General features: G+C 33.2%; 6 protein-coding genes across 6 annotated transcripts in view; 2 read left to right on the plus strand and 4 right to left on the minus strand.

Annotated features, from left to right (window-relative positions):
* The window catches only part of LOC125808953 (WD repeat-containing protein WDS homolog), an 11,043-nt gene extending 8,124 nt beyond the window's left edge, over nt 1–2,919 (plus strand). The window contains exon 4 of the mRNA XM_049488633.1: nt 2,506–2,919. Coding sequence (XP_049344590.1) covers nt 2,506–2,670 — 165 coding nt within the window. The 3' untranslated portion in view covers nt 2,671–2,919. The remainder of the gene's footprint in view (nt 1–2,505) is intronic.
* Nucleotides 2,920–4,108: 1,189 nt separating this feature from the next.
* Nucleotides 4,109–4,798, minus strand: LOC125808948 (uncharacterized). The gene is made up of 2 exons (XM_049488629.1): nt 4,633–4,798; nt 4,109–4,325 (listed from the first exon to the last, which is right to left on the minus strand). The coding sequence occupies exons 1-2, from the start codon at nt 4,743–4,745 to the stop codon at nt 4,109–4,111; spliced, it is 330 nt and encodes a 109-aa protein (XP_049344586.1). The 5' UTR covers nt 4,746–4,798.
* Nucleotides 4,799–9,190: 4,392 nt separating this feature from the next.
* Nucleotides 9,191–9,755, minus strand: LOC125808950 (uncharacterized). Its single transcript, XM_049488631.1, has 2 exons — nt 9,643–9,755; nt 9,191–9,407 (listed from the first exon to the last, which is right to left on the minus strand). Exons 1-2 carry the CDS (start codon nt 9,753–9,755, stop codon nt 9,191–9,193), a joined length of 330 nt encoding a protein of 109 aa, XP_049344588.1.
* Nucleotides 9,756–22,401: 12,646 nt separating this feature from the next.
* On the plus strand, nt 22,402–26,803 carry LOC125808937 (alcohol dehydrogenase class-3). The gene is made up of 9 exons (XM_049488616.1): nt 22,402–22,560; nt 22,702–22,838; nt 23,288–23,334; nt 23,451–23,776; nt 24,564–24,646; nt 24,727–24,802; nt 25,865–26,022; nt 26,252–26,413; nt 26,503–26,803. The coding sequence occupies exons 1-9, from the start codon at nt 22,527–22,529 to the stop codon at nt 26,617–26,619; spliced, it is 1,140 nt and encodes a 379-aa protein (XP_049344573.1). The 5' UTR covers nt 22,402–22,526; the 3' UTR covers nt 26,620–26,803.
* Nucleotides 26,804–28,008: 1,205 nt separating this feature from the next.
* LOC125808954 (uncharacterized) lies at nt 28,009–46,435 on the minus strand. The gene is made up of 9 exons (XM_049488634.1): nt 46,307–46,435; nt 36,067–36,221; nt 31,577–31,789; nt 31,278–31,469; nt 30,997–31,199; nt 30,752–30,830; nt 29,098–29,236; nt 28,295–28,381; nt 28,009–28,196 (listed from the first exon to the last, which is right to left on the minus strand). The coding sequence occupies exons 2-9, from the start codon at nt 36,169–36,171 to the stop codon at nt 28,117–28,119; spliced, it is 1,098 nt and encodes a 365-aa protein (XP_049344591.1). The 5' UTR covers nt 36,172–36,221; nt 46,307–46,435; the 3' UTR covers nt 28,009–28,116.
* Nucleotides 46,436–59,613: 13,178 nt separating this feature from the next.
* LOC125808959 (uncharacterized) lies at nt 59,614–60,126 on the minus strand. The gene has a single exon (XM_049488639.1). The coding sequence runs from the start codon at nt 60,124–60,126 to the stop codon at nt 59,614–59,616; it is 513 nt and encodes a 170-aa protein (XP_049344596.1).
* Nucleotides 60,127–69,709: the final 9,583 nt, after the last annotated feature.

Raw genomic sequence — 69,709 nt, forward strand, 5'->3', positions numbered from 1 at the left:
TGCTCTTGCGGGTCTGTAGTTCCATCATTTTGGGATATCCGACAACCTGAACCTATTCGAAATAAGTTCCGATGCTGAGCTGGGCTTATAAGGCAATTGAGTGTAACTCTGAGAGTCTGGCCCCCTTCAAGATCGGAGGTGCTCTTGGAATTTGGTTCATTCGGTTGTGCAGCTCCTTTAGGCCCGGCCTGAGTTCCTGCCTGATTAACTCCACCATCGACATTCCAATGTCAGACCCGACCCCCGATCTGTCGGCCCTGCATTCTTCCAAATGGGCCCCAGTTGTGAGACCGATTCCTGAATGTCCTTGCGATGTTGGTGTTTCTGGTGGTGTTTGACCACTTCTTCAGGTGTTGTGAGAAGTCATTGTGGTCAAAATCTTATGTAGCTCCATTACCCTTTTGTCCTGTGCGGTCATGTGGTCCATTATGGACCTGTGTTGAGCAATCAGAATCTGTAGTCTCCTTGAGGTCGTCCATGTCAGTCCTACCTTCGTCCCTTTGATGATTCACTTCTTTGGGGTTCTTTCTCCCACGCCTCTTCGCTTATTCATGTTTATCAGATTAATATCTTCTAGATCAACCTCTACTGCATCAGAAGCTGTGAACGCTATTCTTAAAGACCTGTCCAGTCTTGGGCAGCGTTAGGAAGTTGAACTTCAGCCACATTACCATCGTTTTGGTTCACAATTGCTATAAGTTATATCTAGAACATGAACAGATTTAAGCTAGTAAGTAGAGTAGTGGGTTCAACCAACACCACAACTGTCCTGGCCCCACGGTGGACGCCAAACTGTTTATCAGGAGAACGGTACAATTGAATTTGTTATGAGGTCAAGGACACACGAATTGATTCAACTCATTAATTAGTTTTTTGGCAGATAGGCATGTTAATAAACAAGCTTAATAAGAATAATAATTTAGTAAAATAAGCAAAGGAAACAATACAGCTCAGATGCTTGATGTTTCAGTCTTGTTCTGGAGACAACATAGTGTGACCAATTCCAGATTCAGAGGCATTTAAGCTTATGATTCTTGAGAACTAAGACTTAGCAAAGAATGTAGAATAATAGAAAGGTTGGAGCACAAGAATATCAGTGGATTGCTTCGTATTGTCAAAAATCCAACCCTTTGCAGGTAAGTGAAAACTACTATTTATAGCAACAAAGGTAATACATCAGCCAATAGGAAAGCTCCACTAGAGCCATAAAACTATGTCTAATGGAAATTGGAAATGCTCCACCTGAAAATACCGTTACGCATTCCAGCTAATATTCCCCTGTAATTTGCATGGTCTCGTACTGATATATCAGACGTATCTGTCCTTTTGTCCTTTCATTCTGTCTTCGGGCCACAAATCCCTTTATTCCTCCTTGACTTCGGGCCACGAATTCTCGCCTTTTTCCCGATAATGACCATCTGGTTGACCTGACGATGAAATGAGATCAAGCTAGCCGGACAGTGACTGATCGGGTACTCAAGTGATGAATGGTGTGTTCTTCTCGATCCTCTATGCCAGATCATCTTCCGGCTTCATCCTGCTGTCAGGTGACATCTTTGTAAGCCGCCACATGTACAAGGTAGTTTTCCCCAATACAAATAGTGGGATTGGGATATGGTGGATAATAATCAATTAATCATTGGATTATTTGTGATAACATTGATTATTTGGTTAATCTAAATTTGGATGTAAAGTGAATCTAAAACATTGCTTTATTCTAGATGAAAATTTGGTGTCAAGTGATTTGCTTAGCTTATTAGATCACTTGACATACTATTGGTTTATTATCATATGTTATTAAATATAATGAACATAACATAATTGAGCATTATCAATTTTATCCGCCTTCAAATAGTGTACAATTATTAGAGAAAATTAATATGAGGTATACTAAAATCTTAGATAAACGAATATAGTAAACACAATTTTAGATTCCTCTTCTAACTTATCATTTCAAAATTCATACTACAAAGTACAAATATTATTAAAAGAAACTGTAAGATGATACACAAGAGATGGTTAACTAAACAAGTAGTAATAGTTTAAAGAAATTGCCATTTAGGTGATCTAAGACATCTATTTCTTATTTTGAAGAATGAGTGATGTAATAAATGTATTGCTGGTATGTGGATCCTCATTTGTTTTGTCACTTTGGTACAAAATAATAGCATAAGCCATCCCTTTTTACTTTCCTCTCTGCTCTTAGAACCCCTCTTTGCTTGAACCAAAAATAGCGGTAATCTAGGTGCACTCAATTGTGATTACACCGTGGCCTTAGATTAAGAGATACAGCTGATATATATTATTATGTTGGATTAGTTTCATTTGTCCCATATTTGCACAAATAATGGGCATCTGTTTTTTTTTTTGTTAAACATGGAATTGCTATTATTGCTGTTCCAAGTATGTGATTCCATCCAATTGCTAGTCGCAATGTCAATTCCTCATTTTCTATTGTATATATTGATCCAAGGAAATCATGTGAGATCTTTTGCATTGTTGCAGGTGTACATATGGAATCGCCGAGGTTCAAAGCCTATTAAGATCTTGTGTGGCCATTCAATGACTGTGAACTGTGTGAGCTGGAATCCTAAAAAGCCTCAAATGCTAGCTTCAGCAAGTGATGATCAAACTATTCGCATATGGGGGCCTGATGTTCGAAGTAAATAGTAACGAGTAAGCTGGTGTATGCAGATGGATTTTTCTCAATTGCGAGTTCCATTTGCCATGTAAATCTGTTTCTTTCTACAAATTTTGGCATGTCTGTTCCCCTGTAAATTGGCATTGTTTCCTTCAATAGGGTAGCTAGAAAATAATTTTGGCTCCTCCTGTATGTACAACGCCAATGGAGAAGTAAAACTTTTTTCCTAAAGTTTGATTGAAATTAGTGAATGAAAGAAAGTAAAACTTTCTTATCTCAAAGGTAGTGTCATTGCCTTGTCATTTTAGGCCACAATGATATAATGTAAGTAGAATGAAAGGTCTATTGCTGGCCCTCCTTTTCTTTTTCCTTTTAAAGTTGAACAAAAGTATTGGACTGCGTTGGACGGGTTGAGTTATGACCCATTTTTGCAAACATAAAACATATTGCAACAGTTATATCTACCATAAGTTGTTAGTTTACGAAGCTATTTTAGATATCTTGAATAAGGAGACGAGATGCTTTTTAGGGAGAAGAATCTCTTTATTTACGAACACATGAATCTTTTATCCATTTATTTATTGAAAAGGAAAAAAGGGTAAAAATTATATATATCCAATAACATTGTTTCTTTTTTAGTCGATTCGAGATATAACGGACAAACACGAAACGTTGAGATTAGGTAAGAGTTTTGTTTCTGCAGCAATTTAAAACAACAAAAAATCTGTATCATATAATTTAATTCAAGCAAAAAATCATCATTGCTGACAAAAGGTAATGTGCCATACGTGATATATATAAAAAATGAAGGAGTTGACCAGTCAAATAAACGTTTTATTTTTATTTTTTATATAGAATAGAAAAAGGGAATACTATCATATATATTAGTCTTAATAATTACCTATGGGATTGCAAAGACAGATGGGGGTTGAGTTTGAAAGGAATATTATGAATTGACTAATGGCTAAAAATTAACAAATCAAAAAATGAACTAAGATGGTGTCAGAAGGTAATTAAATTATGGAATTTTCTCTTTGATCCGCGGAATTAACAAGTCAATTCACAAGTGGATGAGATCGATCGAGTGATTTCATTTGGAAATAAAATTATACATATTTATGAATTGAACTAGATTTAATCTAGGGAAAGAGTTGAATTTGTCAACAATATAACAAAAGAATAGTTTTGAATGTTGAAAATGAAAATGTACAGATCAATATAGTAATACAAAATATTATAAAAAAAGATCTTGTTAAACGCAACAAATATTTCTTAAGAGATTACAATTATAAGTTAAATTATCTCAACCAAGAAATAATAGAGTTTAACATCATGTATTGATAGTGTACAAATATGTTTATCACTATCAAATTACTTAAAAAATAAGACAGACAACTTGTTATAACACGATAAAACATTAGTATCTTAACATTTACTTATGAGTTTATAATAATAGCAAAGGTGATTTTAGGAAGAATGAAACTTGTAGTGTTTATCAACAGGAAGGGTTACATCCCAAGTGCAACAAAGTCCTTTGGGAATAATGACAAGATCCCCTGCTCCAAACTCCACTGGTGACATCTCTATTGTATTCTTTGGATACACTTTCACTTTTCCTCTTAGCAAATAACATGTTTCTTCTGCATCAAATTTTAATTGGTATTTCCCTGGTGAACAAGCCCATCTGTTTAAACACAAACAAAAAACAAAAAAAAAAAAAACTCAATGATTGATCATCCTTTTGTTTAATCAAACATATACAACAATAACATACCAGTGTAATTCCACATATGAAGTCTGAGAAAGGTTAGAGTTTCAAAGCAGTTTGAAAAAGGAAATATACACATAAATGAAAGTAGTAACAATAATGATATAATGTGAAATGGAAAATAGTAGACAACATACAGAAGAAAGTATAGTAACAACAATAAAATAAATAATGCTATAATCGAAGCAGAAACAAACACAAGTGATAATCGAATTGTACTCACTTTGGCCAAGATTTTATGCCCAATTCAGAGAGTTGGGATTCTGAAGGGTTGTTCTGGACAATAATTCTTAGATTTGAAGATGAACAAGAATCTGAGTTGGATTGAGCATCCATGAAGAAGAAGAAAAAAAAAAGATATATAGAAGAAAAGAAAATTTTATGAAGAGTAGTTATATATATATATATATATAGTGACCCTTTAGAACACTAAATAAAGGAAGAATCTTTTACTAGGAAGCTATTGGGTTTGTTCTGTGTGAGACTATTGAACTTATATATATATTATTATTATTTATTACATAACATATGGCCAACTTGTCTATATATATACTAGAAGGACATGAGCACGGGACCAACAATAGATTTTTACATTTAATGGTTAGTAAAAATAGTGGCAATGACTACTACAACAGACATCTAAGAAGTAGTTGCATAGGTGGAAACAATGCAAAAAATTATACTACAAACTATTACACTGTATCTTATTCATAGTTTGAAAATGAAATTCTATCATAATACCATTCACTTAAATCCATGGCTGCCACCCTTACACTTCACTTGGCTTCATGACATGAGCAAAATCCAACTGTCTTATCCAGAGAATGATTCTATCAAAAAAGAGGTTAAGTCAATTTACCAATGCTAGCAAAGTGAAGAAAGAATATGAGAGATTGTAACAAAATTGATCACTCTTAAGGTCGTAATAAATAAGCAACAAAGTGTAGATCAATCACTGCACCTACATGGCTCTCCCATCATCTTAAATCTAATGTAGTCAAGCCATACCTACAACACTGAATTTAGATCATAGTGTGCAACAAATGAAACTGCTTGAGATTATTATTATTCTATAAAAATGAATCAATATTATAAATGGAAGATTCAACTCTAATAAAATTTGACTTGCGATTAACGTGGTCTTCAAGAACATCAATTTGTTGATGTCAAGTTCTCCGACTAAGAAAATTTCTAAATCACAATGGACAGCAAGGACTAAATGGATCTATCCTTGTGAGAACCATGTGCGGCGGCTCTGTTAATACTGAGAGAAAAGAGAAGAGAAAAGAAATTTAGAATAGCACTCTCCTGCAACACAGTAGGATTGGATAAAAATAACAAACATGAAGAAGATAGACAAAATGAGTTATTGAGAATATCCATAATTTTGATTTCCCCGGTTCCAAATGTCTTACCTAAATATTTCATCATACAAAATTTCTTTTTACAATATCATTCATCAATCCATCTTCTTATTCTTACTTCAAAGAGCTATCTTTATTAAAAATTAATTTTCTATTTCTGTGAGTTTGAAAGAGATTACATCATTTGAACTCGAGAAAACTATACCTCGTCCACCAATAGAGGCGGGACTTTGATTTCATCTAAACTTCTTGAAGTGACAGCAATCATTAGTTCCCAAATCAAATCCATAGGCAATGCCAATCAACATAAAAATAAAGTCAAAATATCAATCAGATGATCAATACTCACAAGATAAAAATAGGAAAACAGAATACATCACCTTAACAAATATTAATTAGTACAGTAATTTTTTTATCTCTATCTCAAAAACACAAAAAGAAGGATTAAACTCCTGGAGAAAAAATTTATATGTATAGACTCTTGTGGAATGAATGACATGAGATTTACAGGCTCCAAATACAATAGGTGTAATAAACGGAGACGTTGTAAAGAGATTTAGATGAGGTTAGATAAGAGTTTTTGTTAATGACAATTGGGCTTAGAAGTACTTTATCAACACACCTGGTTAGAACAGGTTCTGATCAGAGACCTACGTAGCAAGAAGAATAGGTGGCTCGATCAATATAAGCACCACATTGTTGAACATTTTATTATATTGTTTCAAACCTACAGACACCCTTTCATTTATGTTCTACCTTAATAAAATAGAAAAGCATCAAGGTTTAAATTTCAATAAAAGATGTCTACTAATGGGATAAGGGTCTGAAAAATACTCCTTCCAACTTTGATCGAATTTGCTGTTGCGATACTAAACTTTCATGAGGACCTCAAATATATATGTTTAAAATACGGTATTGAATAGGTCCTCATGAAAGTTTAGTATTGCAACAGCAAATCCGACCAAAGTTAGAGTATTTTTCAGACATTTATCCCTCTACTAATCATCAATTAGTGTGATAATTAAACGTCTTAACGATATGTATTTCATTCAATTACAAAGGGATGTAATTTTATAGACATCTTGGAAATATGGTCCTGAATTAATTGCTTGTTCATCAACTGATTGTTCAATTTAAAAGAACAATTATACTGTATTCCAGAAATATAATTAACTGATGTAAAATTTACTTTCAAAAGTTTATCTTTTCATATGCAACAGAATTGTTCATAATAATTGACGGGAATTGAGGAAAAGATTAAAGAACACATGCAACTAAAACCAACATAGTTGATAAAAATGAATCTTAGAACTTACATTCCTCCCATGTATCTCCAATTTTTCATTAGCACATATCATTAAAATTTTAAGTCATGGTTTGAAGCTAAATGTAATCTAAAAAATAAACTACTACAAAGAGGAATCCGTAAAGTAGTACATTGAAAAAAGAATTAATAAAAGGAAGTGTGAATTGACCAACAAAGTCCAATTTATGCTCCACTAATCCTACAGCTCTGTGTACGTTTTGATTTGTAAGCACACAAAATTAGCTTATGGTAATATCCTATTAAGGCGTAAATAGTCGATCCAAAACGCTCATGAAGTTGGAATTTTCTATTGCATAGTTGGTTTCTAATTCTAAATTATTGCTTTCGTTTAAAGATATTTTCCAATTCAACCTTTGCATTAATTCATTGAGTAGACATATTATTAGGATATGAGAAAATATAACCTTTCAATTGCCAAGAAGTTGTCAGATTTCTTGTCGGCTTTTCCTCCTTTTCAGCATAATATTTTTGTTTTTTACTTTCTATGCTATTTTTCTAACGATTTGAAGGTTCTTCATCGTGAACTCGATCAAGTAGGACAATGTCAATTGAACAATATTCAATTTGGCTACTGCAAATAGAAAGGAAAAACTTCAAATCGTTAGAAAAATAGCATAGAAAGTAAAAAAAAAAATTGGAAATTACCCAATTAATCCTTCGCATCTAAGTTTAAAATACACTTTACCTTCTAATACAAACATCCAAAAAATATTTTGACAAATTGCAAAATTACAAAATTATAAGACCACAAAAATTCAATCAAAATGCAAGAACAAAGAACTCCAAAAAAAAAAAAACAGATGAAATTTGTTGAGAATTTTTGTTAAGCAGAAAGAGAATTAAAGTAATAATGTTATTATTGCATGTAACAAAAATGATACACGTGTTCATTTACCAATAAAAGAACGCCAAATTTATCATATAACTTTCTCAACGTTTGGTACAAAAAAATTAACAATGAGTATAAGATATGCACTGTTCCTACACGTGTACTAAAAAGGTAAAAATAATGGGTTCACTTTGAATTATAGAATACATGTGTCTGTAATAGAAGAGCGAAGAAACCAGTAATCCAATAGCATATGCCCACGTTGACAATATACCTTACACTATTGTTACTTTAAAAGTACAACTTATGTTGCTTTCTGTACAATTATTTGTAGCTGCGTTCGTCCTCATCCTTCTTGGCTTCTATAATAAGAGAATATAAATAAATGTTGGATTTTAAAATGTGTGAATGGAAAATAAAAAAATTGTGATTTTTCTGAAGAGTTGTGATTTTTATGAAAAGTTATGACTTTTCTGTAAGGTTGTGACTTTTTTAAACAATTGTGATTTTTATAAAAAGTTACGACTTTTCTGTAAGGTTGTGACTTTTACGAAGGATTATGCCTTTTGACTTTTCCGAAGGATTGTGACCATTCCGATAAGGCACAATAAGCACTAGTTCACACTACTTTGTGTTGTCTATACATAGAGAGGCTTCCTCTTAATTTTAAATAACAAATAACAAATTTTCTGAATTTCACAACTTCAAAACTTTTTTTTCTTCTCTACAAACAAATTCTAGTGTACAAACTGACGTTGAGTAGTTCGCTGACACCGTGATTTTAGATACCGATACATCGGTGAGTAAGATCATTTTATTCTGAAAATTATGGTGAAGGAAATTAAATTATGGAACTAGAAAGTCAAATTAGCAATTCACATATGAACGTCGGGATTAGTCGAGTGGTCTAATGAAATTATACGTATTTATAAATTGAACGAGATTCAATTTAGGGAAATAATTGAATTTATCAATAGTGTAAAAAAAAAGGGGAATAGTTTTGAAGGTTGAAAATGAAAATGTAAGGATCAATATAGTAATACAAGATATTATAAAAAGGAGATCTTGTCAAGTGCAATGAATATCTAGTAAGAGATTATTAGAGTCTAACATCATGTATGCATTGATAGTGTACAAAAATGTTTATCACTATCAGATCATTTGAAAAATAAGACAGACAGTTTGTTATAACATGATAAAATTATAGTACCTTAGGATTTACTTATATGAGTTTATAATACTAATAATAGCAAAGGTGATTTTAGGAAGGCTGAAATTTGTAGTATTTATCAACCGCAAGGGTTACATCCCAAGTGCAACAAAGTCCTTTGGGAATAATGACAAGGTCCCCTGCTCCAAACTCCACTGGTGCCATCTCTTTTGTGTTTTTTGGATAAACTTTCACTTTTCCTCTTAGCAAATAACATGTTTCTTCTGCATCAAATTTTAATTGGTATTTCCCTGGTGAACAAGCCCATCTGTTTTTAAAAAAAAAAACATATGATGAAGTCTGAGAAGGTTAGAGTGTACGCAAACTCAAAAAACATTTCAAAGCAGTTTGAAAAAAAAAATACAAAAATGAAAGTAGTAACAACAATGAAATAATGCAAAATGAAGAAGATATAGAAGAAAGTATAGTAACAACAACACTAATAATGCGATAATTGAAGCAGAAACAAAAACAAAAACAAGTGATAACTAATTTGTACTCACTTTGGCCAAGATTTGATGCCCAATTCAGAGAGTTGGGCTTCTGCAGGGTTGTTCTGGACAATGATTCTTAGATTTGATGATGAACAAGAGTTTGAGTTGGATTGAGCATCCATGAAGAAGGAAGAGAAAAAAATAAATAAATATATATATATAGAAGAAAAGAAAGGAAGAATCTTTTACTAGGAAGCTATTGGGTTTGTACTGTCTGAGACTATCAGGCTTATATATACATTTAGTTTGGTTTTACGAGGTGTGAATGGAAAATAAAATGTATTTTCAAAAAGACACTAAGAGAAAGAATGCGATTTGAATAACATCTTTTCACATCTAAATTATGTATTATATTTATTGAATTTATAAAAAAAAATAGTTCATTATATATAAAGTACAATGTATGTGTATGATTCATTGTAACATTTCTTTTTTGTTAAATAATTCATTGTAAAATAAATTCAAAACTTTAATGATTAATTGTAAAAATGAATTCATTATACATAATGTTCATTGTTTCTTAATAAGCAAATATTATTCATTGCATCTTTACTAAAAAAAACATTCAATGTATGATTGTGAGAGAAAAAACTATATAAGCAACATGTGAAATTTCTTGAAACCATATCCTAAAATGACTTCTCATTTAAAAGGTGTTACAAAATCAACAATGACAAATCAAATACGTAAAACATTGTGTCAGTACAAAAGAGATCATTCCACATGCACAAAAAAAGATTTGTAGTCGTGGCAATACAGGAACTTGTAGATGCACTAAGAATCTTTATTAGAGATGAGCTTCAACTAGATTTAAATTGTAACCAAAAGCAAAATACAATAAAATCATATTTCACCATATTGTCTTAGATATATTTGTACTTTTAAAGAATTATTAATTTATAATATTAATGAGACCATATTTAATTATATAGGAATCTTTTATGAAAGTATATTATCTTATTATCTTATCGAAGTGAGTGTTTTTTTTCCATTAGCTCAAGTCGGGATCGGAGAAAACTATTTGTATTTACTTCACTGAGTAATTCATTCATTTTTATTTAGTTTGAAAAATATAAAAACTTCACTATGTAAGTCCAGTCGTTTTTATTCGATCTTAAGAATATAAAAATTTCACCGATTTGCTAAATTTTGTTTCTGTCAATTTGTAAAAAAAATAAAAATACAATCGACGCATGGAAATATTCAGATTTCCTTTGCAAGAACTATAATCTCAACGACTTGGAAGATGACTAGTATAACATCTTCCGTGTTTTACGTTCTTGGAGAAGAAATACAAAATTGAATGTTGGAGCATAAATATACAAGAAAAAGAGTATATTGAAAATAACAAAAAGGTGGTGGATTATATTGAAGAAATTTGTTGCTGCAAAATTTCTGGAAATTAAAATGGTCGATGGAAAAATTGTTAGGTCTCAAGTCTAAGAACTACAAGTGATTGTTCATGATCTTCTTGCAGAAACTATGAATATAAATGAAAAGTTTCAACTAGTACCATTTATTGAGAAGTTGCCTCCTTTATGGAAAGACTTTGAAAGTTACTTGAAGCACAAACTCAAAGGAAATAACTCTCGAAGATTTGATTGTTTGTCTAAATTATTGGGTGTTTGAGTAATAGTATACCTAAACTATCACTTAATAGTTTGAAAACGCACCTCAATAATAATTGGACCAAATATATGTATACGCACACTGAGGCTTGTCTTGCCCAAATTTTCATCCACATAGTTTCTTTTTGCTCACACATTTTTTTTTGTTTTCCATGTGTAAATCCTAGTGATAATATTTATTTTAAAAAGAGAGAATGTAATACACACGCAATCATATATTATTTGAGGTGTGATTTTTCAAACTTATGAGTGATAGTTTAGTAATAACCTTTTTTTTAATGAAAGGTTAATTGGTAATTTTAACCTTTAATAAGAGAAAATAGTCAAATGCCCTCTAAATCTATTACCAGATTTTCAACTACACACTTATACTTCACGGGGGTCCTATTACCCCCTATACATTTTTAAAATGGAATATATAGCCCCCTAAAAGGTCACATTCAGATTTGTGTTAGAAAGTGAATGCACTCGCCTGCCACGTTATATATATATATATATATTATTTTTTAATAAAAAAATTATTATCTCTTTCTTTATTCTATTTTCCTTTTATATTTTTTTTTCTTCTCTTTCCAACCCTTTTCTTCTTTTCTTTTCTTTTTCTTTTTTCTTGACATTTGTTTGATGAAACCTTTTCTTCCATTAAAGAGAAAATTTCAAGTTTTATTTATGATAGTTTTAAGCTTACAGTAATAAAATGTGCAGTAATGAAATTTCAAGTTTTATTATTGAAAGGTAAAGTTATAAATCTTTGATAATCTTTCGTTTTTTGCCATTGATTAATCTTTTTCCATCATTTTCATTTTCCTTGCAAACATCAAAAGTTTATCAATCAACCAAACTCACTTCTTCCTTCCTACCATTAATGTTATCAATTCTTAAACCTTTGATATATAAAAAAATAAACTCAAGTTTTGGAGGAGTTGACGATATGCTTCATGTTTTCATCATCGATGACCGCAACAACAATTTTGAAAGGTAAAATCTGGCGAGAATTTTCTTCCTAACCGTTTCATCCACTTTTTGATTGATACTCAAGTTCTTTTCATGGATGAATTTGTCGAATTCTTCAAATTGAGGTAATGGATACATAACAATGGATCTTTTCATTTCTATTTTCAAAATCACATATGGGTTTCGTTGACAACCCAAAATTCTTTCTGAACTTGAATTTAAATTATTAAACTAGGGCACTAAAAATCAAGATAAGAATTTTCTAACCCATTTGGCCATTGTGGTTAGGCATGATGATTAACAATTTTAATAATATTAATAAAGAGTTGGTTTTCAAAATTTCCTAATTTCATGCACAAATTGAATAATCAAAATTCTAGAATCAAAAGGAATAATGAAATTCCATGGTGAATCCAAGCTTAGAGAAGGTGAGTGGTGGAGAGATTTGGTTTATGTTGTTGTGAAGAAGAAAGGAAATAAATAAGAAAAAAGAATAATTTTTATTCACGCCCTGACATCATGCTGATGTCAACGCCCACCCTCTTTTCCTCTATGATACCATCATAGTATATTACAATACATAGATATATTCTAATGGTATCAAAAAGAGTAAGTGAGTAGTGTCTTCATTGAAGGATTGTTTCTTCCTCCTTGATACCATCAAAGTATAATATACTCTGGTGATATCAATGAGTAACTAAACAATGTTTTCATTGAGGTTTGCTTCAGTCCTTCAATAAGATTACCAAACATCCATGATATCATTACGATATCTCTACATATTGTCGTGGTATCATTGAAGTATGTTTTAATTCATCAATATTTAATTTAAAAACAGTTTAAAATAGAATCATCATTTAGATACAATTTGCAAAAAGAGAAAAAAATAAAAAATATATTTTCTACTAATTTTGAGTTTTATAAATAAGATTGTGACTTTAATAATTTTCTCTTAATTGTTTCTTCCTATATGATACCGATAGGGTATCAATATACCAATAGAGTATCACAAATGATTAAACTCAGTTCTATATGATACATATATGGTATCAATATATTGTCGGAGTATCACAGAAGATTAATTCATAGTAGTGATGTTGTTGTCATGTTGACGTCATACGCGAAATAAGAAAAGAGAAAATGGGGTAAGTGGATAAATAATTTGGGCAATGAATCCATTTATGATAAATAGTTTGGATTGGATCTAATTTAGATAAATAGTTCACGATTGACTCCATTTTAATCTAGTTTTCCCTTTTTTTTCTTAACCTTTTAACGGAAGGCAACAACTGCTTAGAAGAATTTTGGGGGAGTTCACGAGTCACGACTTAGAAGCAATTCCAAGCTTTAAATTGTTGCCACTTTTAACTAGAAAGAAGAGAAGACAACCATTATGATTAAGTAATGATATTAAGAAAAAAAAATGATTAAGTAATGATGGGATAATGATTAGAGAAATATATGGCTATGGTAATGATCCTAAGTGCAGAAATCTAACCAGTGGTTTTATTAATTAATACTACTAGAAGCGAATTTTGGACAATAGTTGAAGACTTTATTCTGGCAATTTATTCTTTACTGAAGATATCATGTTTAAACAGTGATGCTGGGATATATTTTTTTACATATTTTATTTTATCTTTAATTTATAGTTTAAGATGTCACATATAAAGTTTTAGTTTTAAACTTGAGGGTTATGGATATAGAGACTTGATCCGACTAGCGTAATTGATATCATTAATCAATATTTTTGTATAGATCAATGCCATTGATGATTGAAGGCTGTTTGGTGTTGTACGCGTGCAAGGTTGTGTGATTTGTCATTAGCAAGGTAAGTGAGATTTTAAACTTTACTGTTTGCTTTCCAAACCTGCTTTGAAAATATGTTTTATCTTTTTGGTCCATGTGTTGGGACAAGCATGTGTTTGGCAGAATCAATGGTCTTTGATTAATTTTGTGAAGAATACTGAATATTCTTTTATAAGTTTTATGTGTTGTAATGTAGGATATCCTTCTTCATTATCGTGATATAATTACTAGGGACATACATAGTTGCCTTAATATGTTAGGGGAATACCTATGTTGTCGTAATATGTTAGGGGTCTTGTACATGCTGCCGTAGTATACTTTGTGACATTATATATCCTGAGTGGACTTGTCGGGGTACTAGAACGATCTCCTTCACTGTCGTTTATGACAAGCTTTGAGTGTGGATTGAGTTTGAGACATTTAGGGTACTTTTTGAACATTTGTTTGAACTTATTGATCATTATATTACGAAATATATTCTTGTGCTTATCATTATGTGTTTGTTGTGTATACTTTTTTTCTAACACTTGTTCTAGGGGCGGTATTAAAGTAGTGGACCAAGGATCTTAGTGAATGAGTTATATTTATATATAACTCACTCCTTACATGCATATTTATTCCGTTATTGTTGTAGAGGGTGAGACTATTAGCTGACGAGTTTGTTTGCGTGGATTTTGTTGCTGAGGTGAGCCTTCGTGTTGTTCGTGGAGGCTACTATTTCAGCTCTATCTATTTATAGCTTATAACTTCTTTTCTTGGGATTTGCATGCCCGACAGTTGAACTCATGTAACTCTAATAGATATGCTTAGGGGTGTCAAAGGGGTGGGTTGGGTTGAAATTAAAGATATTAAAATGGGTTAAAATAGAATTTGGGTTGGGTCCTGACCCGCCCAAGTTTACTTTGGGCTCAAATGGATTGAGCTCCAATGGACTTAAAAACGGGTTGGGTCTTGACTCACCCAATTTAACCCACTTAATTCAAGAGCAACTTTCACATATAGCAAAAACACAAAAATCATATTTGTATGTTATAACAAAGTTTGCATAATTGCGCTCCATAGCAAACATAAATATGTATATTTCGCTATACATATACAAAAGAAAGCAGTTGTATAATCTGCTTTGGTATACATATACAAAAAGATCAATTGTATAAAGTGAGAGAGGCGAGTGAGCGAGCGAGTCTGGGAGAGTGGCGAGCGAGATCTAGGAGAGGGGAGAGAGGGGAACGAAAATATATGTATATATACAATTTTCACGCATTTTATACATTTGTGTTTTTGTATAAAGTGAGAGAGGCGAGTGAGAGAGCGAGATCTAGGAGAGTGGCGAGCGAGATCTGGGAGATGGGAGAGAGGGGAACGAAAATATATGTATATATACAATTTTCTCTCGCTTTATACAAACACAAACGCATTTTATACAATTTGCGTTTTTTGTATAAAGTGAGAGAGGCGAGTGAGAGAGCGAGATCTGGGAGAGTGACGAGCGAGATCTGGGAGAGGGAAACGAAAATATATGTATATATACAATTTTCTCTCACTTTATACAAACACAAACGCACTTTATACACTTGCGTTTGTATAAAAAATGAGAGAGGTGAGGGAGAGAACGAGAGTGGCGAGCGAGATTCACCAAGAGAGAGGTGAAATAACAATAGTTTGCTATGGGGTACAATTAAATCAAACTATATTTATAGCATTTAATTTGAATTAATAGTTTGTTATTATATACAATTTTCCCTTAATTCAATTATTTTAAGTATAAATTTTAGGAATCACATAGTTTTAATATGAAATTACAATCTATCCCTATTTAGTTTGTAATTACATTAATCCCTGAAAAAGTAAAACAAACCGGATACATAATATGTAGCTCGGATACATTAAAAACTAGTTCAGATACATTAAAAACTAGCTCGGATATATTATAAAATAATTTAAAATTAGGAGAGAAATAAGGGATTTTAGAGGTTTTTAGATATAGAGGGGAATATTAGAAATAAGGGAAACATAAAACGTGTATTTCAGTAATTTTTTCTTATTTTAATATTTTGTCATTTAAGTTTTATAACCACAATTTGAATTTCAACTAAGGAAAATTAAGAAGAAAAAAAAAAGTTACAAATTAATAGATAAATCTTAAAAGATACAAAATAGAAAGTAATTCATACCTTTAGTATAGGAACATACATTACATCAATGCAAATAAAGAGTCTTAAAACGGGTTCAAATTGGAGATTAAATTGGGCTCAATTGATGATTCTCTTAAATGGGTTATTACTTGAATGAGTTGATATTGAACCCAACTCAAATTATCTTGAGCCCAACCCTTAAAATTATGAGCAGGTTAGACGGGTTACCTTCAATTTTGACACCTCTAGATATGCTCCATTGTCTTATTGTGATATTTGGGCTAAAGATATATTATTTAAATTTTATTTAAGTGTCCCTTTCTTTTCATAAATTGATATACGATTTTGATTGGATAATTATTATTTTGTTTTAATGGGTATTGATGAGTTTTGGAGTTTGCACATATTCTATTTCAGTGCTTAAATAATTTGGGTACGTATATTAATATTTGATTCGTCCGACAGGCCGGGCGGGCTTCAGTGTGAATCCCGCTAAAGCCAACCAATGCTTTAGATTGATTTGGTTTTTCTTCTTATAGACCTTAGATTGATAAGTGTGTCAATACTAATATCTATTGCAAAACTCATGCAACAACATATTGGGAGCTTAAAATGACAAACCTGAATCTATTTTTCCTAACATTTAGAAACAAGACTTGTATAGACGACTGTGATTTCCAGATTCAATGTAATTTGCAATGTTATTTTGTTGTTGGTAAATTATAGTTAATGGTCAAAAAGTCAGGTCAGCTAAATGAGGTTTGTTTGATGGAAATAGGGCTCGATTGGCACAGTCCATAGGCGGCTGGTCAGGACAGTATCCTCATGCTATTCGAGCTAACCCGAGTGGATGGTGCTGTGTGGTTCGTATGTACAACTGGATGCTAGAAGAACACCCTATTGAGCACATGAATGATGTTTGTTGGGTTGATTCCGATTAGCTCTGATAAAAATCTAGCAGATGGGGGCATTGAGCTATTCAATGCATCCACAGGAGAGTTGAGGTATAAATTTCAAGTTACAGATAGATCGAGCGGTTTAGCTCCATCTGCCACAGCAAGTACACTAGAGTTTGGCTCAGATTACAAGTTGTAATACCGCTGGTGATTTAGTCACAGGTAAGGTGATAGATTTCTTACATAGTCCATCTCACTGCTCGCGTAAAAACACAACCAGGCTGCAGAAGTTACATGGTACCAACTATTTGATGGCCCTTTATTCAAGTCCAAAAAATGGCATCTGCTTGTTTGATATTAGAGAAAACTCTGTTGTTTGGTTATTGGCTATGAATTACGATAAACATTGCTCTAATGTCATTTGTGATGCACTACGATAGAGGAGAGTGGCTCAATTTGTGTATTAGGCTCGACTGAGTGTTTGGGTTTCGTGGATTTTAGGAGTACTGATGAGAGTGTTAATTGGAGAAGTAAAGATTCTGTTTCTGGTATATGTTTTCCCAAAATTTCACGAGGGGCAATTGTTTTCATCATTGTACGATAGTATTTCAGTGTATTGTGGTTCTGATTGGCTTCCAACATCAAAGCTTCGAGTTGGTCCAATTCGTGATTTTTCAATTGGTGGTAACCCTCTTTTCGCTCTGCATTATCAAGAAAACGTTATAGATGTATGGGAGACCCCTCCTCCGCCAATTATATGAATCTAGATTGTTAGAGTTGGTTGATCAACAACTTTATAGCTGATGATTTCAGGAGTACAGTACTAAGTTTCAAACATATGTACTATGTTCTTGAAATTGATATTATCATAGAGTGATCAAAAGTGAAGTTCAATTTGGCTTTGTTTCTAGTACATGAATTCATCTCAATATTCAGTTTACACCATTAAATTTCTGAATATATATTTCATTCATATATCTTAAATCTTCTCAGCAATCTAATAAAGTAAATTGGAAGTCTGTTTAAAACAGATAATCACTCTTTGGAGTCATGTTGATGAGAATTTGAACCTGCATTCTGATGCAGTAATCACTGAACACTTCATCCATACAAATCTTGATTGGGGTTAAGAATTTGATTCAGACTCATTAAGATCCATTAAGAAGTTTTTTTTTTTTTTTTTCAAAAAACAAATGGACTTAATGGGCTGAATCTAAATTATGAAGATTACCTAAAAACCAAACACTCTTAATGAACTGAATCTGAATGGTTAAGATTCAGACCTCCGTTGAGTGCAAACAAATGAGGCCAAGTTAGTTAGATGGGTGGGTCATGAATTATAATTACGTGCTCAGTCATTTTTAAGAAAAAATGGGTAATTTTACCTAATTTGGGGTTTTTCATTCAAGGAGGGGTATGGGTGGTAAGTTTGTAGGCGGTGGGGTTATAAATGACCAAATAGTATGAGTAAACAAAAGTTAAAGCATAATTTTGACTTTTTCCCCTATTTTTAAAAAAAATATTTAGTGAACAAATAAAAATAGATTAAAAAATAAGACAAATCACCTTGTTCAAGAATTGCAAAAGTCCCCACTATCTTTATTGAGAATAAGAGTGTTCAAAACCGAATCGTAACTAATAAGTCAATCATTAAAATTGACTTATTGGCTTATTGGTATTGAGTTGTTGAATAAACGATTGGTGAACAGATTAGAATTTTATAATTAACGGCTTATTGATATGGGGGCGGATTATTCAATTTCCTTATCAGATAAGCGGTTAATACGTTAAAAGTTAATACACTTACACTTTTATCTTAGGTACATTAGGTCACTTTGAAATGAAGTCCTTTTATAAAAAAATAATTGAAAGGAGGTCATCTTAGGTATATATTAGCCTCATTTAAATTATGTTTCTTAGGTAAAAAAAAAATGACCTCAGTTCATAAAAAAAATAGAGGTTAGCTGATATACCGCTTATAACCGTCCGATAATTTATAATTCGTTATCGAATCATTCAATATCTTATTAATTGATTAGCATATTAGCAAATTTTACAACTAATATTTGATAGATCAAATCGTTAAGCGAGATTATTCACCTGATCCAACACCAACAAGTAGCCCTAATTGAGAATGAGGTTAATATTAAATATTATCACAAAGATACAACACGAAATTAAATACCATAAGACCAAAAACGGATAAGGAGAGAGTAGAGACCAATTGTTTTTGCTATTAAGAATTTGGGTTGTTAAAACTATTTATATTTCATTTTAATAAAGGAGTAACTAATAAAAAAGAGGGATATTGTGGTTTACTTTACTATTGTCAAATAAAAAAGTTGGAGACACGATCTAAATATGAGTTGTCAGATACATTTTTTTTTTTAATTTGTTGAGGTTAGTGGTGAGATCATAGAACTATTGAACACCTAAAATATTATGTGGATAATGGATTTGTTGGATTGTTATGTGAGGCACATGTATCCTTTGGAATAAATAAATACAACCTTTTATAAATTGATTATTTGGAGAATGTGTATTAATTAATTATGATTTCTTAATAATTTATGTTTATTTCTAGTGAGAATGTGTATTTTATAATTTGGACTTTTAAAGAAATTGTGTTTGGTCAAATTTTTTATAAAGAATATTTAAAATTTGAATGTATTTTTTTAAATATGGTGTAAATCCTTAATTTCTAAAGCAAAATTACTCAACTCAACTAATTACCTAAAACATATAGTTAATATGTTTCATGAAGTAATATTTCAAAATAGAGAGTCGCATAATGTCGTAGATAAGATCACATAGATGAACTATAACATATTATTGCCAAAAAAATCGCTCTATTTGAAATTTTTTAAGTGTTTCTATGAGTTAATCATCATAAAAAATGGAGAATTTGTTGAGACATCTTGATGTGTGAATCAACATTCAAGATCATATGGTATTTTGATGATTAACAAATATTATACAAATGACAATCTATATATACAAAGAAAATGAACAAAGAAGTACAAAAATCAAATTCTTAACAAATCTCCAAAAGAAACTGAGAAACTAACAACATTGAAAAAAAACTTTTGAGTAAACCTGTTCCTTCAGACATATCAAAACATTTAATTTTTTTATACTAATAATATTATCAATAATAAGGTATAACAAGACATTTCAAAAATATGAGCTCTAAAATAAAACAAATATATATACCATGAAGCTTAATGGTGGGTTTAGAAAATTAAAAGTAATAAAAGGAAGAAAAAAGAGATGTATGAATTTTAATGGAGTATAAAATATCATTACTCAAAAGTTTTATTAAAGGTCTGTTTGGAAAGTCACCTGGTAATTGGAATTGGTGTAATTACTAGGGTAGTAATTACCAGCCTAGTAATTACACAGTCTAGTAAATACATTGATCTGTTTGGTTGCCACTTGCCACAATGTAATTACGGTGTAATTTCCGTTGTCTTGTTTGGTTGGACGAATGTAATTACATAGTTAAATTTTAAAATAGATCAGATTTTGAATAAATAATATTACTATGTATAACTGATTGTTATAATCGATTTTCTAATTTTTTTTTATTATTATTATTATTATTATTATTATTATTATTATTATTATTATTATCAGAAATTAAAGAAAAAAAATTAATTCTCATATTTATTTTAATCTCAAAAACTAACAGGAGAAAATACAAAGATAAAATTCATACATAATCTACCTAGACATCAAAATATGAAAAGTAAAATGAAGCAAGAAAGAAATCTTACTTGAAAGAAGAAAGAAGAAGTAAAGGGTTTGTTGTTGTGCCGTTCTTAGAAATGAAAATGTCCAGACAAAAGAGGAAGAAGTGTCTTGGTATTTCAAACAAAAATATATTAAAAAGATATAATATTAAAAAATTCATGTAATTACATGGTGTAATTACATTCAATTTCCTACCCTCCCTTGGGAATTGAGGAATGTAATTACTTCCATTCAATTACACCCAATTCCTCCTCTTATCAAATAATTACTTGGTCTACCAAACAGAACAAATAGAGTAATTATACCAATTTCCAATTTCATTGTGGCCTTCGCCCTAAAAGTGTGTCATATAGAGAGTCATTTTTGACATTTTAAAAACATATGCATTAATCCAGCTCATTGCTTCCCAAACTCAAAATGTCAAAAACAAAAAGGTTAAGTGGGTTTTACTGAAATTATAACAACTCAATTTGGTACTAAGGAATATCATATCAAATCAACATTAATCATATAAAAATGTGTATTTTATTCTTTCATGATTATTTACGGAAAATTTTATTTTAATAATATTGATATTAACAAAATTTTACATAACATAATAAAAAATGCATGTGCAATACACATGCCAAGAAGTCAATTTAATTAAATAAACAAACAAATAATAAAAAAAAAAACCAAAACAGCTGTTTCATTATATATTATATAGAAATAAAGAAAGTGGTATTTTATCTTTTAATGATACTCCAAACCTTTAGTATTAAAATAAAAATACTATATACAAGATTTGAAAAGGACAGTTTTCGTTAGAAATGTCTCAAGTTGTATTTTTAATGAAGTAATATATGATCCACTTTCTTAATTTTGTGTCTCAATTTATATGTTAATATTTTTAATATATCTCAAATTATATTTATATACATATATTGCTTGTTTTAGTAAGTTTATAAAAAAAAAAATGGAAAGAAAATAACAGCAAGTACGGGTGGTATGAGATTTTTAGTGGGCTGGGCTTAGCATGAAAAAAGACAAATAGCTTAGGATGTGTTTGATTCGAAGTAAATTATTTTCTTAGAAAATAGCTTTTTTTAAATAAGTGTTTTTTTTTTTTTTTTTTTGTATTTTGTATTTTGTAAATAAGTACTCCACTTTATATGTTTCAAATTGTTACTTTCTTTTTAAGTTAACTTTTTTTTCCCTTTTTAACAAATTTTAATCTACACTTTCGACCTGAAATATTTAAGATCTCAAGATTTGCATATATTTTATTTAAAATATTAAGATTTTTTTCTTTTTTTAAATTTTGTGTAAATCAAAACAAGACAAATGAATAAAAACAAAAGAAGTAATTATATTTTTGACATTTGGTAAATAGTAAAACAAAATTATTCCAATAATATTTATATCTAATCTAGCAACCCACTATAAGATGAGATGGAACAGGATGTGACGGAAAGTGACGGTGTTGAGAGTGGGGTTGGGATGTTGGGAAAGAGATAATAAACTTTAGGATAATACTTACGAAATTTATTTTTTTCTTAACGAAAAATATTTTAAGCTAAGATACATGAAAAAATAAAAATAAAAATCCAAACACAGCATTATTATTACTAATAATTGAAGTTAGAAAGGCCTATAAAGAATGAGATCGATTTGCATTTAGCTGTAGACTCATCTTTAAAGCACTATTTTATTTTCTTTGATTCTGTGGTCTGTAAATCATGGCTACACAAGGTCAAGTCATCACCTGCAAAGGTACTTTTTCTATATTCTATGCATCTTCATCTTTACTATATACACATATATCTCTCTGTGTGTGTAGGTCACTTGCAAGTTTTATGAACCCTAAAAGTTTGTAGCTTAATGTGTGTTTATGGATTGTGAAATGGTGTAAAGCTGCGGTGGCCTGGGAACCCAACAAGCCTTTGGTGATTGAGGATGTGCAGGTGGCCCCACCGCAAGCCGGTGAAGTTCGGGTTAAAGTTTTGTATACTGCTCTCTGCCATACCGATGCTTATACCTGGAGTGGCAAGGTAATTGAATTCTCCATGAATTAGTAGTTGCTCATTTTGATTTGAGTTAAATTTGATGAATCGTAGGAATAGAGTGGAATGGGTTCGAATCTAAGTGATTTGGGATTGATGAATCAGAGAATGGAGTTGAAGCTTTTTACATATCATTACTTTCTTACAAAAATAAAAATTAGCCTAGTGCAAAAGTATTTTCTTGAAACATGCATTCCCAGATTTTAGGTTTCTGCTCACCAGTTATGCTAAAGGGTTTTCTCAGAATGCCAAGAATTTTTAGTTGTTTCCTTCTTTTGTGGATAATTTCTTGCAATTCATTTGTGTTTTTCTGGAAATTGGTATTTGGGGAAAGATAAGTTTGGAGTTAATGGTTTAGGATCATTAGTTTATTGAACTATTTGTTGTTGTTTGGTATTGCTACTCACAATCTAACACATATTTCTTTTTCCTTGAAGGATCCTGAGGGTCTCTTTCCATGTGTTCTTGGTCATGAGGCTGCAGGGTACATGCTCTCTTTGTGTCATAGTGTTTTATTGAATGTAGTAGCTTCCGTTGAAGCTAAATAATTGTTTTATTTGGATACCCTTTTTCTTGATCTTAGCCCTCTAAAATTTGCAGGATAGTAGAAAGTGTTGGTGAGGGAGTGACTGAGGTTCAGCCAGGAGACCATGTTATACCTTGCTACCAGGCAGAATGCAGAGAATGCAAGTTCTGCAAATCAGGAAAGACCAATCTTTGTGGTAAAGTAAGGGCTGCTACTGGAGTGGGAGTTATGATGAACGACCGCAAGAGTCGATTTTCTATCAATGGAAAACCGATCTATCATTTCATGGGAACTTCAACCTTCAGTCAGTACACTGTTGTCCATGATGTTAGTGTTGCAAAGATTGACCCAGCAGCTCCTCTGGAGAAAGTCTGCCTTCTCGGGTGTGGTGTTCCAACTGGTAACTTGACCTCCAAACCTAATATGTGATTGGACTATATCTTGTGATTTCCTTCAGGCTAATTCATGAAACATATTCTGTAGCATCTCTGATTTAATGCTGGCCCTTACTCCATTAAGTCCATTTCTAATCCATTCTTGATCAATAATATATATGTAATAAACTGTTGTATTGGTCCTCGAAATATGTGGTTTCATGTGACTTCATCATCATTCTATTAGTTCTTTTTGATTCCTTATTCGCTCAATTTTTGGTCAAAATTACTGCAACACCGGACACCTGCCAAATTGAGAGCACTTCTGAGACAATGTGATGTATGTAAAGGGAAGACAGGATTTTGAGAGAATATACCCCAAAATAAAAGCTAAAAGAGAGAAGTTTAAAAAAAAATATTTTAAAACCAAGTTATAGTAATGGGTCTCTTGGTGTATAAATGATTGAAGGAGCTCTTAGTGTATAAATGATTGATAGAGCAAGGATGGAAATGTATTTAAGTATATTGTTTAGGGAGCATATCGTCATAGTAATTTGATCTTTATGAGTTACAACATAGTGTCTTTTGGTTGTTTATCCAGGTGTCCATCTTATCTATCATTTTTCATCACTTCATGCTGATTTATTCCCCTAGATTAGAAGTTGAGGAGGAAATAAAAATCATAGAATGCCCGTCTAACAATGTCCCTTTGTTCCCTTCCGAAGCCAATACACTCTGTTTTCTTTAGTTTTTGTTAATGGCTAATCACATTCTTACCATACCCATTTTACATTATGTATTTTCTGTCTTTAGGCCTTGGAGCTGTTTGGAACACTGCAAAAGTTGAACCAGGTTCCATTGTTGCCGTCTTTGGCCTGGGAACAGTTGGTCTTGCTGTAAGTATCTAACAATTTGACTGTGTCAAATAATTAAGCTCCTTTAATATATTTATGCAATCTATCTATTTGCTTGTTAGGTGGCGGAGGGTGCAAAAGCTGCTGGTGCTTCACGAATTATTGGAATTGATATTGACAGCAAAAAGTTCGATAGAGGTACAGCTTTGTCCAATCTGTCTAAGATTGTGAACTATGAACTTTTAGGAATAGCAAGTATATGATTAGGTTCCAACTATATTTTACATCAGATTTGTCAGAACTTGAGCTACTCCTAAGTCCTAAGATCACTTTCTTGGTAGACTTTAAATACAAGTTACTAATGTCTAATGTTCAACCAAAAGCTAAATCCCCTAGGGCTTTGGTTCAATGGTAAGAGTGTGTCTCATAATGTATGATTAGGTGCACGTCACAAATTTGATTGCTGTTGCAAACAAAACCTTGAATTTAAGTGGGGGAGGGTAGAAGGGCGGGCCCATTGCCACCGAGTTTCAAACCGTGGGCCAGATGGTCCTCAGGGTTTTCTAGATTATTAAGAAATGTTTGTTAAAAGCCGACAAATGATTTCAGAGTTGGATGTATATCTGTAGGGGCACTTGTAGATATATGTTTTGCAGGTGCTTAGATAAATTTTTTTACATCATCGCTATGTCATTGTTGCATTTTCTCCTCTTCGATTTTGCTGTCGATTCTCAAGCTCAAGCTGTTATTCCATGACTTCTCTCTAGCTAATTTCATATCATTTCAAACTTTAAAATTTTGAGCAAGAGATGTAATATTTTTTGCCAAATCATTTGACACAGTGGGATATGGAAGCAACACCTTAAATATATCTTTCTGAAACTTCCAGATTAGAGGTCATGATTTAATCAGTCATATATCTTGATTATCATCTGTATATTTCTGTATGATAAGCAGTAGATTGCTCTTATAAAAGTCTGATGTATAAATATCTTGTTTAATCTCATAATAGTTCTCTTCTTGGGTGCCGATTATAGGGGGAAACAACTTGTTAAACAAAATAATTTTGAGGCTTATGCCAGATTGAAGTGGCCGTGAAAGTATGTCTGGTTAGATTTGACCAGACTTATTCAAGAAATAGTATTTGAATCAAACTTGAGCACCACAACAGTTTTCATGCTCTAGTATCCTTAATTATTTTCTGTTGTATGGTGCATAAGTTGTCACATCATCTGATACATATATGTAACTGTCATGCAGCCAAAAATTTTGGTGTGACTGAATTCATCAATCCCAAGGAGCATGAGCAACCCATTCAGCAAGTCATTGTGGATCTTACAGATGGTGGTGTTGATTACAGTTTTGAGTGCATAGGAAATGTCTCTGTTATGAGGGCTGCTTTAGAGTGTTGTCACAAGGTAAATTATGCTAGTGTCTAATCAATAAAATTGGAATTTCAGTTTCCCCACCTCTTCTTCACTCCGCTTGAAATTGCTTAGCTTCCCTATCCCACAATTCCCCTTTATCTTTCAATTTTTTTCTTTTCATTTCCCTTCCGATGCAATTAATGTCCCCACCTTTTGAAGAAATTAATCTATTGTACAAGATACTAATGCTGAACATGTCCAATCTTTATTGGAATTGCAGGGTTGGGGAACCTCAGTGATTGTAGGTGTTGCTGCTTCTGGTCAGGAGATTTCTACACGTCCATTTCAGCTGGTAACTGGTCGTGTTTGGAAGGGAACTGCTTTTGGTGGTTTCAAAAGCCGATCACAAGTTCCTTCCCTCGTGGACAAGTATTTAAAGAAGGTCCGTTATTTCCCTTTTCTTTATCTTTCTTCCCTTATTTTACCATTTAGTCACACTATTCATTTATCCAACTCTTCCACTACTAATAGGAAATCAAGGTGGATGAATACATCACTCATAGCATGACACTTGCGGACATAAACAAAGCTTTTGACCTGATGCATGACGGGGACTGCCTCCGTGTTGTCCTGGATATGTTTGTATGAACAAAGTCTGGAGGCACTTTATGTTGCTGACTTTCTGTTTTTGTGCTATTTCTCGGACACACTATTTCCCTTTCCCCTTCCTAATTGTATGTGTGGAATAAAAAGAAAGTAAGAAAAAAAGGATCCATGGGACGGATGAACTCTTTTTAAATGGGGATGCTATTTTATTATCTTTTCAACTAAATGCTCTACTTTCAAGGCTGAACCATCATCATCATTGCTGATTTTAGACTTTGACATAAACCCTTGCCATGTTTGCATAAATGGAATCCTCCCTTTTCCAAAGTACGATGTCGTTGCCGTTGGCCGATGCTAAGTGCTCATATATCTACTGAAATATTGAGAGAGAGAAAAAAACCTCCAAATAGTCGCTTCTTTGGGTCTAAATTCAAAGTATTCCTCCATGAATACAGTATTGGTGCATTTTTTTTTACGTCAAGAGGTTTATCACGTTAGATCTCACACATACTACAGTATAAAATTTTCTTTCTTGCAACATCAATTCTCTACAATAAATTGATATAGTTAAAAAAAAAAGGTAGCATTTTGATTTAGCTGTAATGATGTTTGGACGGAACAAAACAAGAAGCACCTCTCTTCTCATATTCTCACACGGAGTTACTATGTCTACTAAACATAGAGGGAGACGATTGAATATTTCATACACTAAGCTAGCGTTTGGCCATAGATTTTCAAATATTTTTGGCAAATATTATTTGGGTGAAATTTCACCATGTGTTTGGCCATAGTATTTGGGAACAAATTTCACTTTTTTTAAAAAATATGATTTATACCCGTAAATTTAAAAAACTATCAAAACTAACCATAAGTTTGTATTACAAGTCAATTGGATCTTCATTGCAACAAATAACAAGTAGTGTCCATGACACTGAAGCAATGTGGTAGTTTGGAGTGAGCCGATTGTTCCTATGGCAAAACGGCAACTAAATTGTGGACAAAACCAACATAAAAAAAATAGATGAAAATTTGCGAAAGGGCCTAGAGTACACCAACATTGCAAATATGAGGGACTATTAGTATTCGATGTGAAAATACAAGGAGCTTTTAACATGCACCAAATTTTCATTACAACTAAAGAAGTTTGTAAACATTCGTCAAATCAATAATTAGCAAGGGCAACGAGCAACGAAATAAATCATTAGATAACACTTTTTAAGTTTTCTACATGATCACCTTCTCCCCAATAATTTCCTTTAACAAATGACAAAAACATGCTTCATTTTGTTAACAGGTAAACATAATTACCTTCCTTCCCATAATTTTACATCCACAAAAAGCTGAAACCTTGGAGAGATTTGCACAGCTGGTAATCTACAAAATATGAGCAAGAACCCTAACACTCTCTACATGGACAAAATCAACTTATATCGAATGAACCCCAGTTGCATTATCAAACATGGAACGGAGTGTATCGTACATTGAGTGTACTTGCAAGACAATAGGAACTCATAATGGACTTGCAACTCCACGACAGATTCATGCTAGTTCTGGAGGAGACCAATTTCCAGATTTGAAGTCTTTATAGAAGCTGGAGTTCCTCGAGACAACCCAAAACACTATAGCAAAGGATAAGAAAATAATCTTACATTAGATTAGAGTGATAGAACTGCAGTCTGCATAGAGTGCAAATACATCTAAGGAAATAAACTCATACCAGGAAGCCCAGGAACTACAAAACTCGGTTCCTTTAGAACATTATAAAGTGTTGTCTTCTCATTAATTTTAACCCATCCAGGGACATCCTCTGAAAAGAATTGAGTGACGAAAAAATAAGAATAGAACAAGTCCATAAAACGATAGTGAAGGCTCAAAAAAAGATTGAACAAGGTCATTAACATTGAATCAAGGCAAAAGGGGGAGAAAAAACCTAGTTATGTGCATCAACATGCACCATATTTTTCACAGAACAGAAGAGGTACATTATCTGCCTCTAGATTAAGGACATTGAATGTTTTACTGCACAAACACTCTACTTGTACATTTGAACCATGACTGTAATATCTACCTGCTGAAAAGCATGTCAATTTTATATAACAAATGAAACATCCTAGTTCCTTGAAGTTCGTATGAGGATATAATTCCATCCATAGACATATAAAGTCAGCAAAGGAGTGCAAATCATCATATTTTTAAAATGAAAATTTGCAAACCCATGTTGAAGAAAAGGCGAGACAACTGTGATGGTTTGATAAAATCTATGTCTCATTACACTCAAATAAACAATGTGATGAAGTCCAAATATTGTTTTTAAAAAGGAAAGGTTGAACCAAACAATGGAAATCCCTTCTACCAGACCACCAAAGATGAGCACACATTATAATCTGCTGTGTTTTGAATTAGTACAATGGATCTCTTGTTTCTGACACTACGCAGCAGTTCTACTAGAAATTGCAATAATCTTGAAAGAGAAGCTTCCCAAATTTTCATCAGTTGAAATATAGAGATGGGGGAGTGTACCTTGTGAAATGCTACCCTTGGTTGAACTCCGAGCAGAAGCACTCTCCTCATCACCAAAGTCTTCGACATGAGAAGCAGCTGTTCCTTCCAGCAGATACTGAAGAATATCCCGCTTGGATAAACAGACACCAGCACAAGCCTGCTCAATCACAAGTTCAGAACAGAGAAGCATAGTACAGCAACATGAACTGGTGGCACTAAAACAGGAAAGCACTAAGAGCTTATTAACTGGAAACTAAGAGATGATCCCTGATAGACACACTATAGCGAATCCCTCTAATCAACTACAACAGTTTCCAATGAAATTGCATATTTGGCATGAAGAATTCGAGTCAAACAGATATTAGACAAACATTGGATTATTCTTGGCCTCACCAGTCTACTACACGACCTTAAGTAACTGTAGTTAAGAGGATCGAAAGATGTATCAATAGGGACCATAATAACCATCAAAAACCACCTTAACAATCTACACCTAGTCAGATAATTTAACCTAAGGGTAGAATAAATGACTGAAGGATGAAATATCAAATCTAGAACCCAGTCTTTACCCCAATAACTCAAGCACATTATACGAGCATTCAGAAACTGCACGGTTGCTATCATTTGGACTACAAAGTCAGTAGAAAATGGGAAAATTATGTAGTACTCGCAGGAGACTATCATGAAGTCAGTAGAAAATGGGAAAATTATGTAGTACTCCCAGGAGACTATCATGAAGTCAGTAAAGTTCCAGTTGGCCAGCATCCACCAAAAAGCAAGTGCAGAAAAAAAAATTAACAGCAACCCAACATGACAGCTTTATGATATGCAAGATTTCTTAATAATCATGTCAACATACAGGTATGAAAATGATCTCTCATGGAATATTTTCCCTTTAGATGGAGTATCGAAGACTACTTAACAATGGACAACACTGTAAACAAAACAAATCCTGATTTCTCCATCTTGTGGGGGGCACAAAAATGGAATGAATAAGCAATTTATAAAACTAATCACGCTACCTTGATGAAATATTTCAAGTCCTAAAGAGGCCGGTGCCCCAGCCTCCTATATAACGCTACTACATATCTAAAGTTCCTTCATTCTCAATTAAATGTGGTGGCTATATGCCCAATTTCATAATAGATTTTTTCACAAGGCTTGCCATTCCCTCGTGAAGTACAATAGATCAAAAAATTCTAGGGCAATGCACCTCTTAGACTGATGTAAAGTAATGTATTTTCATTTAGGGTGTTATTTGACTTTTTAGTAGAGATCTACTCCGATGCCTACTTTTAATTTGCCAATCAGATCATACATAACCACAAAGCAAGTTGTACCTACACATATTTATTCAATTGACTTCAAAGTTCAAACATGAAAAAGTTCAACAGTAATCCTATTAATTTTGTCAAGTCAAACCACAAATTCAATCAACAACAATGTGAGTGTCTTTTTTATTTAGACTTCATTGTAATGAAATTCTTTTTAAGTTAATGTGCCAGATTTTGAACACACAGCAGTATGTTGTCCATCTATGTAGTGGAAAATCATGTTCAATGGAGCCCAGTAGATGCTTTGGAATATGCAATTGGGTGATTCTCCGAACGACATGAAAAAATGGAAAAAGTAAAAAAATTGTTGCAACAATAGATGATGCAATATTATATACCTCATAATACAACTCAACAGCATCGCGAGTGTAAGCATTTTCTTTGTCCCAAGGAAGAGGTGGACAACCTTCTGAAAACATGTGTGGAAGCTAAGGATGAACAAAATCCTTCAAGATAATGGAAAAACAATAATTTGCTTTAGTTACATAAGAATGATTAGTCAAGCTGGTGATAACACAGAGAGAATCACATTTGGTTTTACAATTTGAGTTTGTCATTTTTGTATCTATATATAACAAAGGATATCATATCAAGATGAGCTGAAAACATGTCGGTCTCACAGAACTCCTCTATGAAGTCACTGGACATGACCTCTGGATACAGAAGAAGAACTGCCCAATGAAGAATATTATTTTTGTCTAATGTTGGTTTTCTTAGTCCAGTGAGTTCTTGATACATGGGCTTCGCAATCTTCAATCCTCTAGTCTCAAATGCAGAAACAATGGTCTGTATAGTTCACAATAAGTGGTGAGAAGCTACCAGAATGAACAATTGTTATATGCAGATAAAAATATAGTAGTAGACCTTAGCAGTAGATACTGCTTTAGACACTTCAGCATCACGACGTTCCATTTCTGATTTCTGTATATCGATGTGCCTAGCAAGCTTCTTCAGTTCTTCATTAGATGACGAGTGCTGAAGACCTTTCTCGCAGAGCCCTTTTGCTTCAGCCAGAAGATTCAGAAAAACTGATGCTTTTGCTGCTCGATAAAGAGCCTATGAATAAAGTACAAATAGATGTCACATACTCCAAGAACATGCAGCACTGGCAGGAAACTATGGCCTGTAATTCGACACATGATGAATAGTAAGAAAAAGCATACCTTTACATTACTTGGATTTAATTTGATTGCATCTTCTGCATCCTGGAGTGCACGTCTATAATTCCCCAAGAGAAGATTGACATGAGCTCTGTTTGAACAGAGAATTGACTGCTCAGCATCACTTAAAGCATTCTGATTTATTGCCCTTGTATAGCAATCAATAGCATCCGAGTAATGCTTCTTGCCCTTCTTGACATATTCATTACCTAATTCCTGCAATGTAGGAAGGACAGCCAACTTTTCATTTTCTCATGATAATTTGGGCAACAAAGATGCTGTGCCCCCTATAATCAAGGAAAAGCACAAAGGGTGATCTAAGCAGTAGACACCCAAAAGGACGGAAATAACAATTGTCATGAAGTGCATATAGCTGTCCAAGAAGGGCATTGCTCATAACATTTCTACTAGGGGTGTGCATCGGTTGGTTCAGTTCGGTTTTATGTATTATCAATTCGGTTTATCAATTTTCGGTTTTTAAAAATACTAAACCAATAAGATAATTTTGGTTTTTTTTTTTTTTTGTCTCAAAAAAAATATATTTTTTTATAGGTTTTCGGTTTATCGGTTTTGGTCCTTAACGGTTTGGTTTTCTGTTTAACCAATAAGAAAATGCTTATAAAACAAATATATGACTTCTCCAACAATTTGGCACAAGGCAATAATGTAACTTTACTAATGCTCATAAAATAGAAATAGTAATAACTAACAAGAAAAGAACTATACAAGTGTAACACAGAGAGAAATTAAGAGGAATAAGGTTCTTACTTTACGTTTCGACGTTTTGTATAGTGTAAAGTTATGAACTCAAAGTCACTAAGAAGCGTAGATTGAAGATTAAAAGGCAAAAACAGTAACTAGTAAGGTATTGAGATTAATCATCATATCATCATATCCTATTATACTAAAAGTGGGAAGCCACATAGTTAAAAGTTGAAATACCATTTTGCACCTATCCTAATTTAAAATATTATAAAATATCTAATAAGTTAAATATTAATTAATCAAAATATTTTCACAACCTTTTTCACCTCCTAACTTAATTGCAAGATAAAGAGTCAAAATGTGACCATATTCATCTGTAAGTTATGAAGTGACAGTTAATTATCTAATTGATTATCATATTAAGGGTAAAGACTATGTCATAAAAGTTACTCTTGTAACAGTAAAGACTTAAGAGGACCAAATCAATGATATAATTGGAATAGGAAAAGATAATATTTCAAATAATAGTTATTAATAACATATGGAAGGGTGTATTGATCTACTGATACAATTGTTATTAAGACAAATATGCAAGGGTGTATTGATCTATTGGAATTATTGGCATTTCAATTTAGCTAATTTATTTTATAACAGTTACCCATAATTTATCATGAAATATAAATGTATGCCTCCATATTTATTTGAGGTTTATCCAACTTCAATTACATTTTTTAATTCACATAACTTTCTATTATCAGTACACTAAAAGGAGAAGAAATTAAAAAGATACATTCAATATTTATTTTGATATAAAGGTAAAGTTAAAGTTGCATTCAATATTTTATTAATTAGCATTAACTAAATTCACATGATAATTATCAAATACATACAAAAAGTCATTATTTACTACTATAAATATAGAAACTTATGGTTCAAACAAGTGCTTCAAGTTTAGGTGAAAAAGGATAAATACCGACAAAAAGAGACCACTGATTAGTGCAGATGAGAGCATAAGGACATCAAGGAATCAACTTTTTTCATTATGTTAGATAACATAGTATAAAATTTTAGCAGCATCATAAGATCTTTGTGTATATATGCTGTTGTAAGATAACTGATAACTTAGTTTTTACTCTTTTGGTATGTTTTGATTTTTAGTTCATAACACAAATAAAGTCCTATAATATATTGTACCAAATTTATCATTTACGATATGTTAGACGATTAAGTTTTTGGGATAAACGCGCAAAGCACGTTTCTAGAACTAGTATTTAATATTTATGAACGGGTAAAGTAGTAATTACTACAGTCTTAATGGTTATCAATTTACCCAATAACCAATATTCAAGAACCGAACCCGAACCAATAACCCAATAACTTTTTTTTATAAAATCATTAAAAACTCGTTATTCCAATAATCATAAACTAATAGCACTTTTTTTTATTCGGTTTATTGGTCGGTTCGATTTTTGCACACCCCTAATTTCTACCATACCTCATCAATATGGATTAGAAAAGCTAGTGTATTCACTTACAGATTGAACAATCAAACATGACTGTCATAGGAAAAAATCATATTTAAACTGAGAAACCTGAAAAAAAAAAAAAAGAGACACATAAAGGAATGTTATGGCTTGTTGTATTTGGAATATTTATTTATTTTTGGAAAAATATGAGACAGAAGAAAAGAAAAGAAAGGGAAATGGGAGGATTGGAATAGTCGACGTGTGCAAAAGCTTGCCTGAACACCACCATTAACAACATTAAAGAAAACAAGAAGGGGAAATGAGAGAAAGCAACTTGAAGGTTCTGTTGGTACAAGGCAACAAAGAGGTACTCCGCAATCTAAGATTTTTCCTCTGCCCATGCCCCATAGAAAGGAACAGAAGTTCTTGTAGTGACTCCATTTGTATCGAGGAAATAATGTGTCCTATGTTAATTAGTATCAAATGGTACTGATTCACTTCTTTTGTACTATACTAGACAAAATGGTAAAGCTCTTCTTTTTGCCTCCTGTCTACTCTTCTCTCTTTTTTTCTTTTTTTTTTTTTTTTTGCGTGGATTTTTCTACTTGTTTCTCTTAATACAAAGATACAAGTAAAGAAGCACTTGAATGCAGCTAAGGTCAACAAAACTCAGGATCCTCTTCCTCAAAGCACCGTTGATTTTTGAACTCATCTAATACCAGTTCGCTGTAAGTTCAGTTGGTCTCTAGAAATCATGCAGCGGGAGTGGCAACTTGGATCAGAGTCGGATTTAGAATTTGAACTCTATGGCTTCAATTTTAAAGTTCTTAGCGTTGAACCTATTATATTTTTAAAATTATGGGTTTAGACCTTTTTATTGAATATTTACACAAAAATCTATACTCCACACCAGAAGTACTTGTTCAGATGAACCCGATGTTATGAGTCTGCATGCATCAGCCTCCGATGGGGATTATCCTACCAAACTGCCGATGTCTCAGGGTGAATTCGATATTTAGGAGAATGTTTTCCATGACAAATTTCACAGGTATAAAAGTAGGTCCATATAATAATCATAGTTCATACAAAGTGGAGGATTCATTTTGCAGATATTGGTTTAACACAGGAATTGATAACAATATATAAATGTTGGTTCAAACAAGGGAGCAAGGTAGGATTATTTGTAACAAAATATGACTTTCTGACAGAAAATATTTTCAATATTTTAATGTAATCAACTAATCATACACTAGAAATGGTTTCAATGAGGAAAACATCTTCTCAGAAAATATTTTCCATCATAACTGCATTATCTCTCACAAGTATATCTCTCTGAACAACCCTATGAAGTTTGCCTCAATTCTGCTTTTTTTTTAATAAGTAAAGGGATGGTTGGGAAGCTTGCCTCAGTTCTGCATCCCAGGCGAATCTTTCATGACTAAAGATTTTTGTACCAAGGCCCAAGCTCATGACTTCAAAGCTCAAAATGAACACACTGTATGGAGTAAAAATCCACGTTTTGCTAACAGATGAACCAGACTATGACAGAAGGCTGAATTGGAACCGAAGAGACGTTGATCCTTCTTGCCTCAGACCCAGCAAATACTGGGATCGCAGCCCTTAGTATGATTTGGACCGATTTCACCTCGCTACAACCGAAGCCGCTCTGTAACCGGGAAACCGTGGGATCTCTCCCTGAAAACGATCACTTTCCAGCTGAAGTATGCTCATAATGGCCATCGGCAGACCAGCAGTCAGCCTCGAGTCCAGCAGCTTGCCCCCAATCAACCTCGAGCCTAGCATCGGAGCTCAGCCAGGTCCTACTAAGTAGCCTTTTCAGAACTAGCGCGTAGTCTTTTCACACTATGACGTTGGTCTATAAAAGAACGCTCTCAGAAGAGTGAGGAGAGGGAGGAACATCTATGAAAACATCACGAGAAGACTCTCCAATTTGCTTCCCTTTTATTTTTCTTCGCCTTTGAGCAGTTAACATTCTTGTACTCAAACACTACTTTGTTAACTACTCTGTTGGTTTAGTAACTTAATCACCTTAATTCACCACCCTTAAATTAATTTATTTTTTTAACAAATCCTACTATTGTCCAGAATAACAATTTTTCTGGCAAACAATTTTATGAACCATATTTCTAGAAAGACTACAACATAAGGCATAAAATTTGAACCGAAGTGCTTCATCAGGCAGTAAATAGGAACAAAATAACAAACCAGTGTGATACAAGTTGTTCTACATACGATTGCATGAACAGAACACAAATGAATTAGAGTTATCAAAGTACAGTAAAGAAGTAAAAAAATAAAAACCTTAAGTTCAAAAGCGGTAGACTCTTTGAGAGCGGAGATAGCAACAAGATCAGCCAATTCTTTCTCTGTTTTAGGTTCTGAACCTGCCTCCATCCATAACGCCATTGTTATAGCAGCCAAAGCTTTTGATTGCTGGAACTTGTATCTGCTCGGAGCTGAAATTGAGACGCAGAGTTCAAAAATGAGACTTCGGGCTCCGGGCAGGACTATTGGGTCGAACTTTCTCGAAGATTTCGATAAATGGGCTTCTCCGGCCATGTCATTATTATTTTTATAATAAAAAATCAAAATTCTGAACAAACATTTTAACGGTGGTTTTGCAAAACCACCGTTAAAAAATAATGGCATGAATGAGCCTTTTCTTAAACGGTAATGGCATAGATGAACCAAACTTTTAACAGATGACATAAATGAACCTTTTCTGAAAGTTCGATGGCATATTTGAGCCTTTTCCCTTTATGTGATAGAAAAATTAAATAATAATTAAATTTTGTCATTCTGGACAACAATAGAATTTGTTAAAGGATTATGAATTAAGACGATTAAATTTATTATAATTGACTATAATTTAATAATTAATTTTGGAATCCGGCCATGATACTTTTATCTTTCATTCAAATTAAATGATTTATATTTCAATTTAAACTTAATTTTTTTCTAGTTTAATACTTCTTTTTTTTTTTGAATAATGCATAAATATCCCTAAATTATGGTACAAACTTTATGTGTTATGTAATAGTCATTCTAGAAATATGGTGCATAAAGTAGTTTGTCATTCTGGACAACAATAGAATTTATTAAAGGATAGTGAATTAAGGCGATCAAATTACTTTACCTTTTGGCTAAACAAACAAAGTAGAGATTGAATACAAGAATGTAAATTGCTTAAAGACAAGGCAAAATTAAAGGGAAGGACTGAGGTGCAGACATACATGAAAAGATTCAAACAAACATAAGTATAATTAACTTTACATGCACTCACTAAAAAAATGTTAAGCTTTTCATTTACAAGTCATATTAAATATCATACGAAAATGTTTGATGTTTAGCCTTCACAAGGACAAACTTTCATGTGAATGCCTGAAGTTATCAAACTTCATATTAGGAATGGAGTTATGTTAGTACCAGGGTGATAAATAAAACAAATTTCGTCGATAATTACATTATATGTATAAATTAAATATTATTTAATATTACCCTTATTAATAAATGAACAACCAAAGGACGAACACTGCATCTTCTAATTGTACTAAAGGTAGTACTTATTGTACAGTAAATTTGGCCTTTTTTCATTGATGAATAAACATGTGTCTCACTATTGTTTCACTTTGTGCACTACTTTTGCACTATCTCTCCTACACAATTCTCTAGATTTCTATTTCCTCCTCTGCTAAGCTTGGTCTATATTTTTTTGAGAAAGTTAACTGCTAAGCTTGGTCTATATTCTCAACTCTTCTTTGTAGATCTCAATTCTTCAATAACTAATCTGTGTTGCTGAGTGTCTTCTCTTTGTGTAGGCACTATAAATCTCTCTATAAATGTTTCCTCAAGATTTTTGTTTGATTGTTTGTTTGTTCGGAAAGCCTTACCGAAGTATTTCTTCATGATCTCAGGTACATATATTGCTATTGGCTTTTCTATGTTCTTCACTCTTTTTAAGTGTATAATTTTCTATTGATGCTGTATTATGTTGTCACTCTTTCTTTTGTTTTGTTTATTTATGTTCTTATGCTTTGACTATATACTTTTATGTAGGAGTTTGAAATTTTTATTTAAAGTTTGAAAATTGGGTTAAGAGCGAAATTCTCCTCCCATTTCAATACTAAGCAATCAAAAAAATGATAAATGCACATGGATTTTTTTTCCCCTAGAGCTTGTGGAAATTAAGGGTGTAAGAGTGAAATTGTTCAAAATTATACAAGTGAATAATTTCAGTAAACATGGATTATATAAGTCAATTGGAGTAACATGATCCATAAGATTCTTTTTATAGGATCATTTTATTTAACAAAATTTTGATATTTGAATTTATTAATTCTTGATTGTCCAGTTCTATATACATTTGTCTGTTAACATGATTATGTTATTCTATTTTTAGGATATCAATTTTCGCTTTCTAATTTTCCTCTTTTTCTCTCTGTTGATAGTAGTAAGGTCACAATTTTCTTGAAAAATAAGTGTGGTCTCCATTTCTTCATTTCTATAATATTTTCCTAACTGTAACGCCGAGCTCCGTTGTTGAAAACTTGGGTCCCATTAATTATTGAGTTCTTGTTAAAGGAAAATGCTCCCAGGCACTAGTTTCGAGACAATCTTCTGAAGTCCCTTCTGGACTTTGGTGGTTTTTTCTTTTCTCCAGTGGACTTCTTTCACCGGAATACCACTCTCCTTTCTTTCTTTCTCCTTCTTTCTTTCTCTCTTTTTTAACTCCATTGCTGTTCAGATGGACAACAGAGTTTATTTCAGATCTGGGGGAAAGTCTTACGACATCACGAAGTCTAGATCAAAAGCTGCAGTATGGTATGTCTGGGTTGAAGATGCTAGGCATCACATGAGGAGAATGGTTCTTAGCAGGGGAGCACTCGGTTGGGTCTGCAAAAGGCTAACAGAGGCTTCAGGGATCAGAGGGAAAGCAGCCAAGCCATGGAGATGCAGGGATTTCTCAACTAACTTCTTTATAGCTTTGAAATTCAATCAATACGGGAGATACCTGTCTCTAATTTCAGTTAAAGGTAGTGACAGAGCAGTTATTATACTCCCAGAAAGTGCATTCAATGAGGGGTGGGAGAAGTTAGCTAAGAAGATAGAAGCATTCATTAATAGGGGTATAAAACAAACAAAAACATTTAAATTATCAGGGGAGGCAGACTATGCTGCTAACAAGGGGGGGAAGGAGTTATAGAGACGTTTTGCAGAAAAGTAAATGGACCAGAATTGAGACAGAGCTAGCAGAAGAAGGCAGCATGTTGAAAGCTCGAGTCCAATTAGAAGACGAAGACCTATTGGCACGTTGTCTAGTGGGGATTTTTTTTGGAGAAGATGATACACCCACTAGAAATGATGTAAGAAGATGGGCCCAACAGACTTGGAATGGAGCGCATGGAGTCCAAGTCTATGATATGAATGGAATTTTATTTCTTTTTGAATTTCAGTCCAGAAAAGCAGCAGAACATGTTTTGATGGGTGACTGGAGAAGACAAGGGAGCAGATTAAAGCTTCAATGGTGGTCGCCGACCATTAAGGCTTTCCCAATAACCCATGAGTTCGAATGGTTTTGGATTCGAGTTCTAAGGTTGCCTCTACATCTCTGGTCAAGGCCAATAATGAAGGAAATTGGAGATCGGTGTGGCGGCTAGATCGAGACAGAAGAAGAAACCGATCTCAAAAATCATCTCCGTTGGGCTAGGATTCGTGTCAAAGGTCCGGCAAAAAAAATTCCGGCATCCATCGAGATCACCGATGAGGAGAACATCTTCTCTCTACCTATATGGGTAGAATCGCCGGTGACTTTTCGTAAAAAGTACGATGAGGAAGGAAAGAGACGAGGGTGGGTATCGAGGGAGGAATCCATCAGATCTGTCTAGGTGCAGAGATATTCATAGGTCTGAAAAACTGCCGGTCAAACCTAACAAAGAGAAAAGATTTTTTTTGGTGAAAGAAGTCACGTGGGTGAAAAAGTCATAAGGGGGCCACTTCAGAACAAATAGAGGGCCACTTGGTTTTAAACCCTGGACCAAGTCATTTGGGCCTGTTAAAAGCCCAATTTTTAAAAGACTGCCCGACAGAACCTGAGCCTTTTATTTGCGATGTAAATCGCTAGGGAAAAAACCATGAAATTATATACTCCTCAACTGATCAGAATCTGATGGAAGAAACAAAGGTGAAAGATTCAATTAGCAATTATATACAATCGGAAGTCAACACACAGGTGAATGCTGAAGCATCTCCACAAATTTCGGAAGAACTAAATGAAGAAGAAGCTGGGCTATATGGGCAGAATAGTTCGAAACAAATCACAATTCTGGGTGACCCAACACCCATTCAATGTGATGCTTTGGAATGCAGCAAAGAAGTCGAAGGCAAGGCAACATAATGGGTACAGAAAAATCTGTTGAGGCTAAGCAAAGAGTTTGGAGTAGCTTTCGAGAGGTGCACAGAGGAAGCTTTCAATTTACTTCTGAAAATTGACCAGAGGAGGCTCAAAGAGTTAACAAAAATAGACCCCATCTCGGGGACATGTGAGAATCAGATGGTGCCCAAAGAAGTAAGGAATCTTATCGTTGATGTTAATTACAAAGATAAAGATTCCAGGAGTGCAACAAGGAGTAGAGGGAGAAATGCAACCTCACATTTATCATGAAGCTAAAAATATTTTCATGGAATGTGAGGGGGCTCAACATGGATACCAAGAGGAATTTGGTAAGGAGTAGAATACAACAAGAGGGGGTGGACACAATAGTGTTGGTGGAGACGAAACTTAGGGGGGAGGTAGGGGAGTATGTGCAGCAGTTGGGGGGAAACAGATGGATGGGAGGAATGTGGATGGAATCTTTAGGTAGTAAGGGAGGTATCTTGATAATGTGGGACAAAAGGAATTGGAAAGGGGAACCAGTAGAAAGAGGAAACCAAAGCATTACCTGCAGTTTCAGTGGTTTAAATCCAGACCTCATCTGGTTCATCATTGCAGTATATGCATCATGCGATGGGAGGGAGAGAAAGGTACTGTGGGAGGAGTTGGGTGCAATAAGGAGCTTCTGTGAAGGGCAATGGGTGGTATGTGGGGATTTCAACACCACAAGGTTGCCATCTGAAATGACCAATTGTGGCAGAATTTCTGAGGCTATGTCTAATTTCTCCAGTTGCATCAATGAATTGAAACTTGTGGATCCCCCTTTATTTGGGGGACCCTACACATGGAGAGAAGGGGAAAATCAGAAAAATGCTCCAAGAATCGACAGATTCATGTACTCTTTTCCTTGGGATGAGATGTTCACCCAAATTAGACAAAGTACTTTACCTAGTTTGGGGTCTGATCATAATCCAATAGCACTGTCCTGTGGGGATGACGTTTTGAAAAAATCATATTTCAAGTTTGAGAAGTGGTGGTTAAATGTGGAGGGTTTTCGAGACAAAGTTAAGGAGTGGTGGGGTTCCTTTAATGTGACAGGCAGTCCTGACTTTATACTAGCCTCAAAATTGAGCTTCTTAAAAAAGAAGCTCAAAGAATGGAGCAAAGAAAATAGAGGCAACTGGAGGGTAAAAAAAGAACACCTACTGGAACAAATTGGCAGTTTGGAAGACATTCAAGTGCACAGAGCATTAACAGATAATGAGCAGCTTTTGAAAGCTCATATAGCAATGGAGTATGAGGAAGTAGCTAGAAATGAGGAAATCCATTGGAGACAAAGATCCAGAAGTCAATGGATAAAGAATGGATATAAGAACACCAAGTTCTTCCACAGAATGGCGACATCCCACAAAAACAATACTATAGAATCCTTAGTGATTAATGGAGAAGAGTCTTCAGATCCTGTTGCAATCAGAAATGAAATTGTGGATTTTTATCAGATTTTGTACAAGGAGACAGAAAGTTGGAGACCATCTTTGAACATCTTAGATGTTCAAACAATCACAGAAGAAGAACAAATCTTGTTGTCTAGAGACTTTGAGGAGGAAGAAGTTTTGGAAGGACTAAAACAGTGTGCTGTTGATAAAGCACCTGGACCAGATGGCTATACAATGGCTTTCTTCAATGTTTTTTGGGAAACTATCAAAGATGATGTGATGCAAACCTTCCACAAATTTCATGCTCATCAAAAGTATGACAAGAGTTTTAATGCCACATTTGTAGCTTTAATTCCAAAGAAGGTGGAGGCAAATGAGCTAAAGGATTTTAGACCTATCAGCTTGATCACAGGGGTATACAAGATCATAGCTAAGGTGCTGGCAGAAAGGTTGAAAAAGGTGATCAGTAACCTAATAAACAAGCACCAAATGGCCTTTATCAAAGGAAGGCAAATCATAGATGTTGCACTTCTAGCTAGTGAGTGCATTGATTCTAGAATTAGAGGTGGAACCCCTGGACTGATGTTCAAGCTAGACATTGAGAAGGCATATGACCATTTGAATTGGGAGTTTCTAATCAATATCCTAAGGCAGATGGGGTTTGGGTGGAGATGGTTAAGCTGGATAAATTTCTGCATTAAAACCACTCGGTTCTCCATACTTGTAAATGGAGAACCAGTTGGTTTTTTTCCAGCAGAAAGAGGCCTGAGACAAGGGGACCCACTCTCCCCCTTTCTATTTATCTTAGCCATGGAAGGTTTGGACAAATTGATGAGAGTTGCTTCTCAGAATAACTGTATAAGGGGCTTTTCCATAAAGAGCAGGGTAAATGATACAATTGAACCAACACATCTTTTGTATACAGATGACACATTGGTATTCTGTGAAGCTGAGCAGGAACAAATTTGCTACTTAAGAGTGATCCTGGTGGTCTTTGAGGCTTGCTCAGGATTGAAAGTAAACTGGAGAAAGAGTAGCATTTTTCCAATTAAGGAAGTGCAACAGATTGAGGATCTTGCAAGCATTTTGAAGTGCAAGATAGAGAAGCTCCCAACAGTTTACCTTGGTATGCCTTTGGGCTCCGAGCACAAAGCAGAAAAAATTTGGGATGGCATTATTGAGAAAACAGAGAAGAAATTGGCAATATGGAAATCTCAATACCTATCTCTGGGAGGTAGAGTTGCACTAATTAACTCAGTTCTGGATTCTTTACCCACTTATGTGATGTCCCTCTTTCCTATTCTTATAGGATAGTGAAGGTTTTAGATGCACTCAGAAGGAACTTCTTATGGCAAGGGAACAAGATAGAAAAGGGATTCAACCTGGTGAAATGGTCTGTAGTACAATAAAGCAAGAAAAATGGGGGGCTGGGAGTGAGAAATTTAAAAGTTCATAACATGAGCCTCCTCTCAAAATGGTTGTGGAGATATAATCAGGAGGAGCAGGCTCTATGGAAAGAGATAATAAACCACAAATATGGGCAAGAGGATTTCTGGTGCACTAGTGAAGTTAATGAAACTTATGGGGTTGGGGTGTGGATGACCATCAGAAACCTTTGGGAGAGTCTAAAAAACAACTCAAAAATTGTGGTGGGCAGAGGAGACAAAACAAAGTTCTGGCTAGATGATTGGTGTGGAAATGGAATTTTGAGGGACTTGTTCCCTATTCTTTTCTCAATATGCACAAATACCAATAGCAAGATAGAGGAGATGTGGTCACCACAAGGTTGGAATATAATATTTAGAAGACTGCTAAATGACTGGAAGATTGATGGAATGGTGGAGTGTTTGGGCTTGATTGGTGGATTCCCAGGTACTACTCTAGAGCCAGACAGATTAGCATGGGAACATCACAAAGATGGGGTATTTTCAATGAATAGATTATACAACTGGGACTTAAAAGATGTGCAGGAAGATCCATTGGACCTTGGAACAGAATATGGAAAAGTGTGGCTCCTGCCAAGGTGAAGTGCTTCACTTGGTTGGTAGCTAGGAAAAAATGTTTGACTCATGAGGCAATGCAGAAGAGGCGCATCAACATAGTATCCAGATGTCTCCTTTGTAAAGAAGCTCTGGAGACTAACAAACACTTATTCATGCACTGTTAGGTAACTGCTCAGGTGTGGGCTCTGTTTACAAGCATAGCCAATGAATATTGGACTATGCCTGAACACACCTCTGACCTTCTTAGTTGTTGGATCAAAAGGGGAGGCAACAAAAGTCAGAAAAGATGGTGGAAAACAGTTCCATGTATCTGGTGGATTATATGAAAAGAAAGGAATCAGAGAAATTTTGAAGGAAAAGAGTGTACAATACAGAAGATCAAATGGAAAGTAATTACTACTTTAGGTTTTTGGTGTAAAGAACAGGATATAGAAGAGGAGTTCCAATTAGTGGACTTCGTAGGTTCTCTGTAAGTATTTCTTTTTAGTCTTTTCCCTTTGTTGTAACAGTTTTTTGGAGGTGGCCAGCATAGCCCTTAATGCTGAGGAATACAAAAAGTTACTAGTTTCAAAAAAAAAAAACTTGGGTCCCATTACTATATCTCAATAATTTTGCTTGATTTCTGCAGGATTAATTACCGTTGACGAGCAACAAATGGCATTGGGTTGCAAGTGCGTGTACATTTCCTCCTCTTCTAAGGTAATTCTCTCCAACTCCATTACATTGGCTCATTGTAGGATGGTTTGGATGAGTTGTTGTCAGTTTAAGCTTCCTCTTTTGTTCTCCTTTCTTTATGACTATAGTTCTTATGTGCTTCTATTTTTGGGGTGAATGTTGGTTTTTTGTTATTTTTTTTTGAACAATTTCTTTTGTGATATTAAACTTAAAGGAAAATACAAAAATTTGATCGATCTCCAATGTTTCAGATGTACCAGATACGTTGTTGATCGATAAATAAAAATAGTAATCATTTCAAGAGTTGGTTGTATTCTCTGTACATTCTTTCAAATGCAATAAGTTTTTACTAACTTCGGTGATCGTTATCTTTTCTAAGATGGTCACTATTTGCACTTAAATTTAGGAGCTCTTAGCCGTAGATTTTATCTTTGAGTTTAAAATTTGTTTCTCATATTTTGTCATAGCAAAATAAAGAGGCCAGCTAGATATGACTACTGAGACATCAACTGATATTCTAAAATTCTCAAAGATTATTCTACTAAATTTGTGTTTAAAGGTGAAATGGACAGGATATATATTAGCAATGGAGGTTTGATCCTGTTTTGCTTATGCCTTTCTCTTTCCTTCATCAGTAAGTTTATCGGCTAACTTGATTGTTTCCCTTTACAATGATCTTCTTCATTGAATTTGTAGTGTTCTTGTGCAGGCAGAGATTTATCTTTTTCTTTTTTCATCTGTTTTGTTGTCTATTGAGAAAGATATTATGTCTCCATCATCATTGATAATAGAATTTATAAACTCAAGTGTGTGAGAGTAAAAGAACTTGTTTATTTAACATGCTGAAGCATGTACCGTTGAGAAGTAAAATCTTTGATTTATTTACTTCTTTTCCGATTTATTACTTTGGTTCAACAATTCTTCTATTAAATGCCTATAACTTTGTATGGAGGAAATATGAAAAGCCCTGAACACTAATGCCCTTTCAGAAATATCTATTGTGTTTGTAACTATGAAGACACGTGTAGTGTAATTTACTCATGTCGAACCAAATTTCTCCTCTCTCTCATTGAACCTTCGCAGCTAAATCCCTTGATCTTCTTCTCTTTTTCTATTCCTCCCTCTCTCCCATGTATATTTAGGGACTTTGTTGGTCATCATCAACCTTCCTTTTACAAAGAAAGCTATGGTATGGAGCTTTGTGAATATATTATCAACTTCTTCATTGGAATGGCATGACAAGACTTTCTTAGTCATGTAAAACGCAGGTCTTTTGACATGTCACGTCAAGTTTTCTGAAAATTATGTTCCTTTTATGTTGGGTCCGTGCTCAGCACGGGCGTGCTCCATCTGGTGTGTGTGTGTATATATATATATATATATATATATATATATATATATATATATATATATATATATATATATATATTCCATTGTGCCCTATCTTTAGCTAAGTCTATATTTATACCATGTCTTTTGGGTTCACTTTCTTCTATGTGATTTTAGGTCTACCCGGTTGGTCCCCTTTTAACATCTTCACTTACCATAGTTTCACACCTATGGACCAGCACATCTATAAGTATGCATACTATGTCTAAACCATCTCAATCAACTTCTCGCATTTTTATCCTCAATGTGCCTTCTGGCGAATATATTCATTTCTAATTTTATCTAATCTGATGTGACCACACATCATCTTAGCTTCCTCAATGTGTGCTACTTACACATTATGGCAAATGTATTCATTTCTAATTTTATCTAACCTGATATGACCACACATCTTAGCATCCGCACAACACTCATAGCAGCCCAACATCCACTGCCACGCGATAGAACATCTCCATTCAAACCATCCAGTTTTAATCCTACGAGTAATGTTTTCATCTATCGCACCAAAATTCAATTGATAAAAAATCAATTACATACCTATAACCCTAGAATAAAAAAGAGGCGCAACTATTAAATAAACCCTAATTTCATCGTTTTCAGAGAATCAATGCACGAAAAATATGAACCAGAAAAATTAAAAATAAAACCCAAAAACATGAAATAATTACCTGAAGCAAAGTAATCCAGAAGAGAAATGGATGTTTATCAGAAAAAGAATTGGCGAAACATTGAAGAAGAAGAAGAAGAACAGCGCCAAAGAGAGAGATAATGAGCTTTTGAAATTTTTTAAGGTAAAGGCTTTTTGTATTTTGACTCAAAACTTAGCCCCTGTATTTTTTAAACTAAACAATAATGTCACTTATTTTTATTTTAAAACCAAACAATTTATATATAAAAAAAAGATATCTATTTTTGGTATATATTGCAAATTTGCAATATATCTTAAATTGAAATGAGCACAAGTTGTTTGATAAGAGATATACTTAATTTTTCATTAAATAATTTTCTTACATTTTAAATATGTTGGTTAAATTTTTTTTCTAATAAAAGTAAGAATAGCATCATTATACATTTATCAAGAATTTCCTAGAATATATGACACAACTATTGATTAAAATATCTGTAAAAATATCGAATACGAATCATAAAAGTAATCAAACTATTTCAATATATATATCTATATATCTATGTTACCTTAAAAGCATGAAGTCCTAACTTGAATGTTAAAATACAATAATATCCCTAACTTAGGTTGTGACTTTTCGAATAAGTTGTGACTTTTTCAAAGGGCTGTGATTTTTTGATGAGTTGTGATTTTTCCAAAGAGTTGTGACTTTTTCAAAGGGTTGTGACGAGGAAAGGTCATGACTTTTCAGATAAGACACAAAAAAACACTTGCTCATATTACCCTTTGTTGACTATAAATAAAGGAGTTTCCTCTAATTTTTCAACGTCAATTTTTTTTAATCTTCTTCTTCTTCTTCTTTAAAAAATTTCGTGTGATTATTGTCATTGAGTGAGTTCGAATTTTAGCGGAATATATTGTACCACTATTCTGATGAACTAAATTATTCTATCGTAAAAGGGTATATTCTTTAACGTCGACTACTTGAGGAAAATAATTTTGATGATAATTTTTTTTTCTTAGTATATACAGTAGTATGTAATGTTCCAATATATGAAGTTAAATGATGTAGTCTAAAATCATTTGTTTTTGTTAACAATTTCTCTTGTCATGTAGATATATGTTTCTGAATATCTTTTCTAAAAATGATTAAACTTCTCAAAAGTTGGAGAATTGTCACGCTTTGTTTTTTGATGCTCAAGACAAAAAATGAATTTATTTATCAATCCTACTTATGTGAATTAGATTGTCAGGTTGTTTGCTTCGAAATAATTATTATTATATAAACATTGCCCTTTTATTTTATTGATTTACTGTTTCTTAATATGTAAGTATTTTCGACGAAAAAAGTTTATATGACTTGTAATAACGCCAGTTGAAGTTTGTATTACTTTAATTTTTATTGTAGTCTTAATTCATTTATTTTTGTTAACAATTTCTCTTGTGATGTAGATATATGCTTCTGAATATATTTTTCTGAAATTATTCAACTTCTCAAGAGTTAGAGAATTGTCACGATTTTTTTTGTTGCCCCAGATAAGAGAACGATTCTATTTATCAATGCTACTTATGTGATTTAGATTGTCGTGAACTTTGTTTTAAAATAGTTATTACTATATAAACATTGCTCTTTTCTTTTACTGATTTGCTATTTCTTAATATTTCAATATTTTCAACGAATTAAAGTTCATATAACTTATAATAAGGTCTGTTGAAATTTTTATTAGTTCAATTTTTATCGTAGTATAAATTCATATATCCTGAACTTAGGTTGTGCCTTTTTTGATGAGTTGTGACTTTTTTGATAAGTTGTGACTTTTTTCAAAGGGTTGTGATTTTTCGATGAGTTGTGACTTTTCCAAATAGTTATAACTATTTTAATGAGTTCTGACTTTTTCAAAGGGTTTTGACTTCTTGGAATGGTCATGACTTTTCACATAATACAGAAAAAACACTTTCTCATACTACCCTTTGTTGACTATAAATAGAGGGGTTTCCTCTCTTTTTTCAACCACAATTTTTTTAAATCTTCTACTCTTCTTCTTCTTGCATTTTAGAAAATTTAGTATCATTTACTGTCGTAGAGTGAGTTCGAAGTTTAGCAGAATATGAGGTACCAGTATTCTAATGAAGTAAATTGTTCTATCATAAGAGGGTATATTCCTTAACCTTGAGTTCTTGAGGAAAATAATTCTGATGATATAATAATTATTTTTTTGCTTAGTTTATACAGTAGTATGTAATGTTCCAATATATGAATTTCACAGGATGTAGTCTAAATTCAATTGTTTTTGTTAACAATTTCTCTTATAATGTAGATCTATACTTTTGAATATCTTTTTAAAAATTATTAAACTTCTCAAGAGTTAGAGAATTGTCACGATATGTTTTTTGATGCTCAAGACAAAAGAATGACTTTATTTATCAATGCTACTTATGTGATTTAGATTGTCAGGTTGTTTGCTTCAAAATAATTATTACTATATAAACATTGCCCTTTTGTTTTATTGATTTACTAATTCTTAAAATTTAAGTATTTTGGACGAAGAAAAGTTTATATGACTTGTAATAACATCAGTTGAAATTTGCATTAGTAAACTTTTTATTATAGTCTAAATTCATTTGTTTTTGTTAATTTCTCTTGTGATGTAGATATATGCTTCTGAGTATCTTTTCCAAAATTATTTAACTTCTCAAGATTTAGAGAATGGTCACGATTTGTTTTATAACTTATAAAATAAAAATTAATATACAAAAATAATTCTAAAAAATAAAATGTAGTTGTTCTCCACATTTTCATATGACATCTAAACAAATTGAGTGGAATACACGTGCAAAGCACATCTGGTTAGATGACAAGAAAACTACACAACAAATATCGCCTATCAGGTAATATTAAATATATACATTATTACATTTAAATAATAAAAAATTTCATTGAACATCTTCATACGTTCGTTTGAATAAGATATATATATATATATATATATATATATATATATATATATATATATATATATATATCCACATTGAACATTCACAAAAGAATCTGCAATATTATTTTATGCAAATCTTATTATTCAAATCTTCGCTTAAATTTTTGAATTGATAATCACGTGCAACGCACGTGTCGGAAAACTAGTATATGTATATATTGACTAAAAAGAATAAGAGATGTAAATCGTAAGAGACAGAATTCTCCTGCTACTTTGTCTTCATTATCATTAGTGGCTGAAAAATATTTAATGAAACATAATAATTACGCAAAATAAATTCAACTTATAATATATTCATAAATAAATTTTTATTTATAAAATGTAAAATTTTAATAGAAAAATATATTTATCATAAAAACAACGAATGATATACCGTGAGTTTACGGTATTTTTAATACATTTCACTTAAGAGTTGTGTGTGTGTAGGGCCATTTTGCATTGGTATTAATGTGTTTTTATCATGTTTGTAGGAAATAAGTTCTGACGTGGAAGTGGAGAGACACAACTGAAAAATTGTGCAGAAAAGGGTATTTACGGACGTGACCTACAGAAATTCTTGACCAAGTGCGGAACCACGGTTACAAATGACGGACCGTAGGTCGACCTATGGGTTGTCCTGCAGTTATGTCAAATGAGTCAGAGAAGGGGGTTCCAGTACCTGATTTCGAAAGTTTAAGTATGGAGCCACGGAGGAGGATCCACGGATCGTGGATCGAACCACGGTCCGTCCTGCTGATCCGTCGATTGTTACTGAGAGTTGGAGATTTTGAGTTTTGGAAAATTGCCTAAGTCCCAAACCACAAAAGGGACCTACGGACCGTAGGTTAGTCCACGGTCCATAGGTCAGTGTCGTAGATCGAAATCGTGTCCAGAAACTTTATTTTCTTATTCGTTTTCTTTTTACTTGGGACATGTTTTTTTATATATATATAGGGCATGTAAACCTCGTTTTTAGGGGTTGTCACACCCCTTTTTTCCTCAATATTTAATTTAAGTATGTTTTGAAAGAAAAAGAGTTTCTCCAATTAAAGTGACATTTTTGAAAAGGGATTATTTTATTATTCAGAGTCGCCACTTGGAATTGAGTTTTGGTGTTCCAAGTCACCTTATTATTTAAACCCCTAATCAAAAGGAAATTTGACTCTTTATTTTTATTGGTCTGCGAGAACAAAGATCGGGTAAGGAATTCTGTTGACCAAGGGGAAGGTATTAGGCACCCCTCGAGTCCCGTGGTTCTAGCACGGTCGCTTCATTGACTATATATGACTTAAATTAATTTTCAGATATTGTATTATTAACTTAATAATAAAAGTTATTTACCTCATTATTTGGTTTATTTTAAACCTATTTATATTATATTAATATATTTTCGTTAATTAAAAAGAATGTATATCACATAAATTTATTCAAACATAATAAAGTAAAATTAATAGATGGATATTTACAAATCTTGATTTGTCTGGTAATTTCTTTTCTTTTCCTTTTCTTTTTCATGTATTTGTATTTTTTTATTTTTTTATTGTGGATAGAAAATATATGGGTATCTAATTGCTAGGAATTAGAATTTGTGTGGGATTGAAATTTTTTGAGTTTGAGTATTTTAGGATTGTATTTTCTTAGTTAGATTAGAAATAGAAATAAAATTTTTATGTGATTTGGAATTAGTTTTAGCAAGAAATTCTAAATAGATTAGGACTATTTTTTAGAAAGATTTTTTCCTTCTTAATTTTTTAATTTTTTTTTTCTTTACTTTTTATCCCTTTTTTGACGTTTTGGTTTTATTAGTTATTATTTTATTTTTTTTATTTTTGTTTTGTCTCTTTGTATTATTTATTTTTTTTACGTTTTTTTTTTTTTTACTTTATCCTTTATTTATATTTTTTAAATATTTTTTTTTTATTCTTTTTGGACATTCTGTTTCTCGTCTTCTTCTTTTTTTTTTTTTTGTTGTTTATTTTATTTTATTGTTTTAATCATCTTACGTTTTCTGTTTCATTTTTTCTTTATTATTATTCTTTTTGTTCTTCTTACTTTTTGGTTTAACTTTTTTTTGTTTCTGTTACGCTCTATTTTTTATTATTATTCTTTTCGGTTTACGTATGTTCTGTTTATATATATATATATATATATATATATATATATATGTATATTTTTATGCTTTCTCATTTTTAAAAAAAATTAGTTTTCTTAATTATTCATTATTTATTTTTTTTAACCATAAATCTCTAAACAAATATTCATATATCCTCTTAATTATATATCTTAATAATTCGAATTAAAGCGATAATCATCTTAACACTTATTCTAAAGGCAAACTATTTTTTTATCAAAAATAATATATTAAAAAAAAAGAAGAAGACTAAAACACATTCCTCATAGGTTTTCTAAAGCACTAATTTATATCCTAATCTAACAAGTCTACAAATAATTTCAACAAAAAAAATTCTTAAGTGAAAACTAAGGTCCAAGAAACATTAGCTATTCAAAATTAAATATCACGAAACCAATTTCAATATTAATTACATCTAAAGAGCATAAAACAATAATTAAAAAAAATGTATGATACATCTTTTATTTTTATTTTTATATTATTCTAAAGCAAGAAACTTAAACGGTTACGTTTTTCTAAGCATTCATAAATTCATCACAAACAATGGTAGATAATAATAACATGCGACTCAGAAAACTTCATATTATTGGAATCAAATTTCGTACGAGCATTCCAACTACATTATGCGAGAATTTAGAGTTACCTCGCTGCGAAAATCGATACCACAAAAACAACTGCTACTATCTACTGATTTCCAAAGTTAATAGCTAATATTAACTTTAAAGAGCCACGAATCCGAAACCTTGAGTGAAACCTTGAACGCTGACTTAATTTTCAAAATAAAACTCACTTTTTGTTATCTTTTTCTCTCTGTGATTTTTTTTCTGTGTGTCTGTGTATGTCTTTTCTTTACTGAGCGTATGTTTTTATAATAGTTTGGGGTGTGAGTCTGGTGCTAATTAAAAGGAACGTGATGGAGTGGGATTAGGATTTAATTTAAAATTTAGTTGAGAATTTTTAGGATTGAGATAAAGGAAGAAAAAAGAATAAAATAAAATAAAGAAAGAACGAACAGAAAAAGAAAGAAAAGAAAAAAAAACGTGTAAAAATAAAAAAATAAAAAGAGAAAAAGAGAAAAGATCGTGCAAGAGGGGAAGAAAAGAAAGAAAAAAAATAAAAAAAACTAAATGGGAGGAGGATTTTTAGTAAATAAGTTAAGGAAGTTGGGGGTAATTAGGATAAAGGTAAGGTAATTTGAAATTTTTAGGACTCTTCTTTTTATTCTTTATTATTATTATTATTATTTTTTCTTCTACTTTTCCATGATATATACGACTATTATTATTTTTTAGACTAGATAAAATTTGAAAGATTAAAACAAAATACGTTAAATTCAAAAGCTTTCTTTATTAAACTTTAAACATAAAGTGAGCTTATAATTTGTTGTAATTTTCAGTTTATTTTAAATATAATCCTACTGAAATAATAATATTTAAGTATTAAAATTGGGTGTAAAATTTTGATGTTTTGGTCAAAAATTAGGTGTTTACAGTATGCCCCTCTTTGCTTGGAAACATGAAGAGTTTTCATGCAAAGACGTGAACACTGTGACTAATTTTTGATCGAGACATTTATCCAAAAATGTGAAAATAAGTAAAAGAGGAGAGGTTTGACTGCGTCCTAACTTTGGACAAACTATCTATCCTGAGTTAATAATCAGGTGTAGTTCATATATAGGAAGGGACAGGAGAATAATTTTAGGTAGTCGAGTGAGGTTTTGTCGAGGTTCCGGTTCGTAGCTCCAGTTGTTACATTAAAAGAAAAAATACAATAGGAGAGAAGGGAAAGATACAAGATCATATCTACTCCACTAGTACTGAGTCTTCATTTTGAATCTTCAATTATCGCTTCACCCTCTTTGGGTAGGTACATCGATTCCGAACTTTCATCTTGATATTTGAATTTATGATCTGAAATTTATGATTTGACTTGAGTCGTTGACACTCTTCCGCATGATATTCTTGAATGCTTGTTTTCTCGAGAAGATGATTCATGATATGTTGAGCCGTTACATGGGTTGAAAACGACTCTAAATGTCGTTGACATCTGACATTCTTCGTTTCTCTAATCAAAATGAGGATTTTATTCTTGAACTTCAAATTGGTATACTAGGTAGAAACCTGCACGCCATAAAACAAAACAAACAAACGAAACAAAATTTTTGCCCCAGTATGCACTAGGAAAATTTTGTGAGTTATTGATGAAAGCTATAAAAGTTTCTACTAGGCATAATAATAATATACTTTTTAAAAATAAAGGGAGATTTGTGCCCAATATAACCAGAGGTTATTACGCCCTGTGAAGTCATAAAAAATAAGATAGGAGTTATTGTGCCCTACACGCAACCAGGGATTATTGTGCCCTGTGAAGACATGAAAAAAAAATAAAAAAAAATAGGAGTTATTGTGCCCTATATGCAACCAGGGGTTATTGTGCCCTGTGAAGACATGAAAAATAAAATAAAATAAAATAAAATAGGGGTTATTGTGCCCTATATGCAACCAGGGGTTATTGTGCCCTGTGAAGACATGAAAAAATAAAATAGGGATTATTGTGCCCTATATGCAACCAGGGGTTATTGTGCCCTGTGAAGACATGAAAAAAAAAATAGGGGCTATTATGCCTTATATGCAACCAGGGGTTATTGTGCTCTGTGAAGACATGAAAAATAAAATAGGGGTTATTGTTCCCTATATGAAACCAGAGGTTATTGTGCCCTGTGAAGACATGAAAAATAAAAATAGGGGTTATTGTACCCTATATGCAACCAGGGGTTATTGGTGCCCTGTGAAGACATGAAAAAAAATAAAATAGGGGTTATTGTGCCCTATATGCAACCAGGGATTATTGTACCCTGTGAACACATAAAAAATAAAATAGGGATTATTGTGCCCTATATGCAACCAGGGATTATTGTACCCTGTGAAGACATAAAAAAAATAAAATAGGGATTATTGTGCCCTATATGCAACCAGGGGTTATTGTGCCCTGTGAAGACATAAAAAATAAAAATAGGGATTATTGTGCCCTATATGCAACCAGGGATTATTGTACCCTGTGAAGACATGATAAATAAAATAGGGGTTATTGTGCCCTATATGCAACTAAGGGTGGCAACGGAACCGGTAACGGAACTACCGGACCGGGACGTTCCGGAACCGGAACGGAACCGGGCACCACGGGCCGGAACCGAACCGGAACCGGGACGGACCGGAACCGGTAATTCCGGAAAAAAATACCCGAACCCGTCCCGGACCGGTAACGGACCGGACCGGACCGGACCGGAAACCGGGTCCAACCGTTATAAATTATATTTTTTTATTAAAATTAAAAAATTAGGAATATTACACTTAAAAATTTATACTTTTAAAGTTTTAAATACAAACTTTCAAACTTTTAAAAGTATAAAAGTTTAAATTTCACAATTTAAAACTTTGAAAATTTAAATTCAAACTTTAAAACTATAAAAGTTTAAATTTCACCCTTTAAAAGTTTGAAAATTTAAATTCAAATTTCAAACTTTAAAACTATAAAAAGTTTAAATTTCACAATTCACACTTTAAAAGTTAGAAATTTTAAATTTGAATTGGTTGATTAGCTAGTTCTTCCATTGCATCAATGTCGTCATCACTAAAATCTAGCATTATTTCATCAACGTCATTTTCAAATTTGGTCGGTAGAGGTGGACGACCATAACTCCTTCTCTCGCCATTAATCCAATCTCTAAATAGTACGGATATCTCCAAGCTATCTGCTGCTAATGAATATCTATGCTCTCCAATTTGAAATCTTGCTGCACTAAAAGCGCCTTCCGAAGCTACTGAAGATGCTTGAATAGCTAACACATCTCGAGCAACCGGTTGTAGTTTTGGAAATCCTTTGCCGCGATTGCTCCACCATTCTAGAAGATCAATAGTAGTAGGTTCTGTATTTTGATTAATATATGCATCAAAATCATTTCTATCATTATGAGAAAGTTCAATAATACAATCTATCATATCATCAATTTCATCTTCATTATTATATCTACTCCTAGAACTTTGAGGCTCTTCGTTATGTACTACATTCCTTATATTAGAATTATTATACAAGTCGTACAATTTTCTAGCTTCAATTTTTATACTATCTTTAACATCTTGACAACTAGGTGTTTCATCATCTTCACTATCAATACCCAAATTAAAATATATTTTATCAACCATTCGTGCTGCACCTTCATCTTTGTAATGTGGGTTTAACAAACAAGCAGTTAAATAAATTTGAGGAATAGGAATAAAATATTTTTAAAATTTTTCAATCATTTTCTTAACAGATTGTTCAAATCTTGGTTTATTTTTAAATTTATAAAATTTATTAGAAATAGCACAAATATTAGGTAAAACAGAGCAAATAGTTGGATAATAAAGTGCAGATATTTTTTTTGTAGTTAAATAAAAAACTTTTAAGAATTCTATAAGTTCTTTTATGTCATTCCAATCATTATCATCAAGTCTATATGTCATATTTGAATTATGAGCATTCCAAACCATTTGTAAAGGTTTCCTATATTCATAAGCAACTTCAAGCATTTCAAATAAAGAATTCCATCTTGTACACACTGATTTTGGAATTTTTCTAGGTGGAAGATTAAATTCACGACAACGATTTTCAAAATCTCTACGTCTAGACTTAACTTGACATTTAAAAATAAAATGACATGCAGTTTCAACTTTTGTGCAACCATCGTCATATATTGCTATACCATCTCTAACAATCAAATTATATATGTGTGCAGCACACCTAATATGAAAACCATCAATATAAATAGGGCAAAGAGACGGTTTTAGTATTTCAACAGCATTACTATTATTAGAAGCATTATCTAATGTGACACTACTTATTTTATCACAAATTCCATAGTTTTGCAAAACATCTATAATTGTTTGAGCTATATAACTACCGGTTTTATGCATTTCACAACATTTATAACCTAAAATTCTTTTTTGCAAAGTCCAATTTTCATCAATCCAATGCGCAGTAATTGTGAAATAATCATTACCATTTACACTATGGCCCATATCAGAAGTAATAGCTATTTTACAATTGTTATAATAAAATAAACAACGAAGATATTGAAAATGTTGAGCTTGATAATCAAAGATAGCCTTTTTAATTGTATTTCTAGTAAAACCTTTAAAATGTGGATTATACACAATTTGAATATAATTAATAAAACCGGGATTTTCAGCAAAACTAAATGGCAAACCCATAACAACAATCATTTTAGCTAATTCTTCAAGATCTTTTTCTCTATTATATGACCGTTGTATACTAGAACCAGAAACATTAGAAGGATTTAATTGTGTTTGGACCATATTAGAGCCATCTACTCCTACATTTTCAGGAAGGGTGGTACCATTTTTTTTAGCTTCGGCTACAGCTTTAGCATGCAAAAATTCATTTTTACAACATGACATTAAATGATTACTCAAATGTCCCGTCCCACCCTGTTTTCCTACAGTTTTATGATTCATTCTATGTTTACATTTATTACAAATAGCTTGTGTTTTATCTTCATTCTGAGTCATAAATTGCCATACAACTGATTTTTTAGCGCGTTCTACCTTAGTCCTAGGATGCACGGGGGGAATGGGAGCAGGACAACGAAAGGGAGCGGGAGCCGGGGAAGAGGGATTGAGAGGGGGACTAGTAGCCGACGGTGGCTCAGTTTCATCATCATCATATTCATCAACATTATTATCAAAACTATCAACATAATCATTAACATCATGTTCATCATCTTCAGGTAATTCCTCTTCAAAATTACCAAATCTTCTTTGTAAATGTTCATGATAAGGATCTAATCCACTATTACTATCAATATTAAAAACAGTTTCATCAACATGCGTATAATCATCCGTATTTATTCTTAATTGAGAAGTTTTTTTAGTTTTAGATTGAGAAGTACTACCGGTTTTTTTATTTTTCTTGGATTTTGAGCTAGATAAATTAGTGAACGAATTAACTATGGTTGTTTTACCCTTTTCAATAATGTTTTTTCCAAAATCCATATTCAAAATATAAAAAGTGAGCAAATTATATATAATACGAAAATGATTAGCAAAGTTTTAAACAAATAAACAACTAAATAAGTAGAGACTAGAGATTAATTACTCACAAAATAAATAATTAAATGTAAACAAATAAATAACTAAATGAAAAGTGAGTTGGAACGAATGTACCAAACGTCTACTAAAAAAGTAGACGTGTATGACCGGAAGGCGAAAATTGAAAGTTGAATTTTGAAGCTCCAATTTCCAAAGTTCAAATTCGTAATTTTAACGAGAAGTCGAGAATAAGAGAATTTAGAGAGTAGAGACTAGAGAGTAGAGAGATTATAAGATATTTTTGTGAGTGAAAAGAATGAAAGATTAGGGGAATTTATAGTTAAAAAAAAGGTTGAAAATGTAGTTTTAAGAAGTTTGGGGTATTAAAAAAAGTTTGGGGGGTAGGGAGGTGTAAATGGGGGGTTATGGGGTGAAAGAGCCGTTGGTGGGGCCCAAAACCCGTTGCCCAACGGCTCTCAACGGCTATTTTTTAAATTTTCAGATTTAAAAAAAAAAAAAAAAAAAAAGTTCCGAACCGGACCGGGACGGAACCGGGACTAACCGGATCGGGACGGACCGGTAAAATCCCGGTTTCCGTCCCGTTACCCCTCCCGGACCGGAACAAGTCCGGAATTAACCGGCACTATCCGGAACCGAGACGGAACCGGTAACGGACCGGAACGGACCGGAACCGGAACCGGAACCTCCCGGTTCCGTTGCCACCCTTATATGCAACCAGGGATTATCGTGCCCTGTGAAGACATGAAAAATAAAATAGGGGTTATATATATATATATTTTTTTTTTACTTGATCATTTATTTTATTTTATTTTTATTTTTGTACATTTTCCAAACATAAAAGAAACAAACAAAAATAAAAATAAAATAAAATGCCCCAGATTTTATTAAGAAAAATAATCTTTTTTTTTTTTTTATTGTTATCATTATTATTGTGGTGCATATTATAGGAGAGACAGGGATTCAAGAACTTACCTGGTGGCGTTTGACTCTCGCGAAATACTTGCACGATTTTTCTTTGTACCTATTTTAAAACAAAGAATATTTTGTTAGTTTTTTTAAACGGTGGTTGGTTTGTGACTTCGAATATCTTGTGGAGTTTGACTTTGAATCTGTGTTGGTTGAAAGAATCATCATATTGACGATCGCGCGAATAGCTTGAAGATGCTTTATAGACGGTCCTTATCTTCTCTTGAAACACTTCTTGTGAACATTTTGACCCATTTCTATCTTGTGCACGTTGTGGGGTTCATCCTTTCCAAAACAACTTTCTTGCTTTACCGATTTTCACATGGTATCGTTTTTTTGAATTTTTTTTTTTTTTTTTCCGATCGGTTCACAGCCCTAGTCAATGTTGTGCATGCCCCCCAACATTCAACTGGAAATACCGTAGTCAATTTCGCTACTTTAATTTGATTTTCTCACTTGACGCGAGTTTATGCTGAATGAGATTCAAAGAATACCGAACACAAGTACAAATGACACAAATGAAAGGGTTATGAAAGAAAAGTTATGTCTTTAGAAGAAGGAAATAAGTAAATGTTTAAAAGGAATGAAAAGGATCTTATCTGAAAGTACGTGACCATCTTAATGAATCATGACATGCATTTGGACTAAGCGTTTGATCCTTCTAAGTTGTCTGAATCTCATGAAACAATGTTGTACCTTTAAGTCTATAGCCTGACTTCTATCTTGATTGTGTGCTCATGCCAAGACGGAATGTCATCATTTGATCAATGGTGCCCTTCATGGTTTTCCACCAATAAGACATTCTTATCTCTTTTTCTCAACTTACTATCGTCTTATGGTGCCCGTGAGGGTTTTCACTCATAAGACTCTCTCATTTTTTATTTTTTATTTTTTATTTGTAACACACCGTAGGTTATAATGTCATGTCTCAGCCCTTGGAGAATTGAAGAACATGATTATTATTTTATTCAGTGATTAGACCGAACCCCAATGAAGGGCTGCCTACGTATCCTCTTAGGAATCAGGTCGAACGTAGTTCAATAAAACTTTTTTTTTTTTTTTTTTTTTTTTTTTTTTGGCACCAGACAAGTGGTGTTTGAAATAAAGGAGGATACATTTTTATCCTCTCATCTTGAGAATGTTAATCATGAGAGTGTCATAACAAAGAGTGTTAGGCGTAGTATCTTTTGATCGAATCTGCGTTAACAATTGTGTCGATCGCCTTTCCCTCCATATTTGCCAGTTGCAAAGCTCCTTTTGATAGCACTTGTTTAATAACATAAGGGCCTTGCCAATTTGGGGCAAACTTCCCTTTGGCCTCGTCTTGATGGGGAAGGATGCGTTTCACAACAAGTTGACCGACTTCAAAATTTCTTGGGCGTACCTTCTTGTTATAAGCTCGAGCCATCCTCTGCTGATATAATTGACCAAAGCAAATTGATGTCAATCGTTTTTCGTCTATCAGTGCTAATTGTTCTAACCTTGATTTAACCCATTCCGTGTCCTCAATTTCTGCTTCGACAATGATTCGAAGAGAAGGGATTTCAACTTCTGCGGGTATGACAGCCTCAGTTCCGTAAACCAATAAGTAAGGAGTTGCACCGACTGACGTACGAATAGTTGTGCGGTATCCCAAGAGAGCAAATGGTAGTTTTTCATGCCACTGCCTAGATCCTTGCACCATTCTCCTAAGAATCTTCTTAATGTTTTTATTTGCCGCTTCAACCGCCCATTTGCTTTGGGTCGATAAGGGGTTGAATGACGATGAACAATTTTAAATTGCTCGCAAACTTCCTTCATCAGGTGGCTGTTAAGATTCGCTGCATTGTCTGTAATAATGATTTTTGGTATGCCGAAACGACATATGATGTTTGAATGAACAAAGTCCACCACTGCTTTCTTGGTGACTGATTTGAATGTGACAGCTTCCACCCATTTGGTAAAGTAGTCGATAGCAACTAAAATAAACCGATGCCCATTAGATGCTTTCGGCTCAATCGGCCCATAACGTCCATTCCCAAGCCACAAAGGCCACGGAGCAGACATAAGGTGCAACTCTAAAGGAGGTGAGTGAATCAAGTCGCTATGAATTTGGCACTTATGGCACCTGCGTACAAATCGAAAGCAATCTCGCTCCATGGTCAACCAATAGTACCCTGCCCGGATAATCTTTTTTGCTAGAACATAACCGTTCATGTGAGGGCCACAAACCCTGAATGCACCTCATTCATAATTGTTTCTGCTTCTTGAATATTTCACACATCGCAATAGATTCAAATCTGGAGTCCTTTTATATAAGATATCGCCACTCAAGAAGAACCATTGGCGAGTCGCCTGATAGTTCTTTTTTTATCTCTATCAGCATGTATTGGATATTCTTTAGCTTTTAAAACCGTTTATGTCGTGATACCAGGGCTCACCGTCTGGCTCTACTTCAATTATATTGCAATAACCATGTTGATCCCTAACTTGGATTTCCAACGGGTCAAATATAGGTATTACCCGGGTATGGAAGCATCGAGGCTAGGGTGGCCAAAGCATCAGCTAACTCATTGTGAAACCTGGGAATGTACCTGAATTCAATGGACTTGAATCTTTTGATGAGGTTTTTCTAAACATTGTTTGTACGGCATGAGTTTAATGTCTCGAGTCTCCCATTCGCCTCGTGCTTGTCGATGAGCAAATCGAATCCCCTAAACCACCAACTCCTGCACATCAGATTTATTGCCATATTCAAACCCATGATGCAAGCTTCGTATTCTGTTGTATTGTTGGTAGAAAAGAATCGAAGTCGTGCTGTGGCAGGATAATGACATTCGTTTGGTGAGATAAGAACTGCCCCAATTCCTACTCCATTTTTGTTGACAGCCCCATCAAAATATAATTTCCACACGTGACCATCATTAGGAATTTCTTCCTCAAAGAGTTGATTTTTTCATCAGGGAAGTATGTCCTTAGGGGCTCGTATCGTCATCGACCGGATTCTCTGCTAAATGATCGGCCAACGCTTGTGCTTTCATGGCGGTGCGAGTGACATAAATAATATCAAATTCCGTAAGCAAAATCTGCCATTTTGCCAACCTACTGTTGGCATGGATTTTTTGAAAAATATATTTTAAAGGATCCATTCGAGATATAAGATAGGTCGTGTATGACAAAAGATAGTGTTTCAATTTTTGGGGCAACCCAAGTCAAAGCGCAACAAGTCTTTTCTAACAGAGTGTACTTTGCCTCATAGCTTGTGAACTTTTTGCTCAAATAATAAATGGCTTGTTCCTTTTTTCCCGTAATGTCATGTTGTCCTAAAACGCAACCAAATGAATTATCCATCACTGAAAGATATAAGAATAACGGCCTACAGGTTCTGGTGGGACCAATACCGGAGGGTTTGCTAAATATTCCTTAATTTTGTCAAAAGCCTCCTGACACTCACTTGTCCATTTGATAGCAGCGTCCTTTTTCAACAACTTGAATATCGGCTCACATGTGGCGGTGAGTTGAGCAATGAACCTGCTGATATAGTTTAACCTTCCCAGAAAACTCATGACTTCAGTTTTGGTTTTTGGAGGTGGCAATTCTCGAATGGACTTTATCTTAGAGGGGTCCAATTCAATGCCTCTTCGACTAACTATAAAACCCAAAAGTTTGCCAGATGGCACTCCAAATGCACATTTAGCTGGATTAAGCTTGAGGTTGTACTTTCTCAATCTTTCGAAGAATTTTCTTAGATCACGCACATGGTCGCTTGCGTTCTAGATTTAATGATGACATCATCGACATATACCTCAACTTCTTTATGCATCATGTCATGGAATATGGTAGTCATAGCTCTCATGTAGGTTGCTCCCATTCTTCAGACCGAATGGCATGACTCTATAACAATATGTACCCCATGGGGTGGTGAAAGCAGTTTTTTCTGCATCTTCTTCATCCATGAGAATTTGGTGATATCCGGCGTAACAGTCCACAAAAGATTGAATCTCGTGTTTGGCACAATTATCAACCAGGATGTGAATGTTGGGTAATGGAAAATTGTCCTTTGGACTTGCTTTGTTTAAATCTCTGTAATCAACACAAACTCTGATCTTTCCATCTTTCTTTGGCACTGGCACAACATTAGCCAACCAGGTAGTGTATTGGACAACTCTGATCACATTTGCAGTCAGTTGCTTCATGATTTCCTCTTTAATTTTATCGCTCATGTTGTCTTAAACTTTCTCTGCTTTTGCTGGACAGGTGGAAAATCAAGATGTATTGGATTTAAACATAATAATAATATGCGATTCAAAAAACTTCATATTATTGGAATCGAGTTTTCATACAAGTATTCTATTTAAATCATGCGAGAATTTAGAGTTACCTCGGTGCGAAAATTAATACCACAAAAACAACTGCTACGATCTACTGATTTCCAAAGTTAATAGCTAATATTAACTTTAAAGAGCCATGAATCCGAAACCTTGAGTGAAACCTTGAACGTTGACTTAATTTTCAAAATAAAACTCACTTTTTGTTATCTTTTTTTTTTCTCTGTGTTTTTGTGTATCTCTGTATATGTCTGTCTTTTTTCTTTACTGAGCGTGTGTTTTTATAATTGTTTTGGGTGTGAGTCTTGTGCTAATTAAAAGGAACGTGATGGAGTGGGAATATAATTTAATTTAAATTTTAGTTGAGAATTTTAGGGTTGAGATAAAGGAAGAAAAATAGTAATATGATATTTAACAAAAAAAATAAAAAAGAAAGAAAGAAAGAACGAAGAGAAAAGAAAGAAAGAAATAATAATAATAATAATAATAATAAAAACAAACGTGTAAAAGATCGTGCAAGAACAAAACAAACAAAAAATAGAATAAAAATAAAATAAACTAAATGGAAGGAGATTTTTTAGCAAATAAGTTAAGGAAGTTGAGGGTAATTAGGATAAAGGTAAGGTAATTTGAAATTTTTAGGACTCTTCTTTTTATCTTTTATTATTATTATTTTTTCTACTTTTCCATGATATATACGACTATTATTATTTTTTAGACTAAATAAAATTTGAAAGATTAAAACAAAATACGTTAAATTCAAAAGCTTTCTTTATTAAACTTTAAACATAAAGTGAGCTTATAATTTGTTGTAATTTTCAATTTATTTTAAAATATAACCCTACTGAAATAATAATATTTAAGTATTAAAATTGGGTGTAAAATTTTTATGTTTTGGTCAAAACTTAGGTGTTCACACTAAGGAATCATCTAAAAAGTATGATCCTTTTTCTGCCCATGATGGCTACATGGTTTATGGGGGCTTGAGTTAATATGAACTCGCGTCCCCATATCGGTGCTCAATACTACTCCCAAAATATACTTAGCTCATATGTTTTGAAAACAACTTCTTCCTGGTTTGAGATAATTGCTCAAACTTAGATTAAAAAGCTCTCTTGAAATCAATGTTCCCTTTTGGGTGTTCAAAACTCTTTTGGAAATCTCAGTTTCCTCCCATCTTAAATGTGGAAACATTTACTCTTGAAATACTTAGTTCTCATATATCATTTTAAAGAAAATGAACTTTGCTCTTACTCTTTACTCAACTTCAAAAATTAAGTCTTAAAACAAAGTTAAAAACATTTTGCAAAAGACTTCTTGAAAAGACTTTTGAAGAACTTCGTAGACTTGGCTCTTGACTTTCATTGACTTTGGATTTATGGATTCAAGGTTATGATTCATGTTTATGGATGATTTCTAGGTGTTTAGAAGTCATTTAGAGTAGTTAGGATCAATGGAAAGTGTTAATAAACTTTAAATGGACTTAAATGACAAAAGCTAGGTGAAAAACGCCGATTCAGACGCGTCCCTAGCGCGCCGTACCAGGCCCCAATTTACTGGGGCTCGTTTTGGGCGCACTGCAAGCGCGTCGCTCCAGCCTCCTGGCGCTATGGGGGCGCGACGGGCCTGGCCCTTCCTAGGTACGTCTGACGAGTTTTTCAACTTATTTTCTAATCCTAAATCGTTTTAAATCGATTCCTTTTCTCAATACTTTCTTAGATTCAGATACCCAACTTATGTACACTATAATCTAACTCGGAATAACTCCTAACAATAGCTAAAACGTATCAAGAAAACCCATCAATCCCATGTAAGTTCAAGAATGAAAACAATTCAAGAACATAACTCAAGAACATCAAATTCTAACTCTTTTAGAACGAAATCACTGAATTAAATATGCTTGGCACGTGGGTGAACTAACCCGACGCTATGTGATCTCACATACCTTGTAGCGATCACCCCCGACGAATTCCACAAGCCAAACTTCGACGATCTTGAATGTTCTTGCTTCTTCTGCTCCTTTCTACTTAGCACTAGCGTGAAAACCCAAATTGTCAAATTGAATAAAATCTGATTTAACCCATATTAAACTCCTAAAAATGGATTAAAATAATAGGGCAATGAAAAGACTAAAGTACCCCTTAAAATTCTGGATTGGACATTTCCTTAATCCAGTAGCCCAACTTCCAAAGGGAATAACTCACTCATCCGAACTTAGAATCACACAAACTTGGAAATGTTGGAAAGATCATTCCAAGAGCTTTCCATCCATATATGGAACTACACCTAACTCTTCCTGAGCTAGGAGTTATGGTCGTTTGAAGTTGACCAAAAACTCACTTTAACTTAAAATTTTGCAGATTTCCTTGTACTTTCCAAAAATGACTATTTCTAGATTTTAACTTCTTTCTAGTTCTTTCTAGTTGCAAGATGTTACAAATAAGATTATAATACCTTAACCCCATTCCTAGTGGTTGTCTTAACTTGAAACTCTTCTTAAGTTAGAGAATTGACTTTTGAATATTATTATTTACAAGTAAAATTACCCGCGCTTCGCGTGAGAATTTAATATCACCAAATTTATAAAATAATACGTAAAACCTATCATTCATTCAAACTAAAATACTATATTATCTTACATACAAGATTACGTAGTAACAAAGATTAGTAATGTAAAGGAAAATGAAAATGATTACATCTTATTATTTGCCCTTAATAACATAAGGATAAATTAATGACTATAAAAATACATACCAGGATCAATAACATAAGCAATGGTGCAGTGAGCTAGTCAACAGGAGCAAAGTACACAAATATTTAATCGTGAAGAAGAAGAAGATGAGGTTCAGAATTTTCGTTGTTTTAAAATGAGAGGAAATTCCTCTATTTATAGACAACAAGGGTAGTGTCAACAAATGTTTAGTGTGCCTTATCGAAAAAGTTAGAACTATTTGGAAAAGTTGCAACACTTCGGAAAGGCCCATAAAAGTCAAAACTTTTCATAAAAGTCACATCTGTTCATTAAAGTCGTAACTTTTCATAAAAGTCGCAACTCTTCATTAAAGTTGCAACATTTCATAAAAGTCACAACTTTCATAAGTGTCACAACTTTTCATGAAAGGGAAAGATTGTTTTGGAAATAAATAAATTAAAAGGAAATTCTGGTTTGTGGTGGCTCCACATAGGCGAGCCTAAGGTTCTCTTTTATATATATATGATATGATTACTGTAATAATAAAACAAGGTAGACTAAGTGTTAAGTCTTTTTATACTAACTAATTGTTTGTTGAAATTATCCCAACTTTATGATCTAATTATTAAGAATTCATCACCAACTTAATTAATATCCAATGACATTTAAAAAAATAATCTAAAATATTTAAGATTTGTAAAGAAATAAAGGAAGATCTCTAGAATGAGTATTCTAAAGAGAAAAGTATAGAAATGTTCTAGAAAAGGTAATTCTAGAATTAGGTTGTTAGAAGACCGTTCTAGAATATAATAGAAAACCCCTTAGATAGATTCTCCCATCACCACATGTAAATAGAGGTGGTTCATTTGTATTGTAACCAACCAGAAGTAAGAAAGCAAGTAAAAAAGTAAGTTAATAAGTGAAAAGAAAGCAAAAGAGCAAATAACAAGTGTGTGAGATAAGAGAGCCGCTAGAGTGTGAGCACAAGAAATATTTTGTGTTAGAATTGTAATACCATAGATGGTCCTTACTTTGATATAATAAAATTATGAATGTTAGAAATCCATTATGTCCATCACCAAAACAATATCCAACAAGTGGTAGCAAGGTAGCAACTCAAAGAAGATCTTACAAGCTATTGTCGGCGGCTACAAATCGCGAGACACTTATCAATGACGGATTTCACAAGCAACCTTAATAGCATTGAGAAGCTCAATACAAAACAACTACGAATCATGGTGCACGAGAATGCAATATTATTTTCTCAGCCAGGAATTATGGGATATCATCTGTGGATCACACCACACCACTAAAGATGTTGATGCAGCAAAAAGGTAGAAGGCCAAAGATGGAAATGTCATGTATGCTCTCAGTGTAACAATTGAGGATGAGTTCTTGCAATGATTTAAGACGGCCAAGACACCCAAAGAATCTTGGGACACACTGGCGGCGATTTTCACAAAGAAGAATGATGCGAGATTGCAAAGGTTTGAAAATGATCTTTTTGTTGATCTCTCAACGAAATATGAAGATTAGTAAAAAAAATTCAAAAGTAAAATCTTCACTTAATGAAATATCAAAATTAATATCTAGAGAATGTTATCACAGAGACTAGAATGAGGCGAATCATTGTTCATGGTCTAAGGCCAAAATATATAGGCATAATTACAGTCACACGAGGATGGGCCACAAAACCAACTTTTTTTGAGTTGGAAAAATATGTTGGCAAGTGAAGAAGATTTGGAGAAACCATTATCAAGTCTCACTATAAAAGATGAAGATAAGACACTCTTAAGTAAAAGGAAAGACTATAAAAAGAGAATCAAAGAGAAGCTCACGTCCTGGAGGAGACCAAAAGAATCAACATCAAAGAAGTCAACAACAAAACAAGCAGGCGAAAGGCTTAACAACCGGTAAATGGAGAAGTGCTACAATTGTGGAAAGAAAGTACATTACACAGAGACTACTGGTACAGAAAGTTGAAGGTAATGTAGCTACTTCTTCCCAAAACCAACAAGATGAAGAGAAAGAATGGGACTTTGAGACCTTTTATACATTTGAAGAAAGAAATCAACAAAAGGAGCTTATCCCCTATCACTCTACAAAAGAAGAAGAGATTGCACTTACAACTATAAGTGAGATGATTGGTGATATAAAAGGCTCATCAAAACATGAGTGAATATAAAGGCGGTCGATAGTGGTGACCACAAATAATTCAAAATGTGAATAATCCATATTGGCAAGACAGTGTCCGTGCCTCATCACAGGTCAAGATAAGTGAAACTTCAAAATATCTACCATGTTCCAAGTATGAAGAAGAACTTATTATCTATATTGCAACTAACACATTATGGTAACTATGTCTTGTTTGGGCCAAGTAACGTAAAAGTACATTGAAATAGTTTATCTATGGCATGCATGTCTTGGGCACGTGAGCTACAGCAAATTAAAATCATGATGCAACAATCAAAATTAAAAGGTCTTCCCCAACTTGAGATTAGAGGAGACACTATCAGTATTGGATGTCAATATAGGGAAGCACATCAACTTCCCTATGGATAATTATTGAAGTATCAAGTGAAAGAGCCATTGGAGCTAGTACACTCAGACTTGTTTGGATATGTAAAAGAGTCCTCCATCAGTGGTTATCGTTACATGGTGAAATTCATTTATGAATTCTCAAGGTATGTATATATTTATTTTTTAAAAGAGAAATCTGAAGTATTTGATAGGTTTAAAGAGTTTCAACATACTGTGGACAATATTATTGGAAGGAAAATCAAAAGTCTTCGTACGAACAATGGGGGAGAATACACTTCACAAGGGTTCAATGACTATATTAAAGAAAAGATGATAAAGAGACATTTTACTTGCCCAAATACAACACAACAAAATGGAGTGATTGAAAAAATAGAAATTGATATGCAGAAGTATGTTGCATAGTATGAATGTACCAGCAAGGCTTTTGATAGAATGCATGAAGAATATTATCCACATCACTAACCGGTTGCCGCAAGCAAGATGAAGATTCATCTCACCATTTGAGAAATTTAATAAGATGATTCCTATGGAAATCCACTTTTGAGTTTTTAGTTGTGTGGGCTATGTGTTCATGCCAGATCATCTCCACAACAAGTTTGATAAAAAAAGCTATATGTTGCATCTTTGTTGGATACGATGAACAAATAAAAGGATGGAGGTGTTGTGAACCTACCACAAACCAGACGTATGTGTGAAGAAATATGGTATTTGATGAAGCGTCAGCTTGGAGGTCCAATAAAGTCTCCCTTATAGACTCAATAGCTCTTGAGTAAAATGATCAATATATGCTTATCGATTTAGAACAAGGAACAAGATAGAATCTAAGAAGGAGGTATCTCCCCAAATGAAAGAGGAGCTTATGGAAAACTGGATCTTGTTTGTCACACCCCGAGGCAACCCCCTAGACGCTGACACGGGACTTAGGATAACGAGTGACCCCAAGCTAATCCTGCTGGCATAACATAAGCATACTATGATAACAAAACTGATGCGGAAACTTAAAATCATGAAAATAAAAGTGATGGGCAATACCCATTCTAAAACAAAATATATATTCCGGGAGTTTAATACAAAAGGAATATCAAACTCAAATACTAAGCTGAAACTAACTATGTCTGGAAATAAGCCTCTAAACTGACTAGAAATGTTAGGACAAGCCCTAACTAGATCTAGCAAACTGAAAATAAAAGACTGAAATATTGAAATGATAACATGATTGTTGTCCTTGAAGAATGAGGACTCACCACTGATGCTGCTGAACTGGAGATCGGGAATCGATCTATGCGTGATCTGACTGCTGAGGACATGTACCTACATCACGACAAGATATAGCGCAATATATGCATCAGTACTTGAAAGGTATTAAGCATGCAAGATAGAATAAAGCTAAAATAAACATATAACTGAAGAAGCAATAAAGCAAGAGAATAATCTGACCATGATATAGATACTGAAGACTGAGCTAGCTAAATGAAATGACAAATTTATAACATGCTGAGACTGAATACTGAGTATACTGAAATGGTCAATGCAATAGAGTCTGACTGAACTGTGGGAGCTAATAATAATCGATAATAAAACCACATGAGCTAGATGTGGAGTCTGATGTATACACCCATCGAGAGGACCCAATATACCCTGCCAGAGGTATAGAGGCATGCTGGCGTGATCACTAAAATGATGCCCACAGAGGGACTTACAACCTACTTTGGCTAGTTGTTCTGGAA

Source organism: Solanum verrucosum, unplaced genomic scaffold, assembly GCF_900185275.1.
Source record: "Solanum verrucosum unplaced genomic scaffold, falcon-dt-bn FXZP01000435.1, whole genome shotgun sequence".
Taxonomy (NCBI): domain Eukaryota; kingdom Viridiplantae; phylum Streptophyta; class Magnoliopsida; order Solanales; family Solanaceae; genus Solanum; species Solanum verrucosum.

What these genes read in the sequence shown, in the direction of transcription:
- LOC125808948 (XM_049488629.1), bottom strand. Translation starts at nt 4,745, where the DNA reads ATGGATGCTCAATCCAACTCAGATTCTTGTTCATCTTCAAATCTAAGA. An exon ending in GGCATAAAATCTTGGCCAAA is followed by an intron (nt 4,326 to 4,632) that starts GTGAGTACAATT and finishes GTGTTTAAACAG; the next exon opens with ATGGGCTTGTTCACCAGGGA.
- LOC125808950 (XM_049488631.1), bottom strand. Translation starts at nt 9,755, where the DNA reads ATGGATGCTCAATCCAACTCAAACTCTTGTTCATCATCAAATCTAAGA. An exon ending in GGCATCAAATCTTGGCCAAA is followed by an intron (nt 9,408 to 9,642) that starts GTGAGTACAAAT and finishes TTTTAAAAACAG; the next exon opens with ATGGGCTTGTTCACCAGGGA.
- LOC125808937 (XM_049488616.1), top strand. Translation starts at nt 22,527, where the DNA reads ATGGCTACACAAGGTCAAGTCATCACCTGCAAAG. An exon ending in TGGGAACAGTTGGTCTTGCT is followed by an intron (nt 24,647 to 24,726) that starts GTAAGTATCTAA and finishes TTTGCTTGTTAG; the next exon opens with GTGGCGGAGGGTGCAAAAGC. An exon ending in CAGCAAAAAGTTCGATAGAG is followed by an intron (nt 24,803 to 25,864) that starts GTACAGCTTTGT and finishes ACTGTCATGCAG; the next exon opens with CCAAAAATTTTGGTGTGACT.
- LOC125808954 (XM_049488634.1), bottom strand. Translation starts at nt 36,171, where the DNA reads ATGGCGTTATGGATGGAGGCAGGTTCAGAACCTAAAACAGAGAAAGAA. An exon ending in TAAATCCAAGTAATGTAAAG is followed by an intron (nt 31,470 to 31,576) that starts GTATGCTTTTTC and finishes CTTTATTCATAG; the next exon opens with GCTCTTTATCGAGCAGCAAA. An exon ending in TGTAGTTCCTGGGCTTCCTG is followed by an intron (nt 28,197 to 28,294) that starts GTATGAGTTTAT and finishes CCTTTGCTATAG; the next exon opens with TGTTTTGGGTTGTCTCGAGG.
- LOC125808959 (XM_049488639.1), bottom strand. Translation starts at nt 60,126, where the DNA reads ATGGTGCAAGGATCTAGGCAGTGGCATGAAAAACTACCATTTGCTCTC.